The 71,113-nt window shown below is 50.0% G+C and overlaps 1 protein-coding gene across 7 annotated transcripts; it reads right to left on the reverse strand.

Moving 5' to 3' along the window:
• Positions 1-11,958: 11,958 nt before the first annotated feature.
• IL4R (interleukin 4 receptor) lies at positions 11,959-49,271 on the reverse strand. Of its 7 annotated transcripts, XM_025853983.2 has the most exons (12): positions 49,118-49,271; positions 32,757-32,887; positions 28,748-28,835; positions 27,519-27,657; positions 26,411-26,562; positions 24,891-25,042; positions 20,561-20,717; positions 17,841-17,937; positions 16,117-16,195; positions 15,278-15,327; positions 14,066-14,475; positions 11,959-13,927 (listed from the first exon to the last, which is right to left on the reverse strand). In XM_025853983.2, the coding sequence occupies exons 3-12, from the start codon at positions 28,815-28,817 to the stop codon at positions 12,981-12,983; spliced, it is 2,253 nt and encodes a 750-aa protein (XP_025709768.2). In that variant the 5' UTR covers positions 28,818-28,835; positions 32,757-32,887; positions 49,118-49,271; the 3' UTR covers positions 11,959-12,980. The 7 variants fall into 7 exon arrangements, with proteins under 7 accessions (XP_025709768.2, XP_025709764.2, XP_025709765.2 ...); XM_025853979.2 differs by having other exon boundaries at positions 11,959-14,475; XM_025853980.2 differs by having other exon boundaries at positions 11,959-14,475; positions 28,748-28,838.
• Between the last annotated feature and the right edge of the window lie 21,842 nt (positions 49,272-71,113).

The following is a 71,113-nucleotide window of genomic DNA, read 5'->3' on the forward strand; positions in this document are numbered from 1 at the left end:
CAGAGGACTTCCTGGAGGAGGCGGCATCTCAGCAGAAACGTAATGGAGGGAGTGAGCGGTAAAAAGGAGTTCTTTCCAAGCAAAGGAAATAGCATGTGCAGTGGCTTTAGCGATCTCACGCACTTCTTGGTTAAGCCAGCCAAAGCATCCTGTTCAACAGACTTCTTAAATGAGCCAGCACTAAGTACTGTGCAGTTCTTCACTCATTTAATCCTCAGATGACCCTAGGAGGTACTTGCTGTTTTTAACCTCCTTGTACATATGGGACAACTGAGACCCAGAGGAGGTAAGCCAATGTGCCCATGGTCACTGGTTCACTCTGCCTCCCCATACGCCACCTCTTAGCATCTGAAGTGGGTGCAGCTAGGGGAAATTTTGGGGGGTACCCAGACACGGCAACCACCTGTAAGTTTAGTTTGGGTTAATTAAATGTCATCGTGTGGGAGGTGATCTGTTCAGCTAAAGCATAGTCTCTCTCCCCTACTAACCCCCCCCACCCCTCCACCCCCATCATACGCAAACAAGGCACTTCCATGGTGGAAGTGTTTATTAGAGAGGTCAATCAGCCAGTCAGCAAATGCTGGTCAACATCTTCATGTCTTGGCCTGGCATGGGTCTGGGAAGTTTAGAGTGAGCTCTTATTCACTCTTTGTTGTGTATTGTGTCTCCACTGAACGTTTCGTCTGGGCCAGGCCCTGGACTGGGGGCTGGGAGACACAAGAGGAAATAGATTCTAGTCCCTGTCCTCAGCGTGTCGGGTAGGAGAGACACACCAATAGTGACTTCCTGTATGCTTGAAATATTCCATTATCAAATACAAAAAATAAAATTGACAATTACAATAGGTGATAATAAAGGGATGTGTGCTAAAGAAAGAACAATTTTGCCCTGTGTTTAGGGACAGGCTCACAGGGAAATGTGAAACTGGGCATTAAAAGATGATATTTCATTAATTGCTGGGAGGCTGGGGGAGGGGAACTTGGGAGTAACTGCTGATGGGTTAGGGTTTTTTTTGTGAGGGGCTGGTGGGTGGTGATGGAATTAGATGGTGGTGATGGGTGTACAACACTGTGAATATACTAAAACCCACTAAGTTGTATATTTTTAAATGATTAAAATGGGGAATTTTATGTGATGTGAATTCAATCTCAATAAAAAAATAAGCTTTTTCAACCAAGAGCCTTGTGGTTGTAAGTAACAGAAACTGCTTTTCTAAATGGGCTTACTGGCTCATAAATTTTTTTTTTTAAGTTTAAGAATATAGTTTCAGGCACAGATGGATCAAGGTACTCAAATGATTCCTTCAGACTGGAAGGCCCAACCTCTGGAATCTGCTGTCTTCTGGGTTGGCTTCCTTCTCAGACAGGCTGAATGAGACTCAGTAGTGGGGGAAAAAAAATCTCAGAAATCCAGACTTATAACCTACCACCTTAGGAAGCTCTAAGGAAAGAGCAGATCTTTGTTCTAATGGTCCCAAAGATCATGTCAGGAAAGGCCCCCATTGGTCAGATTGAATCACATGTCTGTCCCTGAACCAACCCTCTGTAGATTGGAATGCTCTGATTGGCCAAGCCTGAGTCATGTGCTCTATTGGAAATCTGGGAGTGAGATCAGTTCCATGGAAGCAACATGAACGAAGGGTAGGGAGAGATTATCCCCAAGGAAGACCAGGTGCTTTTCTCAGAAGAGGGAGGAGCAGATGCTGGGCAGAAGAAATCAGAGTCTCTTTGCACGGGGAGGGCACACTTGGTAGGGGGAAGGGCAGGAGTAAAGGCTTGGGGTTCTGCAAATGTGCAGTGTGGTCTGGGTACAGTGGCCAGATCGTGGGGTCTAAGGGGTGACAGGTCATGATACTTAGAAAATGCCCAGGTCATGGTGTCTGTCAGTGGCTGGGTCATGTTGGCTAGTGGTCCCTAGGTCTTCGTGTCTAGAGGGGTCCAGGTATGATTCTGACACTAATTTTGATGTGTGTATCTCCACACCACTAAGCAGTTAACTCAATTCTAACACTACCTACCCGGAGATGCATCAGATCCCACAGGTTGAGGGCTCGGTCCTACAAGATTGCCCCACCCCATTTCGGATGCCAATCTCAAGTCTGGTTTGTCTCCTGTGCTTCTGGCCCCAAAGGAATAGATCAGAGCTCCCAGCATCCCCTCCTTGGGTTTGATCAATTTGCTAGATCGGCTCACAGAACCCAGTGAAACATGCTACTTCCTAGATTGCTGGTTTAGTATGAAGGGATATAACCCAGGAACAGGGTTCTTGGACAGGATATGGAGAAAGAGCTCAGAGCTTCCAGGCTTCACAGGAGCTCACCATTCTCCCAGCCCCTCCATGTTCACCAACCCAGAAGGCCCCCTGAAGTTTGTCCTTTTTGGATTTTATGGAGGCTATTTAACTATTTGTTAAATAGTTGTGATTGATTAAATCACAGGCCTTTGGTGACTGAACTCAATCTCCAGCCCCTCTCCCTTCCCCAGAGGTCAAGGAGGAAGGACTGACACTTTCAACCTAATCACAAGTTTGGTTCCCCAGGCAACCAGCCCCCATCCTTAGGTGACCTAGGGACTTCCCAAAGGTCACCTCATTAACATAACAAAAGACACATATTGCTCTAATCACTTAGGAAATTCCACGGGTTTTAGCAGCTCTGTACCAGAACAAAGACCGAAGTTATATTTCTTATCATCAATGAGAACATCACACCAGCTCATAGATTCTAGGGCGCCCAGGCCAAGGTGTCAAGGGATGACCAGGTCACGTTGTCCAGAGGTGACAGGTCACAGTGTCCAGGGATCATGGTATCTAGAAGTGACAGGTCATGGTGTCTAGGGTGTAGTATGGGCTGAAGAGACGGAGAGAAGGAGCCAGGATCCAGGTTGCAAAGGGCTTTGGACTCTGACCTGTAGACCAGTGTCTTCCAAGCTTCTGTCCCTCATCCACACCGCCACAGGTTATATCTTCCATGCTTACCTCTCTTCCTCACCATTATGTACTTAAAATTGTTTTCATATCGACTTACTTGTTTTATTTAAATCATTTTATTTTAAAAAAGAAACATTGTCATCATCACAAATGGAAAACAAGAATCCTTTATCATAAATAGAAGGGAACTGTAAAAACAAAAACAATGAAACCAAAACTGAGTTATTCGGTCTTAGCGAGATGCTGTAACCTGTGGAAGGCTAGTCAGAAGAAGAGAAAGAGAATTGAAAAAGGAATTGCTTTCTTGGTTTGTTGCCCTTTTACGCCACACCCATGTGACACCTAAAATCATCTTAGGGCACCCCCCAGGGGTTGGTGTCCCCCACCTGGTTTGCCCTGGGGTAAATGTCCCATACTTGGGTTATCCTGAGCATATGTGACCCACACTTTTGCCTAACGGGAGCTAGGAGGCACTGTGAGCAGGGAAGAGACACACATGCTTGCATCTCAGTAGGGAGGGAGGAAGTGGGCAGCTGGGGGTGATGCCTACTCTCTGGCTTTAGCAATTGAGACCCAGAAGAAGGAGGTTTGGGGAGAGTGATGAAGAGCTTGGTTTGGGATATACTCGTCTAAGATGTGGGGACCTCTGTGTGGAGACCCATTTACTTGTTCAGAAAGTATTTATTGAGCATCTACTGTGTACCACACACTGTTCTAAGGCCCTGGGGATATAGCAGTGAACCAATCAAACAAACATCTCTGTCCCCGTGGAGTCTACTTTCTAGTGGAGGAGATGTGGGAGACCGGTAAGAAATAAAGGAGTGACGAATATGTCATAATATATGTCACATTAGATAGTGATGTATAGGATGTGGGAAGTGTCTGTGTGGGAGGCGAAAATTGAGATGGCTATATGGGCCTGGAGTTCAGGCAAGAGACCAGGGCTGGGGAGATATATTTAGAAGACATCATTCATTCATTCATTCATTCACTCAGTAAATGTTTATCGAGCACATTCTATGTGCTAGCCACTGTGCTGTATGCTGGGCCACACATTCCCTGCCTTATGAAACTTCAGTCCAGATTTCCTAAGTGTTATAGTTAACTCTATGGTGATGGGGTTCAAGGGAGGCTGTCTCAAAATGTGTCACTCTGGCATATTGATGATTTTGAATTAAAGTTACTTAAGACAGCCCATGCAAAAAGGACAGTGTGACCCATCCTCTGTCCCTCTGAAAGCAGGAAATAAATCTTCCATGTGAAATGTTCCCTCCCTGTAATAACACCAGACGTGGGAAATTCAGGGCCGAGAAGGATGTATAAACAAACCTTGTTACTTTTACTCATTGATTGCCCCAACCCAAATTTTGTTTAGAACTCTTTGCTAATTGAAGCTCCCAAACACGTTTTCTTTGTCCTGTCAATTCCTCACAGATTTATGTTTCTTTAAACATATAAAAAGTGCATGGTTTTGGTCATTTCTCGGGTCTGAATTTTATTATTGCATCTCCACGTGTACCTAATTAAACTTGGGGTTTTTCCTGCCATTAATCTGTCTCATATCAATTTAATTCTTAGACCAGCCAGTGGAACCTTCGAAGAGTATGAGAAAAGTTTTCTTCCCCAGCAATGGAAACAGGAGACTGCCCATGGAGTGTGGGTGTGTGGGGGAGGGGCGCTGAGGACTCCCAGTGTCTAAGGTAGGGCAGTGGAGGGGCACCTGGGTGGCTCAGTCGGTTAAGCATCCTACTCTTTATTTCGGCTCACGTCATGATCTCAGGGTCGTGAGATCGAGCCGTGTGTGGGGCTCTGGGCTTGGAGCCTGCTTGAGATTCTCTCTGTTCCTCTCCCCCTCCCTCTGTTAAAAAAAAAAAAATAATTAAAAAAAAGAAGAGGTAGGGCAGAGGAGAAGACCCTAGAAAAGGAGCCGGAGCAGGAACAAGCAGCCAGTAGCAGGAGAAGCAAGAAGGGCAGACAGGTATGACTTGAAACAGACCTGAACATGGCGGCTGGTCTCAGTGAGAGCAGTTTCACGATAGAAGTGCAGGCAACACAGAGAGGGTGAGGAGTGGGTGTGCAGGGAGGAAGTGGAGCCAGAGAGGAGACAGCTTTCAAGAATGTGGCTGGGGAGGGAAGGAGAGAGAGAGAATGAGGGAGAAGTAGGAGGGGTGGCAGGAACCTCTGATTGTTTGCGGATGGAGGGGACCTGAACAGAGACATGCGGTGATGGGAAGAAGCCCTCAGAGGGAAGAAGCTGAGAGCACAGGGGGATGGTGGCATTTTGCGGTCCAGAGAGAGGGGTGGGCTCAGCCTCGGAGACAAGGAATGACCCTGTTTCAGGACTGGTTACATAATTTGAGGGGCTCAGAGCAAAATAAAAGTGCAGGTCTTCTAGTTCAAAATTCTAGTATTAAGAATTCAAAATGGTGACTCTTGGTATTCAGATAGGGAGTGTGGGCAAGAGGCTTGACTGCTGACTTAGCTGAGTTGTGGCCTCTGGCCACCCAGCACATACACCTGGGGCATGAATGGCCTCAATCATGCTCCAGCCCAACATTCCATGAGGTGAGCCGCTGACCACAACCCTCCCTTATGCCTGCACCCGGACCCCTTCCAGGGGCAGAAGGCAGCACACTTGCTGGGGAGGAGAGGAAAGGGGGAGATTGAGCAGGGTCCAGAGTGCCAGGGGTTGGAGGACCAGGTGGCCAAGCACCTGATCCAGGGAAGCGGGCAACCACATATGAGCTGAGGCTCCAAGCCCTTGGTGCATGCTCCACTGTTCCACTGGACTTCCTTTACAAAACACATATTCACAGATAAAATTATTAAGGATCTCAAGATGGGAACCTCAGAGCTTCAAATTCTGAACACTACTGAGCTGGGGGCAAGTTCTGAAGCCTTCCCTGCTCCACATTCACTTCAATAAGAGATGCTAGATGTGTATGGAGGTAGGGGGTGGACAGACATTTGACAGAATCCTCTAGAAGTGGAGACAGAGTGTCAGTCATGAGAAATAGGTTGGGGATGTAGGGACAGGGCTGGGATGTGTCCAGAACCCAAAATCAGACACATGAAATTTCCATGTCCTAGTTCCCTATTGTTGCCATAACAAGTCGCCACAAATCTAGTGGCTTGAAACAAAAATGTATTATCTTACAGTCCTGGGGCTCAGAAGACCAAAATTGGTCTCACCGAACTAAAAATCAAGGTCTTGGCTGGGTTGATTGATCACATTCCTTCTGGAGACTCTAGGGAAGAATCTATTCCTTGACTTTTCCAGCTTTGAGCGGTCACCTACATTCCTGGCTCATAGCTCCCTTCTTCCATCTTCAAAGCCAGCAGCCTCGTATCTTCAAATTTCTCTCTGACACTAACTCTCCTACATCCCTTTTCACTTATAAAGACCCTTGTGATTATATGAGCCTTGGGCCCATCTAAACAATCCAGGATAATCTTTCCATTGCAAAATCAGTCCATCAGCAGTCTGGATTCTACTTTCAACCTTGACTTTCCCTTGCAATGTAACATAACATGTTCACAGTTTCCAGGGATTAGGATGTGAGTGTTGTTGGAGGTTCATTATTCTACCTACCACAATCTTTAAGGCTGTTTTATGACTGCAGAAGAAACTCTGTGGTGGCTTACACGAAAGCAGGTTTATGGTTTATTTAAGAATCCGGAGGTTGATTTGATCATTTGATAATGTAATCAAGGACCCACACTCTTTTCTTCTCCCATTCTGCCATATTCAGACATTATCTTTCATCTCCAGGCTTGTCCCCTCATGATCACAAGATGGCTGCCAAACCACCGTCACATCCAAAGCAGCACAGGTGATGTCAAAGGGACCCTCTCCTACTGCTGCTCTCTTTGGTTAGAAAAGAGGACTGCCAGCTTGCACTGCGGTTCCATGACAAAGAGGAAGGACCAGATTTGTTAACCAACTTGAGCTGAATTTACCAGCTGGAAATCAGGAAATGCCAGTTCCTGGATGGGGTGGGGTGTCAGTGGATGGGAGCGAGTGGTCCAGATGGCCAGAATCGCAGATCAGTCTATAGCTGGGGTCAAAGATTAGTCTGTGGCCAGGGCTAGGGGTCAGCATGTGGCTGGGGTCAGTGTGCAGCCAGGATTATGAATAGGTCCATAGTGTGGGTCAGGAATCCATTTATGGCTTGAGTCAGAAGTGATTCTGTGGTTGGAGTCAGATTTCAGACTGGAGCTAGGATTCGAAGTTTGGTTTAGTGTTATTCTCTCCCTCTGCATCTCTCTCTTGTCTCCTGCTCTGGGTTATCGACACTGATGTGAGTGTTGTCTAGTTGTATCCATGGGATGAGGTGAGCTTAGGGTCTCCTACTCCAGCACATTCCCGTTGTCTCATTCTCTTTCTCTGGAAAGATCTGTTGAAAGCTTGGTGACTCGGGTCTGCGGGGAGGAGAGAAGCAGAGTCTGGGCAAGACCCTGTGACATGGGGGAGATATGGAAGAACATGAGCAGAAAGGAGTAAAACAGTGAGGGTGGGAGGGAGAAGATATATGTAATGTGTATGGATAGGTGGGGAGAAACACGTGGTCCACACCTCTGCAAATAGACAAAAGCACTGACTCTGCATGTGAACATCTAGAAGTTGTTGGACAAATTGGTGGCATGAAGCCATTGGGACCATTTCTGTCTTGGATTTCTGTTGGCTAGTCTGACCTTTTTTTGCAATAAAATAGCATTAAATTTAAAATGTTATTTCCTTTATGTTTTTTTTTTAAAGATTTTATTTATTTTATCTGAGAGAGAGAGAGAGCACGAGCAGGGGGAGGGGCAGAGGGAGAAGCAGATCCTGGGATCATGACCTGAGCTGAAGGCAGACGCTTAACTGACTGAGCCCCCCAGGCGCCCCCCTTTAATTACGTTTTATGCCGTCACTCCCACAACACCCACAGACCTCTTCAGTATAATAAGAAGAATGCGAGCAGGCCCTTGGACAGCACTAACCATGTGCAGACACCATCCTAAGGCTTACATGAACTAGCATATTTAATTTTAACTACTGGTCCATGAGGGTGGTACTAGTATCATTCCCAGTTTACAGATTAGGAAGCAAGCACAGAGAGGTTAGGTGACTGGCCTCCAGCCACACAGCTGATCCTTGGAGCACTCTGAGTTCCTAAAGTGTGTCAGACCCTTTTGCGAGGTGCTGACAGGGATGGGGAGAAAGGCAGAGAAGAAAGAGAGGTGGGGCCAGGGGCACCGGGATCTCCCAGGCATGGCGTCAACCCAAACTTGGAGGCACCGGGACAGAGGCAGACGCTGGGGCCAGAGCGGCCTCAAGAGGGCAGCAGGGACCAAAGAGCGAGCCTGCAGCCAGTCTGACGCAGCCATTCCCCCCCACTGGCCAGGCGCCCCTGGCTTGTCAATAAACGTGTGGGAAACGGTGGGATTTTGAGAAAGAACTGGCATTGTCCAGCCGACACATCTGCTCCTCACCCCGTCGCTGCGGGCTGCATGCTACTTCTCTCAGCCATCTTTGTTGGGGTGGAAACTGAAGCCCAGAGTAGTCAAGTACTTTGCCCACAGTCACACAGCCCCTGATTGGCACAGGCAGGTTCCAAACGAGGCAGGATGAGTGCAGAGCCCTTGCTTCTTGGAGTCTCCGTGTTCCGAGACCTGGAAGAGGGGTATGCAAATATGGGCAAATGGTGGCCGAGAGTGGTCAGGAATCAGGGCTCCTCATGGGCAAGTCCGGCCCACGTCATAGCCCTGTTGTGGGGATCTGATGAGCTCATGCCTCCCTTGCAGTGGCTCAACTTTCGTGGGAAAATAATGTCAGAAAGTTTATTCAACAGGATGTTCATGGAGTTACACCTTCAAAAACAAACATTCATTTTGTGATCGCCCACAGGGAGCCAGGCGGGGGATGGGATTTCCGGTGGTTTTCACTTTCCTCTTTATACCTTTATGTTTTCTCTGAATCGGAGAAGGCCGCACGTGCCAATTTAGTAATCAAAAACAAACAAACAATAAGCAGGGGTTTTGTGTAAAAAATAAGATAAAATAAAATATAAAATAAAATAAAATAAAATAAAGCAGAGGCTCGCCTCCCCCAGAGGGCGGGGGATCTTTGTAAAATCAAGGCTGGAAGTGTGTGGGGATGGGGCCGAGGGGGGCCGGGGGGGACCCTGAGATCAACGCATCTCGGGCCGCCCGGGGTCTGCGAGGCCCATCCCCCTCCCGCCCTGCGCACCTCTGGTCCAGCCCCGCGGGGGCGCTGGGAAACTCCGCCGCCGCCAGCATCTTGCTCCGCCCCACCCCCACCAGACTACTTCCAGCTGCAGTACTGGGCCGGGCCCACCTGATCCGCCAGGTACCCCCTCCTCCAACGCTCTTGGGGCAAACGTTTGATGCAGCCCTTTCCCATTCTTTCTTTGATCTTTCTGGAGCCACACTGAGACAAGGGACAAAGGTGATGAAGATGATGGTGATGAGGGAGACTATCTCCAGGTTATCCCTAGGATGCAGGCCTTATTATCCTTCCTGTTTTACAAACAAGAATGCCAAGGCTTGGGCAGGATAAAGGGGATGCAGCAGAGAGGGGGTCTGGGGCTTCATGACGTAAATACCTTGGGGTTCCTTGCCTAATTTGGAGAATGGGGGAGGGTGGGGCAAGGACCAGATTTTAAGAGGATTTTTAAGAGTTCTTTATTGAAGAAATTCCAAGAAGGCCCCAGGCAGCCAGCCATTCCCTGGGGGAAGTCACTTCACTCCTGAGTGAGAATATCAGCAATGAGGATTTTAAACCGCCTCCCCCTGCTCCAGTCGCTGTTGTCAGGAGGAACCTGAGTCCTCCACTTTGACAAGGTGGGAGGGAGCCCTGCTGGATGGAGGAACACTTCCAGTGGCTTCACTTCCCTTCGCCGGCTCCTGCTTATGGGTAGCTTCGTTTGGGGATTGGGGAGATTGAAGATTGGTGCCTGGTTTCCACCGGACCATGTTTCTCAGTGCATGGGCTACTGTGCAGTTGAGCCAAGATGTAAATTCCTCCCTCTGGCTCCCATCCTGCCTATCTCCCACCTTGGTCCCTGGCTCACTGTGCTGTAGCCGATCTTTTCGAACTGCGAATGTATCAAATTCATTATGCCTCAGGGCCTTTGCACTTGCTTTACCCTCTGCCCAGAATGCTCTTCCTCCAGCACTTCCTGGCTTCTTCCAGTCACCGAAGGTTCAGCTTAAATGTCACCTCCTTAAGGACCTCCCTGTTAGATCCCCCTACCTCAGACCCCATAGCACTTTTCATAGTGCTTTTCTCCATAGCACCCCTCAGTGTTTGTAACTTTCCCCTTCGTCTGTTTAATGACTGTCTCCTGCACTGAACTGTAAGATCCAGAAAGAAAAGGGACCTTGTGTCAGTTGCCTCAGCGCCCAGCACAGTGCTGGGCACACAGTACGTGCTCAGTAAATATCGGTGGGAGGTGCCGCTTTCTTGCCCACTGCTTCCTCCTTCCCTGTGTTAAGCTGGAGAAGAGCATCTGGGGAAGCAAGAACAGTGGCCTTTTCCCCGGCTTCCCTGAACCTAGGAGGGTGGTTTAAATCCACCTAAAAAACGGAAGGGGTCTAATTCTCTATTCCCACCTCCCAGAGCCCAGACGACTCTGTATTACGAGTCTCAGCTGATGACTTGGGTCCCCTTCTCTTGAGATCATGGGGGAGAGGACAAGGAGATCAGTCGCGCTTCTGTGTTGGACTTCCATCCCAGCCACCCCTCCACCACGCCCACAAACATGTTTTCTGAGACAACGCTCAGGCAAAATGGATTCGAGCTGACATTCACATAGGTGGCTTGCTGTACACGAGGAGGCGTACCGTGGTGGCTGGGAGCTCTGCGGTCTGACCTGGGTCAAGTCCTGCTCCGGGTGTCCTCGCTGTGTGGTCCGAAGCTAAACCTCAACCTCTCTGGGCCTGCTTCCTTATCTATCAAATTGGGATAATAATCGCACCTGCCTCCTAGCGCTATGAGGTAGTGGATGTGTATAGCACTTAGCATATTGCGTGGCCCTAAATAGTTATTTTGATTTTAAATTATTATGTTTTTTATAAAGAGTTCTTGAAGGCAGAAAGTCCAGAGGACTAGTTCAAGCTCTGTCATTCACTGTGTGACTTTGAGCAAGTCCCTTTTCCTTTCTAGCACTAAGTTCCCCCACCTGTAAATCGTGGGGTGGGAGCTGACTCTGGCATTGAAAGGCACAGATTTGGGCTCAGGATTTCTAATAAACATCAGGCTGCATGTGAGGTCGTGAGCTCCCCATTGCTTCTAGTGCATTGTGTAAAATGCCAGAACAGAAAGGAACCTCAGACAACCAAGCCACCTATTTTGCAAGTGTGGCCATCAGGGTAGCTACTCAGACACCAGAGTGATCACGGACATAAGAGCTTAAATCCCATCTGCGTTTTCATGCTGTCTGCCTGGATGTCGAGCATGGATCACCTACAGACAGCCTGGCTAATGGAGACCCTGCCTGGGTTCATCTATGGACGGGCCCGCCACTAACTAGCTGTGTGACTTGGCAAAGTGTAGCAGCTGCCGGCAATCTCTGTCCGCGTCTCCCCGACGTGCCAAAGTGTGCTCCAGTAGTCTTTACTCTCAGCCTGGGGCCTTGGGGAGCAGCCAGTCGTGCTGGAGAATGAATGCCTATGGAAGGAGCCCTCGACCAGACGGAAGCTGGTGGACAAGCACCCCAGCTCCTTCACCTTTGCAGGGATCCCTTTAGGCATGCGTCCTGCATGGCTATCCCAGGCGCCCAGAGGGGTGAAGGTCAGTAGCCCTGCTGGGTAACACACCCTTTCCTACCTCCTGACCTTCCCTGACTCACTGCCCCCTCCTGAGCAAGGTGTCCTGGAGTCACCTCCTAAAACAACGACCTGCACTTGAATCGCGGTCTCGGAGGAACCCAAGTAGAGACAGAAAGTTACTTAATCTCTTGGACCTCAATTCCCCTGGACGGCAAGATTCGAGTTAACAGAGGAGACAAAGTGCTCACAACCAGGTCCAGCAGTATGTTTATTTAAGAAGGAGGGGGCGGGGAAGGAGATAAAGAGCCTTTATTTATACAAAACTCCACACCCTCCTGCTCCACCCTCCCCAGCCTAGACAAATACCAGGTGATAAAACAATCTTTGAGATGCAAACAAGCATTACTCAACCTGAGGGGTAGGTCAATGTGCAGGCTAAGTGTGCCTGGTGTGGTCCGTCTGGAACGCCCAGCATGTCAGGGTCACTGGACCGGAGCCACTCTCTTTGTCTGGCGTCTCCATGGCTGCCAGCAAGCATCCATGGGGGCACAGAGAGGCCCCGTGCTTCACAGGAGTCCCCAGTCTTACGGTCATGTGGGACCCTGATGGCAACTCGTCATGGCTTGACGATCACAACCTTCCGTGTCCTCTGGTGTCTGTTGCCTGCATTTGACGAAGCACGCCCTCCCCACTCCAGCCCAGATCCCACCTCCAGTGTCAACCCAAGGGAGGTCTGTTGAATGAATGGGCGCCTCTGGCCAAATGACCACCCTTCCTGAACTTTAATGTCCCATCCATTTCCCAAGGCTTCCAAATCCTTCCCCTGTTGGCTTGGTTAGTTGCTGGGCTCGGCGTCCAATTCACAGGCAGCAGCAGCTAATCCCAGGGCTGGGCAAGACATGGTGGACAAAGCAGGCCTGGGGTCGGGGGGAGGCATGACAGGGACAGCACCCTGGACAAGCTGGGGACCGATGAAGTGGCCAATGGCTGGTGCACAAGCCAAGGGGCCCAAGGAACTCCTGATCTCTGAAGCTGCCTCGACCCCATGCCATCCACTCCCATGGGATATGCTGAGCCCAGACCAAGGCTGGGAGATGGGGTGGGGTGGGGGGGTCCGGTATCTGTAATCCCACATCAGACCACCTCACCACTTCATACCGGGGTTTTCCGAGACTTTCGCAAATCTGCCAGCCCAGCCACCTTCCGGGGAGGCGGGGGAGGCCTGTCACAGGCCTGGCTAAGGCCCTCCCGTGACAGCGGTGAGGGGGGGGACACACCTAAGAAGCGCTGATGCACGTGGGCTCAGTGGAGAGCATGGCCATCTCTGTGGGGGTCTGGCTTGAGCTCTGTGCATTGCTGGGGGCAGGCTGGAAGGACAGGGAGGGCTTGCCCTCCTCTGAGATGCCCAAGGGGGCCAGGGAGGCTGGAGAGAGGCTGGCCTCCAGAGGAGCCCCCCCTGGCAGGGTGTCTGGGGCCCGCAGGGGGCTCACCAGGGGCGAGGACTGGTCTCTGCAGCAGCCACAGCAGGGGCTGGGCACCACGTGGGCCTTGCCACGCTCCTCCTGGCTGTGCCACTGCTTCAGATGGCCACACAGGTGGCAGGTGAGGGCCGAGTAGACGATGCTGCCGGCCAGGTCGTCCCTGAGGGTGTCTGTGGCCTGCTCCGGGGCCAGCAGGGTCTTGTGGCTGTCCCCTTCCTTCCCCGCCGGCTCCACATCCAGGTGCCCTGGGGCGCTGCCTGCGAGGACCAAGGCCCGAGGGCTGTGCGCTGGCTCTACGTCCAGTCCGAAGGTGAACAGGGGGATGGGGGCAGGGGCCCCAGGGCCACCAGGAGTGAGGCTCTGGAAGGGTTTGTAGCCCCCCTCCCCATGGCTGGCCTCATCCCCAGATGTCCCCGGGAGCAGGCTGGAGAAGGCCTTGTACCCTGCTTCCCCGGAAGGACCAGAGCCCGCCACCCCGGCGTCGGGGGCACAGGCCTGCTGCACGGCGCACATGAATTCCCGGTAGCCGCTGCTGGGGCCCGGGCCAGGGACCGGGGCCTCCCGGTGCTGGAGGACACTCTGGCGCAGAATCTGCTCCCAGCTTTCTGGCTCAGGCCGGGGGGCGGAGGGGATGCCGGGGTCTGCTTCCCCGGGGCGTTCGGCTGGCTCTGGGTGGCAGTCACCCTCCCCGGGGGCTGCGGACTGGCCCAAGAGGCTGCTGAAGCTGCGGTACGCGGGGTTGTCTGTGACGACAGGGGGCATCTCCACGAAAGCCGGGCTGGCTGGCCTCGGGGTTGGAGAGGCCCAAGGAGTGGACTTGGGGTGCAGAGGCTGGGGCCCCGCACCCAGGAACTCAGCCCAGGGCATCTGAGGGCACTCACTTCCTAGAGGAGGAAGGCAGGACTCCTCCAAACCCTGTGGGCAAAAGCCCCCAGGCTCCCCCCCGAGAAGGTCCAGGAAGAGGCTTTCCGTCAGCCGGGCTGCGATGTCCTCCCTGCCCTCCTGGAAGCTGCCCCCGCTGCCCTCGGGTGATGGGCAGAAGCTTCTTTTATCTTCCTCCATCTCCTCCTCGTCCTCATTCTCCACCGGGGCCTCAAGGAGCTCCACACGCTGCACCACGCTGATGCTCTCTGGCCAGAGGATCATCTTGCTGACCTCCACAGGGCACCATGCTGATTTTCCAGGAGCCTGGAAAGGCGCATTTCTGGCAGTCTTAGAGGAGTCCTCGTCCGTGTCCATGCTGTGCTCCAGTAAACAGGGCAGGAGCTTGGTAAGACAGGTCTTCCAGTGTCTTTGAGAGCAGAGAAAAGTTTAGTCAGGATTCATTTTCTCCGCTAGAAAAACTCCTACTCACCCTTCAAAGCTTGGCTCTGAAACCATCCCGGACTGATGTCTATCTGTTGCAGACATGCCTCCTGACTTCACAATCAATAATCTATCAGTCTATCTCCATTACCACACTGGGAACTCCTTGAAGGCAGGGCCTGTGTTTTATTTTGGGATTTCTGGAGGCCGCCCATAACCTGGCAGCTAATACAAACTCAGTCTACTGAATAAGGAAAAGTCTCTGTCAGGGACAATGATATTTAAAATACTTATCAATCTAAAATATTTATCAATACCACAGCATAAGTAATGACTGTGGCCACAGAGTCCTAGGCTGGGGCCGTGTGAGGGAGGAGCTAGAGGTGATGGAGGTGTTGGGAGGTCAGGGTGATGATCAGGTTCTCAAGGATTCAAGATGGCAGCTCTCTGCCAACCAGTATGTAATTCTGCCAACATTGTAACCACTGTTCAGCTTTCACCTCTATCAGCCTTGCTCAGGCCAGACTGACATTTCCAAGGGGGTTCAGCATGGGTCTGACCCCCCTCCCAGTGAAACTCAGGGGGCTTAGCCACCATGCCCGCCTCCCCAGACCACCCCTCCTCCTGCCACCCCTCAAAGCCCAATGTCACAGGACAAGTGCTGAATGCTAAGGAGGAAAAGGCAGACGTGGAGGTAGGGTGTGACCCCACTCTTAAGGTGGGCCCACTGCCCCAATTCCAATCCCTTCCAAATCCACATAGGCTGTGAGTCAAGTTCATATACATACGGGCATTTAGCTGGTTCCTGGCCTCGGGACCGCTTCCCCCACAGTGACACCTAAAATACGGAGACAGCCAATGAAACAGGATGGAGAAGACTTGTAGCCCAGCCTGGCACACAGCAATGCTCAGTGAGTGTTTGCTGCAAAAAGGCGGTAAAGATTGACATCATACCAGCCAGAGGTCCAATCGGGTCACTTCAGCTCTCTGAGCCTCAGCATCCTGGGAATCAATGATACTGCCCTGATACTAAGTTGCTGGGGCTGATGGTAAAAATGGCCACCGTGCTCTGAAGCTCTTCCCACCCCTTGAAATTGGCCTCACCAGGCGACTCGCTTTGACCAAGAGAATGCCTTGGATGTGACACTGGGCCAGCCAGCTCGGGGATGACAGACACGGCTTAGTCACCCCCACGCCCCAGTTAAGAGGCAGTCGACTTCCGGATCCGAAAGGGCCTAGGCCAGATCCCTCTACCCACACCAGTGCATGGAGCGCAGACTGCCCACCTGCACAAGCAAGGGCTAAATCAATGGTTGTCGTTTTGACTCTCTAAATTGTGGGCTGATTTGTGACACAGCAAAGCTCCCTTCCCAAGGGAGGTAAGAAACCAAGTGACCGACCCAGAGGAGCCCGCTCTGGCTGAAGAGTGGCCATGGGAGCCAAGGGGCAGGGAGGGAAGCCCTCTGGGCTCCTAGTGACCACACAGAAGCTGCTGAGACCCTGGAACCTTCCTGACTTCCCATGGGCAGTTCCAAAAGCCACCCGAGATCCTTAACATCCCAGCCGCTTTGACTCCTATCTCCTGCCGCACGCAGTCCGAAGCATCCTCCCCAGCCCACGCTCCTACCTGTGAGTCCTGGATGACTATGGCCACTAGGGGGCTGTGGGCTGGGTTGGGAATCTGGTCCCACCATCCTTTCTTAATCCTGAAAAAGAAAAGGAAGAGGTATTGGATGTCATGGCCAGGCTGGTGCTCCTTCCATGATGGGGTCAGAGACCACGCTGAGTGGTTCTCAGATGTCTTGCCCTAAACCCATTCTACAGAGGAAGAAACTGAGGCCCAGAAGGGAAGTGACCACTGGACTGTGGGCAGAACAGCCAGGTTTGTGCCCCAGGAGGATGGGTCTCCTGACGTGGCCACCACTGTCCTCGGTGGGAACAAGCCCCAGGGAATTAGGAGAAACCCAAGCGGTAGAGAGAGAATTCTGGGTTTCCCCATCAGCGATGGTCTGAGAAGCTGAGGAGACCCGGAGAATCTGCCCGGGTCTGTCTGGAGCCACAGAGTGTTGGTGCTGGGAGGGGAGGGTCTCCCATCACCTCTGACTGGCCCTCATCCACTCCACTCGGTCAGGCGGCATGCATTTACTGAGCACCTACTATGTGCCACTCACTGGGCCAGGGCGTTGGGAACACAACAGTGAACAAGACAGACAAAATCCCTGCCCTTGCAGAACTGACCTTCTAGAAGAGACGAGACATCAGCCAAAGCTACTTAAGTGTCATGAATAAAAATAAAGACGATGGGGAAGTGGGGGGAATGGAGAGTGTGATCCAAGAAGGAATCTCTGAGGAGGTGACTTCTGAGTGGCGACTGAAGGTGGAGTGGGAGCCACAGAGATGCCCGGGGAAAGGGCCTTCCAGGCAGGAGGGGGGACAGGTGAGGGGGAAACTGAGGCTCAGGGAAGGGGAGAAGACCAGCCCGGGGTCATGCAGAACCATTAGTGACATGACACGAAGAGGGGAGCCTCTCTTTATTGTGCAGCTGCAAAGTGTAAGACGCCTTCCCTCGGTCAATCCCCAGCCATCGCTAAGCCTTATGGGGTGAGCCAGGGCTCGCTAGACCCATTTCAGAGATGCGAGGTCTGAGGCCATGAGACACCATGATTCCAAGGGCCTGAGCTCACTGGAAACAAGGCTCCTCTACCCTCCCCACCCACTGTGATCCAGGACTCTCTTGGGACTCTTAGGACTCATGAAATAATGCTCCTTCAACCTGCAAAGGAGGGACCCAAGATGGACAGAGGGTCAAGCCTCTCGGCCACAAAGCTACCGAGCTCCAAGCCCAGGATCTGAACCCAGATCTCCAGACTCCATTGAGGCAACTGTCTAGCATTCCTCTTTCTACTGCCACGTACCCCTTGTGTGTGAACCACACCCTGGGTACCCAGGGTGACCCATTTCCCTTCTGCCGGAGGAAGGTCTTTCCCCAGCTCATTCTCCCCCGTCAGGCCTCAGCTCAAAGGGGCCTGCCTGGCCTCCCCATCCAACACAGCACCCCGAACATTTCTCCCCTTTGCCCTGGTAAATTCCCTTCAGCACATGGATCGCTATGGAAACCAACTGTGGTTACTGGTTGACTTGGCGTCTTCTGTCTCCCCACAAGGAGCACGGGGTCCTGGTCAGGCTTGCTCTCGGCTGTTGCCTCAATGCCCAGCACTTAGTAGCTGCTCAATAAATACTTATTGTTGAGCAAAGGGACTGGAAGCTGACAGGTCAGAGGGGGCTTCCCACCCACTGCACACCCCGGGGCAGCCGGCTCGGTGGCATCCCGTGCTGAAGCCCAGGACTCACTTGATGATGCTGATGTAGCAGGACAGGCAGATGGCCAGGATGACAAGGCAGGAGATGCTGATGCTAAGCGGCAGGTGCTGCTCCCAGGGCTCATAGTCTGGAATGGGAGGGAAGCCGTGAGCCTGCATCATGCGGGGTACCGCCTGCTCTCTGCCTCCCAGAGCCGGAGACCGAAGCCTTGGGAAAGGGTCGTCTGAGACCCCGTGTGAACTGGCCACCACCAGGCCCTCCCGCCTCATCCCTTCCTTCTGAGTCCTTGTCACATGGCTGCCTCGCTGTCCCCTGCTCCTCCAAAGTTCGGTGCCACCCAGGATCTTGAACTTCCTGTTCTCTCTTTCCTGAAGCCCAGAGGTCAAGAGCAGTGGCTCTGGAGCTGGACTACCGGAGTTCAAAGCCTGACCCTGTCATATCCTTGCTGGTGACTCAGCTTCTCCGTGCCTCGTCTGTACACTGGGGTTAATAGACCGCTGCATCACAGGGCTCTCGTGGGGATTACACGACGTAATACACAGAGCACTCAGAACAGGGCTCACCCGTCCGGAAGCATTTGCTGGGGTCCCAGCTGGCTCCTTCTCGTTCATGCCACAGTCACCTGCTCCAAAAAGTTCCCTCACGCCCTCTCTCCTGGTGCCCCCTCCCATCCCCCCGTGCCCTCACCCCGCTTTATTTTCTCTCCAGACCTACTGTCACCTGGATCAAGATCTCTCTGATTTGTTTTTCTGTTTACTTGTTTATTTTCTGTCTCCCCTCCAGAATGTCAATCCCACAAGATCAAGGGTTTTTGTCTGTTTTGTTCACTGCTGATTCCCCGGGGTCGAGCCCCGGGCCAGGCATGCAGCAAGAGCTCAATGCATATTTGTGGAAATAACGAATGAGCGTCCAGCCCGTCGTATATGTTCCATACAAGCCATTTCTCTCCCCTTCTCTTCCCTTCCCCAGGTCAATGGTAGAATCATATCAGGGTGATGCAACTCTGCCCAGCACTTACCGTGTGCTTGGTGCTGTGCCGGGCACCAGAGGTACAGAGCGGACCCTACCTACGGAGCTGGCAGCCCACAGATGGGTCAGAGACAACCACGGGACAAGATGAGCAATGTGGAGAGGGGCGTGGGGGCGTTTGGTTGGGGTACCCACCAACGGCCACTGTGCCCAGTACTTTGAAGACCCCTTCTCTCGGTGAATCTTGACAACAGTCCCTATTCCTCCTCCGTGGTATAGACAGTGCCTAAGGCAGCCCCCCCTACCCAACAGCTACCCCCCTCTTCTTTGCCAGGGAGGGAGCAATGTGCCCACCCTGAGGTTTGGGTCAGTCATAATTATCCTCTTCTCCTTTCCAGGAAGCTTCCAGCCTCCCTTGCGGCTGGGAGAGGCTCTGTGACAGTCCTGGCCAATGAGATGCAAGGGGGAGTCCGCTAGGGAAGGTTCTGGTAAGATTTTTGCTTCCTGCTAAAAGAAAGAGATGCACCAGGTGCACTTGCTTGTGGCAGCCTTTCATTTCTTTTCGTCCCTGGGGCAGGAGGGCGTGGACAGCAGCCACCTTGGGGCCATGGGGTAACAAGTCAAAGGATAAAACGCTCCTATGCTAAGGAGGGAAACAGGGAAAGAAGACAAGCCCCTGGGGTGAGATCACTGAGCTGCTGTATAAACCAGGGAAGGTCCCCTTGTAAAACTTCACATTACATGGGATAATTCAATGTTTCTATTGCAAAAAGCCACGAGGAACAGTGTTGCAAACAGCGGTTGGGGGCTGCAGCTACCGAGTGAGGGACTACATGTCCCAGAATCCCTTGCAGCTATGTGTGGCCATGTGACCGGTTCCACCAGGAAAATCTGAGAGGAAGTGGTATGTGTCACTTCTGGGCTCTGGATTTTTAAGAAGCAGGTCTGGTTTCAGCCCCTTCTGCTGGCTAGATGCAGGTGATGGTAGGGCCCTAGAACAGGGATTCTTAACTTGGGGGTTCATGGATCTCCAACAAGGTTGCTGATAGAATTTGGGGGTCTGGGAACTTGATGGGTAAGAAATAACCTCTTTATTTTCACTAGGTTCTGATACCTCGCATTTCCTCCCATTAGGGATGGAGAGAGCAAAGCACCATAGTAATAGCATCAGCCACAAAGCACCAACAGAAATCAACAAAAGATCATTTACGCTCACCCACTCTGAAATGACAGTATTTAGAAGTACCACTAGATCTTGTTTTTACAGTGCTAATTAAGAAAACCTGTATTCGTAGACAACAAATATATTTTAAAACATTTTTATAACCTCATTTCAATAAAGTTAGTTTCCCCTGTAATCCTACATATTTTATTTGTTACATTTGAAAAATAGTATTCTGAGATGGGGTCCACAGAGTCCACTCACTGGACTGCCAAAGGGGTCCATGATACACAAGGGTTAAGAATCTTTGTCCTAGGAAATGAGGGAACCACAGGGAGGAAAACCACCCACAAACCAGCTAAGTTCATGCCGGACGGTTACGTGAGCAAGAGATACATTTCTACCGTGTTTCTACTAGAACTTGTGAGCTCATTTGTTACTGCAGCCCAGCCTACCTACCCTGACCAGTACACCAGGTCAGTCAGTAATCCTGTTACCCACGGTTCGAGGCACTCGATGCGATGGAAACGCGGACACTCAGCCAGAGGAAGTGTCTGGCCACAGAATAAAAGTGCCGAGCAGACGTTCCACCTGCCCATGCCTCCCTGTGGACACTCACCGTTAAGCCATGTTGTGCTGGGGCTCCACTCACTCCACGTGCTGTTGTAGCTCTGAGCCCAGGCCCTCACTCGTGCGCTGTAGGATGCTCCAGACTTGAGGGTGCTGGCTGCCACGCGGAGGGCAGGCCCCATGTAGGTCACGTTATAGACTTTGAACTGGTAGAGGAAAGGGACACATTAGGGCTCCAGCTTGTGGGAATAGGACGTCCCACCTCCCACCCCTGCTGCCGTCTCCTTAGCTGAGCCCACAGTGTTTAAGAGCCACCAGCCTGGGCATCTGGTTATTCCTCTGATTTAGGCCTTTTGTTTCACCATGACTGTGACCAGAGTCAAGCGAGAGGAGTCAGGGAATTGGCCCTCACCCTGCTCCACCTCCCCGCCACCTGGCTCCCTGATGAGCCAGGCAACATTACTCGGGCAAGCCGAGTTTTAGTTTTCTCATCTGTAAAATGAGGAAAGAGTCCCTACTGCCACTTTCTAGCTGTGGGACCCTAGGGAAGTGACATAACCTCTCTAGACCTTGATATGATCCTTCTGCAAGATGGTGATAATAGAAGTCCATACCCCCCAGGGTTGTTGTGAGGGTTAATATGGGTAAGCACGGAGGACAGGGCCTGGCATGCAGGAAGCATGACAAAGACCTTTCTAGAGCACAGAAAAGGTCACCGTGTCCCCCTCTCTCCTCCGTGGGCTCTCTGGAGCCTTCTTACTCAAGCCCAAACCCTGGCCTAGAATCTCAGCCCTGCTCCCACTGCTGGGAAGGGACTTCTAAGACCTGTTATTCAGTGAAAAAGGTAAATGAAAATTAGCATGTGTTGTTTGCCACACAAACACATACACACACACACACACACACACACAAGAAGATGGACTCTAGGATGGCCCCCTGATCCCCACTTTGCATCACACCCCTGTGTAACCCCCTCTTCTTGTGTGGGCGGGGCTTGTGATCTGCTCCTATTCAACAGAATGAGGCAAAGGTGGTGGGTAGGTAGGGACCACATGCATGGGGTTATATCGCATAAGGCTATAATTCCAATGAGCTAGGAGATGCTCTCTCCTCTGCTGGTTTTGAGTCGACAACAGGAAAGGAACTCAGGGCAGCCTCCCACCAAGGGCCAGTGAGAACCTGTGGCCCCCAGTCCGGCAGCCTGCAAGGAACAATGCTGCCAACATCGCGGTTGGCACTAGGGAGAGGTCTTTCCCCAGTTGAGCCTCAGATGAGACCACAGCTGCAGCCGAGTCCTTTCATACCATTTGAATTTTTTACTACAACTAAGTACTACTTTTATTTAAAAAACAACTTTAAAAAATGAAATAAAATCTGTGTTCCAGATCGATTCTGATGGAATGGGAGTAGCCCAAATCCTCTGCCTGGGGCGCCTCTCCCTGCCAGGCCCATCCCTCTGCAGCTGTGCTTCTGCTCGTGGGTTGGAAGCATATTTGGAGAAACAGGTCTGGTGTAAAGTGAGCCGAGGGGAGGTGTTGCAAAGAACCCCAACAGGTCGCTGGAGAGACTGGAGGGCAGCTGGAGCTTCCCAGTGGAGTGAGGCTGGGGAGGGGGCTGAGGGAGGAAATGAGGACAGGAAGATGAGGACACTCACTCTTCTCTTTCTAAATATGGGTAAGCGGGAACGAACAGCTGGACCTAGTTCTCTAAAGGAATCGTACACCCTGGAGAGGAGTAGGGGATTGGGAAATGTTTTACTAAGAAACGGAAGTGAAATCAGAGGAACTACTTGTAGCTTGTGTTTCAACAAAGAGGCCAGGTGTTTGGGAGGCCACCCTTGAGACAAAGATCCAAGGCGGGAGAAACAGCACAGGCTCCGGAGTTCAAATCCTGGCTCCCAACCCCAGCTCTGCCATTTCCAGCGACCCTGGGCGAGTTATGTCTATATCCCTGTGCCTCAGTTTCCTTGTCATTAAAGTGGAGAGACCAGCACCCTCCCACCTGCTGGGCTTTCGCAGCCGACAGTGATCCAGGTTGAGCCTAGCACATTCCAGGCATGCAGGAAATGGGAACCATTATGTCCACGAGCGTGGCATTCATGACCTTGCACACACCACCACATCCCCATACTCCTCAAGAGATGCCACGCATCCTTGTACCTCCAAGTCTTTGCTCATGTGGATCCCTCCATGCAGCCTACCCTTCCCTTCCTTCCCTATCTAGAAAACTCTTATACACCCTTCAACACCCAGGCCAAAACTCCACCTCCATTATGGAACCTTACCCAGAAATCATCCAGGACCCTGAGTAGATTTATCCCTCAAATCCCGGAGCAAACTTCTAAGATGTCTCCTTAGAACTGATCCCACCCGTGGAACGCACAGCGTGGAGACTACAGGGAACCTTCTGGCTCCAGTTCCAGGACTAATCCTCATTGGTTGAGACCAATCGCAGCCATTCCATTCCCTAGCCTGTGACTGATTAGAGAGGAGCATGTGACCAGCTCTGGCCAATGACCAATAAGGGGAATTCTATAGGTTGGGTCTGTCCCTGGGGAAGGGAGGGATGGGTGAGGGGTGTCTCAATAGCTTCTTCCCCACCAACAAGAGAAGCTGGACCCAGAATTCGGAGGCCCTGGGCAGCACTGGGTGTGTATATGACAACTGAGTCATGGCCTGGGTACACCGATTAGTTTTCCCTGCTGGCTGGAGTCTGGGGCCAGATCCCAAACCTGACTGTGTCTCAGCAAGCCCTGTCCCTGTTTTTCCTTCCCCGGAGTTTCCTCTGGGGAGCCACCCCTTCCTCATTCTCCACCCATCTGGCTTGGGTGGAGCTGACCCCAACTGCAGGTCCAGGGGTGGGCACGTGACTCACCTCTGGCCAATCAGAGCACAGCACCCTCTTTCCTGCCCACAGCCTGGGCCAGGTTCAGAGATTTGCATGGGACCCAAGCCAGGCAACTGGGCATTGGCCCCAGAACTTTTACTGGGACTCTGGGGAAAGAAAAGCCTTTCCCACTGTGGCTTGAGCAGGTAGCTAGCATGTAGCATGGAGCTGCTGGTGGATATACTGGCCACTACATGAGGGAAGAGCCTCCCTAAAAATGAAGCCAATACAGAATAGAGCGGGGGCCAAGGGCGGGATAGATTCCTGGAACCTGGAGCCAGCCACGATAAGCAAATAAGGAACACTGCTTTGGACCCTATAGGTCACACCCTTCTCTACCCTCTTAATAAGCTTTGCACTTCCCAGAACATGGGGAGGGGATTTCCCTACAAAATGGAGCCTGCCTCTGTCTTTGGCATCTCTGTCTTTGGCATCTGTGCGGCCCCTCCCAATGCTTTCTGGGCCTCCTCTGTGAGAACCCCACTGCCCCATTCCCGCTCCCACCCCACACCATGGCCCCATGGCCCCGTGCCAGGTGGGAAACCACACCTGAGCCCGAGAGCTATGAATCAACACACTCCCCCTCGCTGGCTGAGGGAGGAAGACAGGAAGCAGCCAGAGGCTGATGTGGGAGTTTAAGACGTGTGCAGCCTGCTCCCTGGCAGCAGAAGCCAGGCCAGCCTGGGTCCCAGGACACCGGGCGTGCCTCAGAGGAGGCCCTCGGCGAGTCTGATGTAGCCACTTCCAGACCAAGGTGTGGGAGGGCAAGGCAGATGGGGCTTTCCAAGGCCTGTGGCACTCGGGAGAAAAGGAGAGCAATGTTGACGACACACGGGGTGCCCGGCCCACACTCGGCACCCTTGGTAGCCCATGGAGTAGGTACTCTTGCTAGCCCCATGTTACAGAGGAGACAACTGAGGTACGAGGAGGTTACGTGACATGACCAGGATCATGCAGCTGACGAGTGCAAGCAGGCAATGGAACCCAGCTCTGTGCGGTTCAGATGCTGTCCCTCCCCTGGGAATGTGTGAGGGGGAAATGGGGGCGGGAGGAAATGAGCTTCATCCCCACCAGAAACTAAAAAGGAAGGGAGCCAAGCCACCTGCCGCATACAGTCCCTGCTAGTATTTACTGGATAGTTTGCTGGCCATCAGTTCTCCCTTTTAAAAACCTGTCACCACCTTCATTTAAAAAGCAACCCCGCAATCACTGTTGTGATGGCAAAGCCCGTAGCAGATGTCATTAGCATCCCAGAAAAGTCAATGCAATGAGGACCGAGCGACAGCATTAAATGATGGCTGAACCGGTTCTCTGGGGAGGAAGGCTCTGAGCCTGCAGCCTCCTCTCTCCATGAAAAAGTGCTGAACCCAGCACAGAGCCAGGGTGGAAGTCGGGCTCTAGGTCCCCGGTTTTGCAGTCAGGCCTCAGGGCCCGAGTCTTCACCCGCCTGAGTCCCAGGAGGTGTGGAGAAACCCCCCAGCGCACACACTCACGTCCGTGGGGTCGTTTTCATTGGAAATGTTGACCATGTAGGTGAGCTCGGAGTACAAGTGATTCTCGCTAGGGTACGGGTTTGTCCACATCAGCAGCCACGTGTGGGAGACGTTGGGGTGAACCGTGAGGTTCCCGGGGGTCCTGGGTTTCACTGTGGAGAAGCGGTGCCTGGTGAGGCCCTTGTCCAGGTGAGGGGAAGGGGATGGCCCGCGGGACACCGGTCACTTAGACTGTTAGTCAACCTGGGGGGCGCCTCGGGGGCTCAGTCAGCTAAGCATCTGACTCTTGGTTTGGGCTCAGGTCATGGCCTCAGGGTCAGGGGCTCGAGCCCCACGTCGGGCTCCGTGCTCAGTGGGGCGTCTGCTTGCGATTCTCTCCCTCTCCCTCTGGCCCTCCCCTCTCTTTCTCAAACAAATAAATAAATCAATCTTTAGATTTTTAGTGAACCACACCTCCATAGCACATTTCTGGAATCCCACATGGATTGAGTCTCAGCAGAGAACGACAATCATAATACTGATTATAATGTTGCTAAAACTCTGCTTAGCACTCATGGTTATTAACCAGCTTTCTACAGTGAAATGCAAAATGTGTGAGCCAAAGTAACCCCAAATTTGCCTTTTTTTCACCTTTGTCCTTCACACTTTTGGCCACATCTATGTACTATGTTCTTACTTTTTTTCCATTTATTTTGATTCATGTGTTTTAAAACTTAGTCTCCTTTTAAGCAATCCTATCCAGGAGACCATAGGTATGTAACATGTACTAAAATCACTGCACACGTGCAGAAATGCTTTTAATTCATGGGTTCGTTCACGGGTCTGTTTAAACAACCCACTGACCGTGGGCGGCATGAACGGGCCCTTCGGGAACTGCTGAGCCCGTGAACTCTGTGGATACCCGCGAGAATTTTCCTCTGATTCTTAGTAGCTGTGTGACCTTAGGCAGGTTTACTTGCCTTCTCTATATTATATTCAATTGTAAAATGGGGATAACTCTCTTCTGGAAAACGAGGCTCAGAGAGGTAATCTGACTTGCCCAGGGTCACACAGCAATAAATGGTATTTTAAACTCCCGTCACTACGCCACAGCAGAATCATGGTGAACTGCGGCGGGGCCTCTGACTACCAGGATAATGTCAGCCTTCCATGGTCCAGACTGCCTGAAGCAGCAGCAGCGGACCAGGTGACAGAGGGTGGAAGGAGAGTGCCCAGCTCAGTTTTTTCTCTGCAGCCAACTTGCCTTCTGTTAAGTACGCTTCATCTCAAGTCCCCAGTCTGGGCACTTAAAGTCAGGTGGTTGAAATATAAAAGCTGAAGAGGACCTGATGTACTATGGAGCCCAGTCCCATTTCAGAGATGGGAGGACTGAGGCCCAGAAAGGGGCAAAAACCTCATCATGTCTGGGAATACGCAGAAGACTGCCTGCACCTTGCTCCCCCAACTGGAGGCTGCCTCCCCTGCCCCAGAGGCCGGCTGGGGTTTGGGACCCCCCCCCCTGCCCCGCTGGCCCCACTCACCATGCGCGCTGGGCTGGAAGGAGCCGCCCCACAGCTGCTGCTTCCCAGCCCACAGGTCCAGCTGATAGACGTCCGCTTCGACCACGTCATCTATCGGCATGCTGCATGTGCACACCGCGCCTTCTCGGTTCTCGGGGACACACGTGCGGTTTCTGCAGACACGGGTGTGCCGTTAGGTTGCCGTGTTCAGGCGGACCGTGACCCACAGGTATCCCTGGAACATGCCTCAAGGAACATATGTTCATATGCTCTGCCCGCTTCCTGATTGCCCTGCCCCCGGGACCAGATCTGGGGACCGGGATGTGGCGAGGACAACAGATGAGGACCGCTCTCCTTGCTGGCCACAGCCACCTGCCACACCCACCATGGACTCTTAGGCAGCTCTGGCCATGGTCGTGGTCCCGGAACTCGGCTCACCCTTGAAAGCCAGTGAAAGGGAAGAAACGAAGGCACTAAAGAATTCGTAACAATGTGTGTATGTGTCCCAGTGTGCCTCCGGGTAGCACGGTTTATCCCAGTGGACAGTGGGTGGCAGCATGCTGCCCCACATCTCATGGGCTAGGCTAGGGGTCAGCAAACGTTTGCTGCAAAGGGCCAGGCAGTAAATATTTGGGGCTTTGAGGGCCATACTGTGTGCGTCCCAACTATTCAACTCTGCTGTTGTAGCCCAAATGCAGCCGTAGACAATACAGAAATGAATGGGCGTGGCCGAGTGCCAATAAAACTTTATTTACAAAGGCAAGTGGTGGGCTGGATGTGGGCCTCGGGCCATAATCTGCAGATCCCTGGCCTAGGCCAGTGTACCACACTTCAAAGCACAGCCCATCCAGCTTGGTATACCTTGGAATGCCTCTGTCAGTGGACCCTATGTCTGTATGGCATACGCCAGGGTGCCCTTGTAACTGCATGCCTTGGGTACCCGATCACGTCCTGAGCACCGCCTGGAAGGATACCGCAGGTGCCATGGATTATCCCAGTGACCCACCTGGAACAACGTACCCCGGGTTCCAAGGTCCACCAGACATCACAGTGAACTCCACCACTAACACACTATCCCCAACCCTCTGGGCCCAGCCTCCCCCAAATCCCAGCTCCACCCCAGGCTTACTCAGACCCCATGAAGTCCAGCTGGTAGGACAGGCGGAGCTCGGCACTGCAGTCGGTGGGACTGTCCATCTCCCACTGACAGACAGAGGTGCTGACGTAGTCAGACAAGCAGCTGGGCTCCTGCAGGACCTTAACACTCCCTGGGGAGACACAGGAGTGCCCTGAGCAACCAAAGCCAGACAAGCAAGGGGGGCATGCACCAGGGGGACAAGTTGGAAGCCAGCCCAGACAGGACCGAGGAGTCCATCACAAAACAAGGAGACTACAGTCCCAGGCACAGTTGTGTGCCAGTCTTCATGGAGCTGGGGGCAGGATGGGGTTCTGGAGCTTCCCAGCCGGCATGGGGGAGATTCCTGAAGCCGAAGAATACCCCCAGGTGGTAGGGGCTACCTTTATCTTCCCGAAACTCCACTACTTGCCCCTATGAGGCCAAATCAAAGGAAATTTCTAATCTAAGAAATGTCTAGTCTATTGCACTGTCACAGGCACCTGCCCCAGAGCAGTGTGAGCGAGAGGAAGGGCTGTTATCCATTTGCCTGCTCCCTGCTCCCATCTATCTTCCACCCCTCTCTGCGCTCAGGAAGCTGACCCCACCGCCCCCCAACCATGGTCTTGCCACTCAGATGCCCTTGTTCTCTGGCTGCCGGTTGGGTTCAGCCAATATCAAGGGCAGGATGAAAGGCTGGGATGTTTCTTCCGACCAGTCAGTGGCAGAGCTGGGGTGTGAAGCTGGCAGGATGGGATACTGGGTTTGCCAAATCATCCGAGAGCCCTCACCCCGGCTCAAGACTGCCCAGCCACAGACGGGCAGGTGCTTTCTTGCTCTGGTGCCCAGCACCAGCCCCGCCACCGCGGACATCAGTCTGCATTTGTTTGCTGGATGAAGGACTAATCATGTTAGGCAGAGCCTTAGATTTCTAACAGATATCTTAAACTCACCTCGTGTCCAAAACTCACATCTCGTTCCCCACCCTCCCAAGCGAGTGCTCCCTACTCTGCTCCGTGCTGTTTTTTTCTATCACTTTCTAACACTCTTTACAATTTATTTATAATTAGGACTATTCGTCATTAGCTGTCCCCTCCCACTACAGTGTAAGCTCCTCAAGGCCTGGAATCTTTGTTTTGTTCACTGATTATCCTAGGACCCTGGCATCTAAATGGCCAACAAACATTTGTTGAATGAGTGATCAAATGAATGAACGAAGGAATGAATGGGAGTTGGTGACTTACCAGAGCCTGTCACCCACACCAGGATCAGGCAGCTCACAGGGAATGTGAGCCCAGAGCAAAGCTGCCCCATTGGGAGATCCTAAGATACCTGCTGAGAGAAAGTGACCCAGGTTAGTGCCAACAATGAGCCTTCTGTGTTCACCCGAGCTCTATCTATCTATCTATCTATCTATCTATCTATCTATCTATCTATCATCTATCTCTATAATCATGAAACACAACCCAGATGCAGAAAGCCCAGAATGAGATCCACAGAATGCCTGTCCAAAGAGACACTTGTTGAAAAAAGACCCATGACCTACCTACTAAATTTAAGCAACCCCTCGGACTTTTGGAAGTTCATAATGCACATTTGAAATGTAGAGGCTCTGTTAAGTCCTGCAGCAAATAAATTTATTTTTCTTCATTTAACCCAACACTTACCAATTTATTTCCCTACTCAACCTTGATTTGTGTGTGTGTGTGTGTGTGTGTGTGTGTGTGTGTGTGTTTTAAAACCCCAATTAACCCCCTAAAAGATTCCTTGACATATACTTTGGAGATGTTAATCTGTTTAGCCTTATAGAGCAGGTTAAATAAATGGTGGTATATCCATGCAATAAAAATGATGTTTGAGTGTGTTAGACTTATATCAATGGCCCCAATTCCTCACACCCCTCCTGGCTCCATGTAACATTTCAATGCCTCCAGCACCACCACCCCTCTGGGGAGGGCATTTGCCCCTGTCCTTGGATTATGGGCTCAACCATGTGACTAGCTCTGGCCAACTGAGTATTAGCAAATGGATGCATTGTAGAAGCCTGCTTTTGCACGACCACTGCCTTGAGAACACGACCGTGCTAGCCTGTGGGAGGATGGTGACATGGAAGAGTCCTAGCAACCCCATTCCGCATTAGGCAACAGGCAGCCACCCCCGGTCATGTGAGTGAGCTCAGGAGCCGACCCAAGGCTAGCCACAGGTGCATGGGTGAGCCCAGTGAGCTCAGCCAAGCCCAGGTAAGCTGGCCCGCCCGACTTGAGCTAAATAAGCATCTCTTGTTACATGCTCCTGGGCTTTTGAGCTTTATTGTGATTCCCCCTCAAGTCATCACCCCTCCACTCTGACTTCTAACCCCATAGATTACCTTTGTGTTCTGTGTTTCATACAAATGGAATTGTGCACTGCCTCTACTGTTAATGGCATCCCATAATACATGACTGGGAAATAAGAATCAGAAAGTACAGACACCCAAAATGAAACACAATTCAAATCCTCCCCAAAATCACAAGGCCCAGCAATAACCCCTGTATACATTCCTATCAATGCTTCCAGATTTGTATCTATACAAATAGGGAGATAAATATGAATTTTATTTACCCAAATAGCAGCACCCTCTGCCCTACTAAAACTTAAATATTTAATATGTCACTAAATATCATTCCATCCCACTGTAGATCCAAAGCATCAAATTCGTAGTATCCCCCTGTGTGTCTGCCATTGGATTTTTAGCCTTTATTATTGCTTTGTTGTTATACACAGCATGGCGACTGTGCCCATCCTCAGAGAACCATCGCCACACATTTCTCTGATCCTTGCCTTAAGCTTATTCTTTTCTTTTTTTTTTTTTAAAGAGTTATTTATGTATTTTAGCGGGGGGGGGGGCAGAGGGAGAGAAGCAGGCTCCCCGCTGAGCACAGAGCCCCACACAGGGCTCGATTTCATGACCTGCTCATGACCTGAGCCGAAATCAAGAGTGGGACACTCAACCAACTGAGCCACGCAGGTGCCCCTTATTTCTCTCTCTCTCTCTCTCTCTTTTTTTTAAAGGTATGTTATTGATCTTTTCTCGTATTACAAAAGCCACATTTGATCGCTGTGGAAAATTTAATTAAGAGGGACACAGCAAACAAGTGAAAAGAATGCCTGTAATTCCATCACCTGGGAAAACACCACGGGTGACCTTTTTGCATCCATTTCCAGTCTTTTCTGTGCATATCTAGTTGGATGGCATGGGCTGGTACAACGTCTGCTGTTTCAGAGCCTGTTTATTTCTATGCCATGAAATACTGCTCCGCACCCCTCCTCACAATGTGTAGTGGGTTTCCTGAAGTTTAAACACCTGCTCTTGTCACTTACTCCTTGTGAGCCTTGAGCAAACTGCTCCATGCCTCAGTCTCCTACCCTGTAAAGAGGAGCTCATAACAGCTCCCATCTGACTGGGGTCTTGTGAGCGCTAAAGGAGGTCCAAGGAGTCACCAGGCACTCTTGTTAAGGAAAATGCTCAGAAGTGGATTCCCTGAGTGTTTACTTCTTCCCACAACACTCCTGGCACAGAAGGCCAAAGGGCTTCTCTAAAAGGCAAGGCACTGAGGTATGTTCCCGGCAATGCTGAGATCACCGCACACACACACCCCCCCCCCCGCCCCGCCTCGTGGGTCTCTATCTTGGCTTCCAGGCTTCCTTCTGCTGCTTGGTAGCTGCGTGCTGTTAAGCAGCTACCCTATCTTTCACTGAGTTCAATCTCACAGGTGTACTGCAAAAAGGAAGTGAGGTCTGTACCCAAAGCACTCTGCCCCCAGTGTCTGGAGCACAGGAAGGGCTTTATGCCCCTATTGGAAGCTCTCCACTTGCAGGACCTCCCGGGCTGCGCCCCGCCTCCCTCTCCACCTGTCCCAGCACCTGTGCTCGGCGCTCCTGCCACCCGCACATCTTCACTTCCTCCTGCTGCCCTTCAGACACAGCAAACCCATTCCCACCTCCATACCTTTCCTCTTGCGGTCCTTTGCTCTCTCTCTCTCTCTCTCTCTCTCCCATTTATTCATTTTATTTATTCATCTGTCCTTAACGGATAAATTACCCCATAATACTGCAGTGTATCTTTCAGAAAACAAGGACATTCCTTCTCCTATCAAGCCACAAGGCAACCATCAAAACGAGGAAATTAACACTGAGGCATTACTCTCATCGGATCACAGACCCTACCTATTTCCACCTTGCTCATTGCCTCCATAATGCTCTTTTTAAGTCCAGGACCCAGTCTAGGATCATGTGTTACACCTGATCATCTTGCCATCCCAGTGCCCAGGTCTTGGCTTCGAGCACCGCTCCACACCGAATGGAACGAGGGCTCCTTGAAGAAGGGGCTGACCCCAGGAGCAGGGAAAGTGCATGATAAGCCTGGAATCCTTGTGTCAGAAAGTAAGGACGCGCCCCAAGAATGGTGGGGACTTGTCAAAAAAGACACAGGAGCCAGCCAAAACAATGTCCACTGGCTCAAACGGGCACAACAGAAGCATCGCAATAAATATACAGTAACCGATTGTAACTCTTGGAGTTAAATAGGGCGCAGGCGTCTGTCCTGCTTTTGCTCAGCAAGTGGGGGGAAGGAGGTAGGTAGTTCCATGTCTCCGTGGCAGCCTCTAAGTATCTCCCCACAAGACTCATATTGCTTATTCATTAGTGAGTCAAAATACTTATTAACTTTACAATGTTCTATACTTTATACACAATACTTTATATAGAGATACAATTGTATATAACTTTATGTACAGAAACCTGGCAGGCACACCTTCACCAATCGCCAGGAACGGGACAAATCAAGGTCAGGAGCTTTCTGAAACTACCCCCCGAGAACACAGCTTGCTTCTCCGGTGTTCCGGCCCCAAGTGCACAAATTACAAGGAAGCATCAAACCTAACCGAGAATTGAGAAGAATCGAATCTAGAAAAGAATTGGCCTATGCTCTTCAAAACATGCTGGGGGTGGGGCGGGGTGTGGGGGCAAAAGGTGAGGACAGTGTGGGAGGGCTGCTTTTTTTCAATTGTCTGTCATCCTGAGAGCCAGCTTTTGTCTTGTTCGCTGCTGAGTTCCTAGTACCTACAGTGGTGCCTGGCGCGTAGCACCTGCTCAGTTAGTGCTCGTGGAATAAAGTCATCTTGGACGTGATGCGGGGCCTCTAATGGGCTCAGCACGGGACTGGAAACTCTCCCCAGCGGGGGAACCCAGGATCTGCTCAAAGCCCCAACTCACTTCTCTTGAAGAGTCACAGTGAAGAGCAAGGAAGGAGGGGTGGGAATGTGGTGGTGGATCCATGACGCTGGTGTCCTCTACAAAGTCCCGGTAACTTTTCCTCTGACAGGTTCACACATGCCCACAGCATCCTGCGGCAGAAATGGCAAAGGTGTCACTTTAGCTCTGATATTGAACAAAGAGAAACAGAGAGGGCAAGATAACATGTACAAGGTCACACAGCAGAAGGGCTATTATGATAAAGTCAAGCCACCCAGGCAGGGGAGACTAAAACATCCCATCTATAGCAGACAGGGTTGCTATCTTTGATCTCTTTCAGAGGGGAAATCCAAATGCACATCCAAATATGTGCATGCGGATGCCCATAACTGCCTGCGTGGCACGTGCACACATCAGCTGGCTTCACGGACAAGCGGGTGCTGCATTCAGGGGAAATCACAGCCCGCAACGTTCAGTAAGAGAAGAACCTCCCTGAATATCATAGGGATGGAGGACAAAGATGCAGATAAATAAAAGAAGTAAAAAGAATAATTATCAACTGCACGAGTCAAGCATATGGCAAGAGAAAATAATTTCAAGTTCACACTCTCAGTCATGGGAGTCCTGACCCACTGGAGTTGGCCGGCAACCCCAGGCTCCATTGCCAATCCAAACAGCGATGCCCTGCACACATTTTCTCTCTGCCAGGCTCCTGCACCTCCCCGGATGCTCATCTCCAGGTTACGGCTGAGCAGAACTGACGACTAGAAACCGTTTCCTTAGGTCGAGCCAAAGATTTGTGTAAAGAAAATCCCGCCTGTCAAGTACTTCATTGTGCTTGGCACCTAGCTAAGCGCATTAGGAACATTATCTTATTGAATCTGCCCGAGAACCCTGCAAGATGGCCTGTTAATCCCACTTTCCATCTGGGGGAACTGAGGCCAGAGAGGTCAAGTAACCTGCCCATCAGGTCCCACAGCTGCCAAGAGGGGAAGCTATTGTCAGAATCCAGGTCTGTTGGCTTCTGAGCCCAAAGTGCATTCCAATACATCAGTGCCTTCACCTTCTCCTCGAACTACACAATGAACCCAACTAGATGAATGAAATAAGCCAGGGAGAACTGGCCCTCCTGCTTGTTGATTTCAAACATCAGCTGCCCCCCCCCCACAGGACCAGCAACAGCAGAAAAGACCTAGGGCTTTTGTTGTTTACAAACTCCCCACAAGCCAGAGGGCGGCAGCAACTTAAAAAAACAAACAGACAAAAAAGCCAGTGAAAGTCATATTAACAGAGATATGAGAGCCAGGACAAGGGAGGTGACAGTGCCCAAACACACCTGTGCATCCCTTTGGAAGAAACCCTGCTGATCTGAATGAAGCTAGTCTAGAGGATGATAACCGACACAGAGAAGGCTTGAAAAATCCCAGAGGGCCTAGAAAGGCTTTGCCTAAAGGTTCTGTCCCCTTACACCCTACAGGCTCATCATTCACTGAACAAAGATATGCTATTTACAGCATGCCAAGTTTCTTCTAAACACTGCACTTGTATTCATTCATTTGATGCTCAAAACAGTCCTATGGAGTAGGTACTATTATTTCCCCCATTTTCCAAATAGGTAACCAAGGCACAGAAGGGTTAAGTGATTTGCCTGAGGTTGCAGAGCTGTGGCAGTCGTTAGATTTGAACAGGGGCAGTCGGGCTCTGGGGCCTCAGCTCTTAACCCCTATCTCTGTTTAGAAGCCACAGTCCTTCATGTTTTGGAGATCACGGACCCATCTGAATATCTGATGCAAATTCCAAACCCTCCTTCAAGAAAAGCGCACCCATTAAATTTTGCATTCCAATTTAGGGGTCTGTAGATCACCTCCACAGCTGAAGTAAGGACCCCTCTTCTAGGCAATGAGCAGTTTTTAAGGGTTTGAACAGTGACAAGATTTTCCAAAAGCCCAGTTTGGGGCTGAGAGAATGATGGGGGTGGGGCAAGGAGGAAATTAGGGTTACTGCAGACATGACTCACTTCATTTCTTCTCCACGCAGAGTCATTTTAAACCAGAAACCAGGCCATGAACTCCCTGCTCCTGCCCTTCATTGGCCTCTGGCTCCCAAAGGGTGTCTTCACCCAGGGGCACACAGATAGATGCCTGCAGTTCATGGCCTATCCAAGACGAGCATCCCCGACTCAGAATAAAATCCAAGCCCGAGTGAAAACAGCCAATCCAAAAGGGCGCACCCTGTGTGATTCCATTTATGTAACATTCTTCAAATGACAAAATTATAGAAATGGAGAACAGATTCACTGTTGGTGGGGAGGAAGGGAGGTCTGTGTGGCTATAAAAGGCAACACAGGGATCTTTGTATCGCGGTTGCTGTGCTGGAGACACAAACCTGAGCATGTGACGAAACTGCACTGAACTACGTACGCACATGTGTACAAACACGCACATGCGCGAATGTGTGCGAGTAAAACAGGTGCCTTCTGAGCGAGCTTGGGGGATGATCTCAGTGTCACTGTCCTGGTCGTGGTATTGTACTACAGTTTCCTAAGACAGGTACTCTTGGGGGAACCTGACTCTATCCTTTCTTACAACTGCAGGTGAGTCTACAATTATCTTAGAATAAAAAGTGTAAGAAAAAATAAAAAGTGTAAGAAGATGCAAAACCCAAACCAAACCAAAAAAACCTTAAGCCTCCTAATGATCTTGCCCCTGCTACATGTCCACCATTCCCTTCTACTGCCTCCCGGTCCCCCACAGGCCTTTGGTCCCACTGGCCTCTGAACACCTTGACACGCTCTGAGCCTTTACACCCAGAAACTCCACCTAATGAGGGTTCCCCCTGTTACTGCTTATCACAGCACCCTGTTTATTTCTGTCATATACTTATCACCATCTCTAATCATATCACTGAGGTTACATGTGTGAATGTTTATTTTAATTCAGGATGTAGATGGCAAAGATTGAAGATCTGATGGCAAAAATGTTTTCAACTTCCCCAGGTGGAAATACGCCATTAAAAAAAAAAAAAAAGCAAGCAAAGACCAGAAAAAGATAGCAGTCTACACTGCAGGGGCTTAATGGCCTTTATATATAAAAAGGTCTTACAAATCAATAAGACAAACGTCCCTTTAAGAAAAATAATAGGCAAAGGACCTAAGTGATTCACCCAAAAGGTATTCCATCTTGGCAAAATATGAAACAGCCCCTTTCATTCTTCTGCTAGTTCATGACACTGGGAGTGTCAAAGATCATTTGTAACATTTAAATTATTTGTCTATATATGTACTGTTTGTCTCCCTACCACGAGAATACAAGCCCCAAACTCTGTGAGGACAGAGCTTTATGGTCATTGCTTTGTCCCCAGGACCCAAACAGTGCCTCATACATACATAGTATGTGCTCAGTAAATATTTATTAAATGAGTGATTGGTTAAAAGTCAAGAATAACAAATTCTAAAATCTATTTTTAAACACGGGGTACCAAGCTGTTGCTATGCACCCAACTCTATGAGGTAGGCGCCATTAAAACCCCCATTTTACAGATGAGGAGACTGAGGCACACAGAAGTTGCAGAGCTAGGACGTGAACCCAGGCAGTCTCACTCCGGAACCCATGTGCCTGACCCCGGATTGTGCTGCCTCTTGAAATGCAGCCCTTGCCACCCTGGGGTGTGGTGCCATTGGGCCAAAATTGAGGTTTAGAGATGGCAAGCGACAAAGCCAAGGTCAGGGAGGGAGGAAGCTACAGTCGGCGAGAGTCCGAACTAGCAAGACGTGGGAAAACCCTCCTGCCGGCAGTGAGGTACACTTAACTTACTCTCTGTATCTGGGAGGCCGTGAGTGGCAAGCCTTGAAATGTCAGAGGCCAGCAGCAGTCGGGAAGTGACCGCGCAGCTCTTCCTGAGCCCAACGGGGCGCAGGGCCTCTGGCTCCCCGCTCCTCTTCCCTTTCTTGACTGCAAACCAGCTTGAAGGGGGGCTGGATGGGCAGACAGGATGCAGCCAGTCCCATGACAAGCGCACGTGAAGAGAAAGCCAATGACAGTGGGGGCTCAGGGCGGCCTCCCTGGGGAGCTGCTGGCCCCTGCGACTCCAGTCTGAGGCTGGCCTGGAGCTTCCTCTGTCTTCCAGGACAGCTGGGCCGCCCTGGCGCAGAGCCAGGGCCACACTTCTCCCCAGAGCAGCGGCTTTCCCAGAACTGCTGCCTGGCTGGGGTTCCCAGAACTGGCAGCCGCATTAGCGGCCCCGCCCCGCGGGTGATGCAGGCCAGCCCCGGGCCCCAAAATGGCCTGGCCTCTGTCTCCTCGGCTCGCGGCCCAGCGAGTGGACACGACGGGTGGCGGCAGGCTGGTCCTACTCCCACTGGGGGCGAGAATCAGCAGCCTCGGCCAACGGGGTCCAGCAGGCTTCCTGTGGACCTACTGTGCGTCCCCGCTCCTTGCCCACTCGCCCGAGCCCACGTGTGCTCCTGCTGTGCTTTCTGAGCACTTACTAAATGCCAGTGGCTACCGACGCGGAGAAAGCCATTCATTCGTTCACTCAACTCACCCATTCATTTCTTCCTTCTTCCCTTTGACAAATAACTTAGAAAGAGAAGTTACTGGAGGTTTTTGAGCAGAAATTGACCCGATGAGACTTTTCAAACCATCCCTCTGGTTGTGTGGTCTGAAAGGCCCATGGAGTCAAGGGCAGAAGCAGGCACCAGTGAGGAGCCTCCTGCCCTGGTCCAGGCAGCAGATGCTGGGAAGGATCAGCAAGAAGGGCTGACTTCTAGATCGGCCGAAGGCTGAGCCAACGGGATTCGCTGATAGAATGGACTTTGGGAAGAGAATGAATCGGGGTAGAGCATGACTCTCGTTTGTTCCTGAGCCACCAGAAGGCTGGAGCTGCCATGTGTCAGGCTGCCGTGGAGTGTGGGAGGGCCCTGTGTGAGAAAGAGGCCTGCCGGGGGGGTGGGGTGGGAAACAGTATCAGGAAAGGTAAGAGGCTGTTTGGGGAAGATCCATGCTGGCCCTAGAGCGTCAGGTGTCCCTGGAGGAATGAACGAGAATTCCCCAGGGGAGGGCAGGGGTGCATGCTTGGAGAGGGAGGAAGAGCATCCCATGTACGGGAGGCACTGTGGGCTCATGAGGACAGGCAAAGTCTCATCCTCTGGAAGCAGAACACCAAGCCTGGCACAGAGCTCCCCAACCCCTTCAATAAACGACCGTGTGTCTTCTATTTTATTCTTATTTCTACACTTACATAGTGCTCCCTTAGTGCCAGGCACTGTTCTAGATGCTTTAAGTCCTCCCTGTGAGGAGACTACAATAATCAGCCCATGTTTGATCTCGATGAGTCTTAGGAGAGGGAGAGATCGGGAGCAGGGATGAACAAGGAATGAGGGAACAGCCAGGGAGGAGGGAGGGCACGGCCTAGCTCCTACCCTGAAAGACAGGCCCTTGGCTGCAGTGATGGATAGAAAGAAGAGGTCAGCGGGGCCAGAAGAGAATGCCGTCAGCTAGGCACAGTACATGATTCAGACTCCGTCCATCCCCAGGGCAGTGGGGAGCCACTGAAGGCTGCTAAGCAGGAGAGGAGCAGGTGCACCTGCCAGAAAGTCCACTCCAGCTTGTGTGCGGAGAAGGGCCATGGGTTCGGGCCCGAGGTGGATGGCTGGGTTGGGAGGGCCGGTGCTGCTGGAGGAGAGGGGCAGACTCAGCCCTGTGTGGGAGGTAGAGGTGGTGAACTTGCTGATGGATGGGTGGGTGGGGGGGTTGGGAGGCAGAAGTGGCCTCAGGCTGGGCAGTGGGTGGACGGTGGCGCCAGGAAGATCACGTGCCCCGCCACGCTGTGGACACGACGAGTCCGAGCAGGTGGGGGGCCCCTGGGGGGCATCCAGGAGGCAGGTGTTCTAGTGGCCTGGAGCTCAGAAGGAAGGCTCGGGTTAGAGACAGGCCTGAGGGTCATCAGCTGTGTCTGAGGCCCAGGGGGTTGTGCAGAGAGAGACAAAGCCTTGCCTGAGAGAGCCAGGAGGGGGCTGAAGACCACCGTCTTGGGGACAGGCTGGCCACTTTATGGCAGTGTGAACAGCATGTTAGCTGTACCTACACTGAGTCCCAGCTGCCAATGGGAACCCTGCAGAGGCAGGAGGCCCCACAAGGAGCCTGGAAGCCACCCTTCAGAAGGTCCCCAGAGGCCCCAGGGAGAAGGCGGAGCCTGAGGGACTCAAGCATCCAGACACCACGTGGTCAGGAGCAGCAGCTGATCCCCATCACTTGCAAGCCCATTTCTCTGCTCAGCACTTAGTCCTTGTGGCTTACCATATGCACACGTGTCCTATGCATTGTCCAAGGGCCCCCCAGGACGCCAGCGTCCACAAGGCCGGAGGCTGTGTCCACCACCCTGTTCATTGCTGGGGCCCTAGAACCTACTATGTGCTCAGCAAACAGTGGAGGGGCCAGGGGTATTTGCTGAATGCAGCCATCCCTGATGAAGATGGGGACACAGCCCCCCCCAAAGCTGGAATTATCCATCTCTCACAGCCGAATAAACACTGACCAATTCTGGCTCAGAATCTCCTTAGATTCCTTAATGCAGGCCCTGAACTTGGCCACCCGGGGAAACTGCAGAGAGCTGGTAATCGGGGCATTACCATGATTATGGTCCTGGCCTCAGGGCACTGATTAGATTTTGGTTGTCTTGGTGACAGCCGTGGCTCCCAGCGGGCCTGCTTCCTGAGGTCCGTGGAAGGCACCATGAATGCCCCTGCACGTCCCCAGTTCCTCCAGCCGTTAGAGACCATGCCCTGGGCCCTTCTGCCCGTGGCTCCGACCCCCACCTCCCAGACTGACTGGCCTCAGTCTCGGTCACACCAAACTCTGCCTCTCACTTAAACTTCACCGACTCGCTTAACCCTGACTTCAACCCGAAGAATATGGCAGATGCAGTATCACCACCACGGCAGACGCAGGGAAACTGATGCCCAGAGGTTCAGGAACCGGCCCAAGGATGTACTGCTAGTAAGCGATGGGCCTGGATTTGAACCCAGACCTTCTGGCTCTGGAGTCTGCGGTCCAGAGCCTGGCACGGAGGAAGCAGCCACAAGTTTGCTCCTTCTGTGCACATCTGTCTGTCCCTCCTGGCAAGCCCCATGTAGAAGATGTGGTCCAACACTCCCCCCGCAGGGAGGGAAACCAAGGCGCAGCGGCATTCCGAAATCATCCAAGGTGACAAAGGGGGAAGCGACTGAGCTAGAAGTGGTTTCTGGCCCTTTTGGCCCAGCCTTCATCTGTGAAATTGTCTAAACAGTGACCAGGACTTTGCCCCCTGGGCCAACCCAAAGCCAGGCCAACCAGGTCCGCACAGGGAAGAGCTCCCTGTTCACTTTCTGTCTGCAGACAGGCACTGCGGGGAGGGGTCTCTCCCCGGAGCTCTTCCCCTTGTCCGCAGCCCCCCACCCCATATTATTCCTGGCATGGTCAGGGACACACAGACGTGTGGGGCCACTCACGTGGGCAGGGACTCCGGAGTGTCCAAGACACAGAAGCCTAACCCTGGGCCTGAGCGCGCAGGCCCTGCCCTGCCCATCTGACAGGCCTTGGTAGCTGGGGGTCCTCTCAGGGCTTCCGTCTCCTCATCTGTGAAGTGAGGGCAGAACCACTTGCCTCGCGGGTAGTGCAAGGAGAGGAGAAGACCATGGTGGGGCTTCGGAAGAGGCACTGGGACAGCAAGGATGAAGCAGGGGGCAAAAGCTCATCTCCAAGCACCAAGTAAAGGCTCTGAGACCCTGAGGACATGACAGTGCCCATGACAGCCACATCAGGTTTCACGGGGGCGCACGGAAGGAAGGAAGAGAAAGCTGGGCTCCAAAGGGCAAAACGGACTCATTCACAACAAGTTCCAAAGGAGACAAACTGATCTTAGGGTCAGAAGTCAGGGAAGTGTCCCTGGCGGGGGCGGGGAACACAAAAGGGGTTGGGCAGGAACGTAGCTTCCGGGGCACTGGTCAAGCTCTGTTTCTAGGTGGCGTTCTGCACCCATGTGCACACATCAGGAAAAGTCACGAAGCTGTGTGCCCGTCTGCACTTAAGCCGCGCTAAGGGGGAAAAGGGAAAAAGGAGGAGAGAGGCCATGCCCTTCAGGCTCAGGGCCCCCAGGGCCCCCAGAGAACCTGCAGTCTTCTCTGGACAGCACTTCCAGCCCCCCTCAGCCTTTGCTGGGGCCACCAACCCTCTACTCACCTGCCTCTGCTCTTGCTGCTCACAGCCACCCCTCCCTCACCCAGAGGTGACTCAAGGATCTAAGGGAACTCAGACACATGACAATGACAGACCCATATGACATGACACATGATAGCACAGTGGACCCCAGGCCAGTCCTGACGGGCAGCCTCCACTTTGTCACATCCTCGAAGGCCTGGGCATTGCTAGGTCTCTCAAAGTTTCAAAAAGAAGCTAGAAATCCAGGTTTCTATGCCTATTTTCCTGATTTTTTAAAATCTGGACAACAGTCCCAGTTTTAAAACCCATACCACACATTTGTGGTCCCTCTTTGGCTTCCCACCACCCGCTGACATCCTCCAGGGTGGGTGGGTGTCCCGAGATGCCACCAACAAGACGCACAAGCAGCAACAGGTGGGACGCCACAGCTTCCCTGTGCACCGGCACCCCTAACAGCAAAGGGTTGCCTTTTCAAACGTCCCCTGCGCTCTGTCCCTATTACCTCTTGCTCATCACGGGATGTGGCTGTCATGGTGATGAGGAGTGGGGCTCGAGAACTCCTCCCCATCACCTGCTCTTTGTGGCTGAGTAGCATCCCGGGGGCAAGGGAGGATCCTCAAAATTCTGCAAGCCCCCTGCCTTCCTCCTTCATAGGGGAGGACGCTGCCCTGTCAACCCTGTGCTCTCCCAGCCCTGCTCCACCTGTCCCCAAATGTGCCACAGTGTCCCCTCTCAGTGCCCACCTCCTATGCCACTCCCCGCGGGACACTGCTGCTCAAACTCTGCTCTTTCCTCAGCCTTTCCTCCGGCTGTCCCCCTGTCCCAACATCCTTGCCAGTCTCAGGAGTAGTGAGCTGGGCCTTCTTTCCTCTCCTTTTCCAGACTGGAAGTTCCTCCAGGCCAGAGACTGTGCCTTACTCACGCGTCTGTGTGAACAGAGGAGGCAGCCATCCAAGGGCGGCTGCAGTGAAGTCTGCCTTCACCCTCTGGGTGCGGTCCCCCCTCCCTCCAGGTCCTCCTCAGCTCCTGCTCTCCTCACTGCCTAGAATGCCGGCCCATATTCACAGCCAGTGACTAACCCGTGCACAGGGACGTCAGCAGCACGTCTCATATCCACGATTCTAGCTATTTTCACAGGAACTGGAGACGAGAGAGGCAAAGTGAGTCATAGCCGCATTTAATGGATAAGGAAAATAAGACCCAAACAGGCAAAAGGACCCGCCCCAGATTGCAGAGCAAATAGGTTGCCGAGCTGAGATTGATATGTACATTTTTTTTTCCAATTTATGTGGCTCCAAGACTGGCGTCAAAGAAAAGTCACGGAAAATGCACATAGGAACAGGTATAGGAACATGAATACTGAATAAAATGGAATTCAAAGCAACAAAGTATAAAGGAGAAAAAGATGGTTGTTTTATGATAAAAGGAGCAATTCACCAAGAAGTTATAAAAATCATGAACCCTCCTTCTACTCATATATTCTACTTATATGCACCAAACAATATGGCTTTGAAAATAAAGCAAAAAAAAAAAAAATTTCAAGAAAAGGTCAAGGAGAAATGAACAGATCCTCTACCAGAGCGGGAGATAAATCAGATAGAGAAAAACACACAAAAACAGAAAATATGAATGATGTAATGATCAAGTTTGATCTCACAGATTTCTAAAACTTTACACCCACCAGAAAATATACATCTTTTCAAATATAAGAAGAATATACAGAAAAACTGACCAGAGGAATCTTACAAGGACCTCAACAAATTCTCCATCATCGATATCACACATGCCATAAATATTGGGACACTGCTGCTCAAACCCTGCTCTTTCCTCAGCCCTTCCCCCCGCCGTTCCTCTGTCCCAACATCCTTGCCAGTCTCGGGAGTAGTGAGCTGGGCCTTCTTTCCTCTCCTTTTCCAGACTGGAAGTTCCTCCAGGCCAGAGACTGTGCCTTACTCATGCGTCTGTGTGAACAGTGGATGTGGGGGAGGCAGCCATCAAGGGGCGGCCGCAGTGATCCCGTAATCACACACAATAAAATTAGACTCCAACAACAAAGATAACTTTAAAAAAAATCCACACACCCTAAAAAAAATTCTGAAGTGCTTAACGCTTGTAATCGAATGGGAAATTGTAAATTATTTTAGCAGTGAATGACATTGTGTAACAAGACCCGTGGAATGAAGCCAAAGGAGCACTCAGAGGAAAAAAAATGATAGCCACTTAGCCTGAAGCAGATTTACTAGAAAACAAGAAAGGCTGAAAACAAGTGTTAGCCTCAAACAAGGAGTCTCAGAATGGAATAAACTTTGATGGACAGTAATGTAGGAGAGAGATCTGGAGGTTTTGGCTGGCAAGCCCAGTGTGAGCTCCAAGGGGGATGTGGCCACTCAGAAGCATGATTGCAGGTTGTATCAACAGAGGTATGGGCTCCAAATCCAAGGAGATGATAGTCTCCCTCCCCCTGTGACTGGGCAGGCTTTGTGGGTGGAAGCAGGCAATGGGTTTGACTTTGACCAACTGGATCATATCTAAAGCCAGACTGAATTCTTTACAATTCCCTGAATCAGGAAGAATGACTGAGAGAACTGTGACTCTCTATTCCGCGTAAGAGAAATACTGGGCTCAGGTTGGAGGGAGCTGGTTACAACTTCCGATGGGCAGAACCAGAGCCAGAAACATGAATGCTACTGGAAAGTTAATTTGGCTAAATCTCAGGAAAGATGTTCTCCCAGTTAGAGCTGTCCAGCTGTGAAAATGTGGCTTCTGGAAGGCCTACACTCCATCTCCAGATGCAAGACTGTTAAGAGGCTGTAGCTCCACGGGCTTGGAGGGCTGCCCGTCCACAGATCTGGTGTCTCTCCTCTCCAGAGAAGTTCTGTCGAAAAGGCAGAACACTCCTGGCTCAGGAAAACCTCAAGGCTACCCCAGTTCTCCAAAATGGAGACTGTGCTCCCTCACTTCTGACCAAGAAATGTAGTTCTTTTAGACGCTACTCCTTGGGCTGGATGACTCAGAACAGCAGTTAAATGCACAGGCTCCCAGGTCAGCAGCCTCGGGGTTGAATCCAGACTCTGCCTCTTGGGAGTTGTGTCACCCAGATCAGTCTCTACCCTGAGCCTCAGTTTCCTCCTCGGGGAAATGGGGAAGCACCCACTCATCTACCCACCTTCAGCCAGCTCAGTGCCTGATGTGGACAGGGGTCCTCTTCCACACCCCCCACCCCCGTGCTTTGGTGCATCCTGTCTGTGGCCGGGAAGGCGCTTGTTGGTAAAATGATGCGTACAATGATTGGATCGCCTGAAACACCATCCTGGCCTGACCACATCCACATGATGTGTTCAAACACCGTGGTAAGGACCGAGGATGCTGGAGCTGCCGGGTTCACAGCCGTGCTCTGCCACCTGTGTGGCCCTGGACAAGTTCCTCAACGACTCTGTGCCCGTTTCTTCGTCTGTAAAGTCTGGTTGAGAGCAGTTCCTACTCTGTAAGCTCATTTTAAAAGGTGAATGAGATACTTGCGGGCGTCTGGTTTCTGTTCTACCTCCCGGACCCGTGTTCCTACCCCTCTCCTGTCTTGCTCAATTCCATCCAACCCCAGCAGTTTCCTTGGGGGTCAGACACACCAAGCTCCTTCCCACCCCAGGGCCTTTGCACCTGCTGCTCCCTCTGGGGGAATCACTCTCTTGGAAATCCACATGTCCCCTTACCTCGGGTCTTAGCTCAAAAGTCACCTCTCTCCCTAGACTGTCAGCTCCACGAGGGCCCTTGCTTCTGTGTCACTGCTGTGTCCCCTGCCCCTAACATGTTTGCTGAGTGTCAGCCCAAAGACATGTGTGTACCTGTTACTTTTAGGGGCGCAGTCAGTCCCTTTATAAACATGCTGCTCGGAATGAGTCCTTCCCCTTTAGGAAATGTTCCACCAAACCCAGGGGGGCCAAGCTCTCTTCCCCTCACATGGACCCACTTCCTCCCTCTCTCCCTGTGGCAGGGAGGAGGTGGTGGCGGCAGGGGGGGCGCGGGGGGGGGCGCGAGGGGGGGAGACTCAGATGCCAGCCCAGCTGGTGATCCTCTCCAGTGAGCCGGCACCCAGGCCTGCTCGAGCGAAGCGTGTGGATCTCTAAAGCAACCTCAAGAACGCCACGTGGGCCCCTAGAGTGAGAATGAGTCAGTTGGAACCAAACCTGAAATCTCAGAGGCATGGCCACTTGTTGGAAAGGCAAAGACATGCATGTTTAGACAGATCTGTGCGCCCAGAGCCAGGGACAAGCCACAGGCCAGGAAGTGGGGTCAGTGGGGTGGACAAGACCTTCCCTGTGGTTCCTTCCACCTGGCCCGTTCTTCCCCAGGCCTCTGCCCTGCAACTTCCTAAATGTCCCTCTTCACAGAGGCTGCCCCCCTAGTCCACCCTCCCCCTGCTTCCCTTTTTCTCCTGGTCCTGACGGGATACTGCAAGTCCCTGTTCTCCTGTGTGAAGTCTGGGGGTGCTGGGCAGGTCTCAGAATTCACAGTAACTCAAATTATAGAAAGGTCATCTGGTATAAAATCCCACCTGACATAACCACCCTGTCCCCCAGCCCCCCCCACCCCAGGCCATGGGTCCAGCACTCCCTGGATCGTTCACATTAATTCCTCTGCAGCGAGACACACAAGCATTCGAGTCAGGGATGATAAACAAACACACCGAAGTGCCTCGTGATTAGTTCAGCTCAGGTCTTGCTTCCCATCAAGTCATGGAAAAACTTTCAGTTTCCAGAGCCTGCAGATTTCAGCATTAAAAAAAGGGGGGGGGGGGTGGGTACATCTGCCTGTATTTGTTTGCTTGCATATTGCCTGTCTTCTCAATTAGAATTGAAACTCCAGGAAAGCAAAGACTTTGTCCACTGCTCTATCGGGAGCTCTTGGAACATACAGGTGCTTGATAAATAGTCGAAGAAATGAATGAGCAAGCCAGGGGCTAGGTATGGAGAAGTGATTGTCCTAAGAAGAGAAACAGCAATCGCTGAGCTGTGGGCAAGGTACCTATGAAAATTATCTCATGAACAACCCCCCTCCAAAATACCCATTTTAGTGACAAGCAAACTGAGGCTTAGAGAGGTTCAGCAACTTGCTCAAGATCACACAGATAGGAAATAGCAAGGTCTAAAATTGAACCCAGGGCCCTCCGCCCACCCCCCCGCCCCGGTCTGCAAACCTGGGCTCTTCTCTGCTTTGGGCTCAGAGAAGCAGTGACTTCCTGGAAGTCACACATCAGGGCCACGACCTGTCTGATGTGGGATGCTCTGGCCACTGCAAGACCCCTCAGTCTCCACTGGGCTTCTGGTCCACGCTCTTGCAAGGGCAAGTTCATATGATGTGCAGGCAAGCCACTGGCCTCTCTCTCTTTTTTTTTTAAGATTTTATTTATTTATTTGAGAGAGAGAGAATGAGAGATAGAGAGCATGAGAGGGAAGAGGGTCAGAGGGAGAAGCAGACTCCCTGCTGAGCAGGGAGCCCGATGCGGGACTTGATCCCAGGACTCCAGGATCATGACCTGAGCCAAAGGCAGTCGCTTAACCAACTGAGCCACCCAGGCGCCCGCCACTGGCCTCTCTTCTAGCCTAGCCAGGGGAATTCTGGCCAGAAGTGACCGGCCAGGTCTCTGACCATGAGGAATGCTCAGAAAGATGTCCCTCCTGCTAACACGAGCAAACTGGCACAATGGGGAGGAACGCAGGCTGGAAAGAAAAACAGATTCAAATCCCTCCCTGTCATTCCCAGATATAGTGCTTCTGCCAAGGCCACTGCACACATCCCTGGGTCTGTTTCCTCCCTGGCAAAAATGGGTACATTAAATCCCGTCCAATGGGGTTCATCTATTTACTTAACAAACACATAGTGCTCATTCCGTGCCAGGCACTGTCTGGACGCTTGACAGTTACTTGTTCATTTAATCATCACTATGGTGGTATAAAGTAGTCACTATCATTTCATAAATGGGGAGACTGAGGTCCTGAGAAATCAGTCAATTGTAAACCTAGCGTTTGAACCTGGGCAATCTGGCTCCAGAGTCCATGCTCTTAACCTCCAAGTGGTACTTCTTAATGGGCAAAAAGAGTCATGAACATTTGTTGTGACGTACTATGCATTGGAAATTCTGTCAAGTATCTTAAAAAACATGATGTCCTCAACCCTCATGAAAGTCCAACTTGACACATGTGAAGCACCCAGGGGGTGGGGGGAGGGCGGCGGGACGGCTTCTGTCCCTGCCTGGCTCCCAGGTACAATCAAAGGCAGCTGAGGGCAGTGGGCCACTTGACTCCAAACTCTGTCCTCGGTCCTGGGGGTAGAGGGGTAGGGACGTAGGGAGAGGAGGGGTCCAGGATAGGCTCTCCCGTCGCTTCTTTGACAGTGCATTTCAGCTCCGTTTCTAAATCAGAGCAGCAGGAAACTGACTGCCTCAGGGGACCACCTCCCTGCCCCGGCCTGACCTTTCTGCACCCCTGGGGTCGTGCTGTATAAGACACATCAGTTCCTGAGTCACTGCCCAGAATCTGGAAATCCTCAGGTCATCCCAGACCTGCTGGTAGCTGGGTGTGCGGTAACCAGGGTGACTGACTCACTAGCTGTTTTCCCTCCTTACACCTCTCCCATGGCCCCCCTCCAGATTTGGCTCTGGAGTTCCCCCGTGGAGCCCAGGAATCTGCACTGTGATTTTTGGGGGGCTCAGGCAAAGGTATAGTACACCAGGCCATGCTCCTCAGCACGGCATTCAAGGCCTTCCACAACATGGCCAGACCCACCTTCCCATCCATGTCTGGCTTCTCCCTCGTTCCCAGCACCACTGGAGCAATGCTCGGTAGGAGCCCAGTGGGTGCTAATGCATGAGCGGATGGCTAGGGCAGGCTGCCTCCCGTTCTACACCTCAGCATCCTCACCTGTAGCCATGGGGCAGGTGAACAGCGCTCCAGGGGCCTTTGCAGGACCTTGAATGCCCTGACTGTGGGGGGACACCCTAGACAAAGGTATACCTCACCCTCAGTCTCCCCATGGGACTTTAGGGTTTTAATAAAGGCACTGATGTCCCAGGAAATACCCATGCTTCTAAAAGGCCACCCTTAGGGGAGGAGCTACAGGGGTGGAACCTCACAGAGGGCTGGGGGAGAACAGAGGAGAGGCTAGGACTCCAGCAGGATCAGGGCTGGCCCGGGAGCCCTCAGCAAATCCCAACAGCAGGACTGAGTGTGCCTGGTCCTCAGTCTTGCCTGATCTAAGAAATCCAAATTGTGTGTGTGTGTGTGTGTGTGTGTGTGTGTGTTTTAAAATCCAGATTCCTGGATTTACTAAATCTGAACCTCATTGAAGGCAGCCTGGGAATCTGCCTTTTAATAAAATCCCCTGGATAATTTGTTTATGGGATAGTTTGACAAATACCGTGGACAGGTGGAAAACAGCAGGCTCTGGCGTCAGACTGCCGGCTTCGAATCCTGCCACACACTTTGCAGGCAGGAGTCACCTGGGGCAAACTAGCTCAACTGTCCGGGGCCTCAGTGTCCTCATCTGAAAAACGGACTGATCCACACATCGGACCGACCAAAACGGTTGTTTAGCGACTTAACTCAGAATACTTTCAAAGTTCCCGACAGAACCTGTACAAAATGAGTCCAGTAAATATTTGATCCCTATTATAATTAGGTCTATCCAATATTCAAATAAGGAGAGAAAGGGTCCACGGGACCCGGGTTCCCCAGACGCCTCCACCGAGTCACCAAGTTCAGTTTCCAGAACTCCCCCTCCCCTCGACCGTTGGTCCTCACCCACTTCCTGCTCTCGGGGCAGGGGGTGATCTCCGGGACCAGGGGGCTGCCTGGCCCGAACCCCGCCTGACTCCACGCTCGCGACGTCCTCGAGCCCCCGAGGGGCCGTCTCCCCTGGCGTCTCCCGGTCCGCGCGAGTCTGAGGGGGCGCGCCGGGGATCCCCGGCTCCGCGCGCCCGCTGCCCCCCCCCCCCCCCCCGCCCCCCCCCCCCCCCCCCGACCACCGGGCAGAGCCGGCCACCGCTCCAGGCGCGGGGAGGGGCGGGCTCCGGGCGGCCCCCGATGGGGTCGGGGTGGCCCCGGGGGTCCCCGCTGCCCCTGGTCCCGCCGGCGGCCGCGCCCCTCCCCGCGCCGATTCCCCGCTTACGCCCCGCGCGCGGGCCCCGCGTCCTACCTGCGCGCCCCGGGTCCATTCGCCGCGCCGGCGCCCGAGCGGGAAGTGGGGGACCCCCGGGCCGCCAGTCCTGCCCTTGCCGCGCGGGGCTTTCCTGAGCGCGCCAGCCGGCCCGCCCCGGCTTCCTGCGCCCCGCCCCGCCGCCGGCGCCGCCCTACGCCCCCGCCGCCCTCCCCGGCGCCCGGCCCCCGCCAGCGGCCCAGGCACCGCGCTCCGCGCCTTCTGCAGCCGGCCGCCGACCTCGCAGTGGGCGACCCCGACCACCCCCCCGGCCCGCCCCCCTGGGCGGGCGGCCGCCCCCGCGGAGAACTCCGCAGTGCTTCTCCCTGGCTCGCGGAATAAAGTCCCAGCTCCTGCTGGGGCCTGCCGGACGGCCCCAGGCCCCCGGACGCGCTTTGCCAAAGGGCAGGTGCATCTGGGGCTGGGGCTGGGGCGGGGCGGGCCGGGGGGGGGGGGTGCTGTTGGGCAGCTCTCTTCCTTCTCCGCGTCCCAACAGCCTGGCTTCTGGCTTCTGCTAAGTGCCCGTGGGTGTTTTTCCTTCTAATGTTTACTGAGCGCCTACCATATGCTAGGCGCCACAAGAATTTAGATAGTGAAACAACCCTTATATCAATAATAGTACAATCTGGCAGGCTCTGCATGTAGTAACTCATTTCATCCTCACAACTACCTTATGAAGAAGCTATATTACTATCACTCATTTTTTTACAGATGGGGAAACTGAGGCACAGAGGGCCAACTTGCTGAGAATTACTTAGCAGGTGTGGGATTTGAAGCCAGGTGCCATAGACCATTAACCACTGGACACCAAAAAAGCCCCAGGGGAGCCAGACGGTGGGGAAGAACACTGAGGAATAAAGTATTTCCGGTAACGAGAGGTCCCAATGAAAAAGTAAAACAGGGGCGCCTGGGTGGCTCAGGCGTTAAGCGTCTGCCTTCGGCTCAGGTCATGGTCTCAGGGTCCTGGGATCGAGCCCCACATCCGGCTCCCTGCTCAGCGGGAAGCCTGCTTCTCCCTCTCCCCCTCCCCCTGCTTGTGTTCCCTCTCTCGCTGTGTCTCTCTCTGTCAAATAAATAAAGTCTTTAAAAAAAAAAAAAAGTAAAACAGAGAGGGACCTATAAGGCCAGTGGGGCCGGTGGTTGAAAGGTTTCCCTGATGAGGAGATATTTGAGCTGATATTTGAGAGAATATAGGGGAAGACTAATTTAGGGAGCGAAAATAGCATGTGCAAAGCCCTGGGGTGGCATGTTGGAGGAATTGTCTGAAGGCTAGCTTGGCTGGAGAGCCTTGAGGAGGGGAGAATGGGAGGAGGTGAAGTAAGAGATGTGCAGACTCAGGCTGGGTAGTGCTGGGGACCCAAAGAGTAATTGGACCCCATTTAGTCTCAAAGAGCTCCTGGTCTTAGAGTAGAGACAAGCTCCTCAGAGCCAAGGACAGCCCAGTGGGGTTGCTGTGGTTGGGGGGTGAGCCGGGGAAGCAGGAAGTAAGGGTTGGCTTCCTGGAGGAGGGGACACGGTACTTCCATTCTCTTTCATTATTCTTTATGCACTCACTCTTTCTTGGCCCTGTTGCCTAACCCTATGATAAGTGCTGAGGACACAGCTATGAAGATACAAAATAAACATGATCCTTGCTCTCTGACCTTATAACTCAAGTATGTGTCAGTAGACTGTAGAGAGTCTGGGAGTTGAGGATGGCTTCCTGGAGGAGGTGGCCTCTGATGGTCCCTCCACAAGTCAATGCGGGAGAGAGAGGGAGAAAAGGGAAGGGCATTCAGGCAGAGGGGATGGGGTGGGCAAATACCTGGAGGTGAGAAAGACTACAATTATTCAGTATCTATGCACTGATGCCTCCATGTGCCAGGCCCTGAGCTGGGAGGTGGGGAGAGTGAGAAATACAGACCCATCTCCCGCTTTCCTAGCCCTGGGGGGTCTGGCTCGGGGCCTGACAAATAAGAACCACAAGCAGTTGGGTGTAATGAGCACTGGAGGGGGGCAGCCCAGGCAGACAGGCAGAGAGGCCTCAGCAAGGACAGGAAGCTTGGCCAGACAAGCTGAGAATTCCAACAGGTCAGATGGGGATTCTGCATTTCACATGAATTCCATGAAGAGCAACCCGGGCAGCTGTAGACATTGCCTTCACTGAGGAATGTTTGATCCTGCCTGGAAAAGCTTGCACACATAGCTTGCACACACATTCACACCCATCCTTGCAACCACTCACTCACATTCCCCAAACACGTTCAGTCATGGACTCACTCATCCACACACACACACCCCTGCACACATTCATACTCATCCACGCTCACTCATTCACCCATATGTTAGCATTGACTTACACTCATCCACACACTCCACGCGTTCACACTGATGCACACTCACAGCACCACACACATTCACACCCACACACAGGGACTCAAACTCATACACAGCTGACCCTTGAACACCAGAGCGGGGGTCAGGGGCGCCAACCCCCAGGCAGTGGAAAATCCACGTATAATTTTTGACTCCCCAAATACCTAACTACTAATAGCCTACTGTTGATGGGAAGCTTACCGTTATGTGTAATCAACATAAACAGTAGATTAGCCCATATTTTGCATATCAACGTATTATATACTGTATTTTTAGAATAAAGTAAGCTAGAGATGCCTGGGTGGCTCAGTCGATGAAGCGTCTGGCTTTTGATTTCGGCTCAGGTCATGATCTCAGGGTCGTGAGATGGAGCACCAAGTCGGGCTCCCCACTTGGCATGGAGTCTGCTTTCCCCCTTGCTTCTCTCCCCCACCTCCTCACTTGCACTCATGTGTGCTCTCTATCTCAAAATAAATGAGCGCGCGAGAGAGCACACATGCATAATGACTTGTATCCATCAATATAGCAATGTGAACCCTGGAAGCCATCAATCTGTTTACTGTCCCTACGGTTTTCCCTTTTTCAGAATGTTACACAGGTGGACGAAGCCTGCATATAGTCTCTTAAGACTGGTTTCTTTCACTTAGCAATATGATTTTAGGATTCCTCCATGTCCTTTTGTTGTTGATCGCTTTTTTTTTAGTGCTGAATTCCATCATCTGGATATACCATCGTTTATTCGTTCACCCATTCCAGGACCCCTCAATTGCTTTCAGTCTGAGGCAATTAGGAATAAAGCTGCTATAAGCACTTGTGTGCAAGTTTTGCTTGGGCATACTTTCAACTCCTTTGGGTAAATACTGAGGAATGCAATTGCTGGATCATATGGTCAGAGAACACTTCGTTTCGTAAAAAACTTTCAAACACTCTTCCAAAGTCTACCCTTTTGCACACCCCCCCACCCCCAGCAACCAACGAGAGTTCCTGCTTGTTTGCTGTCTTACCAGAACTGGTGTCATCAGTATTTTTGGACTAGCTCTTAGCTAGTCTGGTAGGTGTGTAATGGTGTATATCAATGTAATTTTAATTTGCAGTTCCCTAAAGGACATATTATGTTGAACATCTTTTTACATGTTTCTTTGCCGTCTCTTAGGTTACTGATTGCAGATTCTATTCAAATGCTATAGATTTTCCTCTAGGGCACCTGGGTGGCTCAGTTGGTTGGGTGACTGCCTTCGGCTCAGGTCATGATCCTGGAGTCCCGGGATCGAGTCCCACATCGGGCTCCCTGCTCGGCGGGGAGTCTGCTTCTCCCTCTGACCCTCTTCCCTCTCGTGCTCTCTATCTCTCATTCTCTCTCAAATAAATAAATAAAGTCTTAAAAAAAAAAGATTTTCCTCTAGGCACTTCTTTTACCATACCTCACAAATTTTGACAAGTTATGTTTTTATTTTGTTTATTTAAAAATATGTGTTAAAATTCCCCTGTGATTTCTTCTTATTCTATGTGTTATTTAGAAGTGTGCTTTTCATTCTCCAAATATTTTGGGATTTTCCATCTCTCTTTCTATTTTTTTAAGGGGGGAGGGGCAGAGGGAGAAGGAGAGAAAGAATCCTAAGCAGGCTCTATGCCCAGCGTGGAGCCCGACAAGGGGCTCGATCTCGATCTCACGACTCTGAGATCATGACCTAAGCCGAAATCAAGAGTCGGATGCTTAACCAACTGAGCCACCCAGTTGCCCCAATCTCTTTCTATTTCTGATTTCTAATTTACTTCTGTTGTAGACTAAGTGTATACTTTATGTGATTTCTAATCTTTTAAATTTGTTGAAGTTTGTTTTATGGTCCAGAATGTGGTCTGTCTTGATGAATGTTCCATGTGAAGTGTTCTGTGAGTGTCAGTTAGATCCAGTTGATTGATAGCACTGTTTGGTTTAGCCATATACTTACTGATTTTAAGCCATATACTTACTTCTTGCTTGCCTGGTTTTGACAAGATGTCTGTTTCTTTATAGATAAGGATTTTTTCCCCCTTACTAGCTCCTTTTCAGATTTTTTCTTTGCCTTTGGTGTTCTGCAGTTTAAATATGATATGCCTAGATACATGGATCTGTCAGTTACTGAAGAGGTGTGAAGTCTCCAACTTCCAATATTATTAGTATCCAATAATTATTATTACCCAAATAATAGTGGATTTGTCTACTTCTCCTTGCAGATTGATCAGTTTTTGCCTTATATATTTTGACACTCAGTTGTTAGATGCATTTTGTATGTATTTTGACACTCGGTAGTTAGATGCATAACATTAAGGATCGTTAGGTCGTCTTGGAGAACAGACCCTTTTATCATTATATAATATCCTCTTTTATCCTTGCTAATATTCCTTGTTCTGAAGTCTGCTTTGTCTGAAGTTAATATGGCTACAGCTTTCTTTTGATGAATGTTAGCATGGTATATCTTTCTTTATCCCATTAGTTTTCACTTGTACATGTATACATTTGAAATGGGTTGCTTGTAGACAAAATGCAGTTGGGTCTTGTTTTTTAATCCACTCTGACAGTCTCTGCATTTTGGTTGATGTATTTAGAGCATCCACATTTGCAGTGAGTATCAATGTAATTGATACTGTTAGGACTACTATTTACCATATTGGTAACTGTTTCATATTCATTGCACTTACTTTTTTTTCTTAAAAAACATTCTCTTTTCTGCTTTCTCTGGTCTTCACCGAGCATCTTATATGATTAAATTTTCTCTCCTCCTTTAGCATATCAATTATACTTCTTTTTAAAAAAGTGTGATGCTTGTCATATAATTTGCAATATGTATTTACAACTTAATCTAAATTCACTTTCAAACAACGCTATATCGTGTTACAAGTAGTGCAAGTACCTTATAATAAAGTTTTCTCAATTCTTTCCTCCCATCCCCTATAACATTGCTGCCATTCATTTCACTTATCCATATGCTATAATCACCCAATACTATTATTACTTTGAATAGTTATCTATTAGGTCAATTAGGATTTTTTTACAATTTAATTTTTAATTTTCCTTAGTTTATTTCTTCTCTGACATTCTTCTTTATGTAGATCTGAGGTTCTGACAATATTTTCTTTCTCTCCAAAGAACTTCTTTTAACATTTCTTGGAAGTCACATCTATTGGCAACAAATTTCCTTGGTTTCTGTTTGTTTGAGAAAGTCGTTACTTTTCCTACACTTTTGAGGGGTAATTTCACTGGATGCTGAATTCCAGGTTGGCGGTCTTTTCCTTCAATACTTAAATTTTTCACTCCACTCTCTTCTTGCTTGCCTGGTTTTGACAAGATGTCTGTTTCTTTATAGATAAGGATTTTTTCCCCCTTACTAGCTCCTTTTCAGATTTTTTCTTTGCCTTTGGTGTTCTGCAGTTTAAATATGATATGCCTAGATACAGATCCTTTGATATTTATCTTGCTTGGCTTCATTCTTTTTTCTCTCTACATATCAGTGTGGGAAATTTCTATTGACATACCCTTAAGCTCACCGGGCTGTGTCCAGTCAACTCATGTGCCTACCAAGGGTGTTACGCATATCCGTTATAGTGTGTTTTTTCCTAACATTCCTTTCTGATTCTTTCTTAGAGTGTCAATTTCTCTGCTTGCGTGGTGTCTACTTTTTCCATTAGGTCCTTTAAGATACTAATTTGTAGTTACTTCCAATTCCCTTCCTGTCTGATAAGTCTCAAGTCTGTATCATATCTGAGTCTGGTTCCTATGGTTGCTTTATCTTTTCAGACTGTGTTTCTTCTTGCCTTTTAGTATATCTTGTAAATTTTTGTTGAAAGCCAGGCGCAATATGTTGCATAATAAGAACCAAGATAACTGGGCTGCCAGTGTGAAGTTTTATCTTAATCTGTCTAGGAGCTGGGCTGTTTAATAATTTGCAGTAGCTGTAGATGCCAGAGGCTTTAGTTTTCTCTAGTTTACTTTTTTTTTTTTAACCCTCTGCAGTCTTTGGGTTTTCCTAAGAGTTCCTTCTTAAATAAAATGTCTTTTATTTATTTATTGTCTTTTATTTATTTTATATATTTATTGTCCTTCAGTTCTCTCAGTTGTGTTCCACTGTTACTATATGGGAGCCCTGTTGATGTGGCGGGGAGGTGCTGGAGAGGATTTCTAGTGGGCCTGAGTTCCTGGTCTGTGACCTTCAGAAGCATTTCCTAGACTTTTTTTTTTTTTTTTTTTGCCTTACCAGAGACAGGAAGGTTAGATGGAGCTGGAGTCCACCTAACTTTCCTTCCCTCAGCTCCCAAGTGGCTCTGGTGAAGTAGCCTCCCTTAGACGGCAGGCCTTTGTTATGGAGAATGGTCTCTGTGCCTGTCAGAAAGGTTACTTCCCTCCCGCTCCCTACCCCAAAACATGAGGGGATTTTTTTTTTCCTCTGATATTAACTGGGAGAATGTGGTAGGCTCCCCGAGGTACAATCTATGAAAGTATGGGCCCCTAAGACTAGCCCCCCAGTTTTCATCTCCCACAATTTATCAAAAGTATCACTTAAGTGTTACTACCAATTATTAGCCATAGTGGTTTCTGCATCCAGTAAGCTGATCTTAGCTGTGAAATTCTGTGTTCAACTTGTCTCCCCAGATTTCAGGGTGGCAGCATGCCCTGTGACCTCCGTTCCCTGAAGGGTCTAGGAAAAGTCCTCGGATCTTCACTTTGTTCAGCTTTTCTCTTGTGATGATGGCACTGATGACTTCCAAGCTCTTTCCATGTTGGAGCTGAGACTCCAAGTCCTGTCTCTCAAGTTTTAAACCTAGTTGTCTTAGTTTGTTTTCCCCAGAAGCAGACTCTGAGATTAGGATTCTAACACAAGGAGCTTACCTGGTCAGTGGTCCCAGGAAAACCAAGAGAGGTATGGGAACTATGACTGGGAAGGGAAGGCATGAACACAGTTTGCATCACCGAGCAGGCAATCTCTGTGATCAACTAAGGCTCAGCTCTGCTGCAGAACTCTGGGAGACAGTGCAGAACATGCACTGGAAAGTCATCTTACTAAGGGGGAGAGAGCTGGGGTATTTATACACCTACTCCTCTCAGCCAATGGCTCAGAGCTGCTGGGGTGGAAGTGGGACAGGGACTGGGAAGGGGAGCAGAGAAGGGTCCAGGAACCAGGAGACAAGCCCTCAGGCAAAGAGCTGCTTGTACTGGAGGTTGGGAGTCAGGAGATGGCAAAGCTGATGGGACACGGGAAGGAGGGAACTGCAACAGGGTTGTCTGCCTCTAAAATGAGGAATGCCTTCCTTTTCTGAGCAAAAGCCACCCTGATTCTTCCAGAAGCAGCATGATGTATAAGTTTTAGGATCTGAAGAGAAAAAAGCATTTCAAAGAATTTGTCAGCTGTCCTCTTAATTCTCCACCCAACACAATACTTTACGGTCTGTTTTATTTTTAGGTCTCTGTCATTGGTAGGTAGATGTGGCATTAGAACATGACCAATTATTTATCCTCCCACCAAAAGAAGGAGTCCTAAGTTCCTTTTCCTACACGATGACCAGGTCTCAGTGGGTCTCTTCTAATGAATAAGATCTGGTAGAAATGATGCAGTGAATACTAAGGTTAGGTTTAACAAGGAGAAACAGCTTCAGTAGGTATTCTCTCTCTCTCTCTCCCCCCTCCCTCGTACCCTCCTACCTCCCCTTCCTCCATCCCTTTTTCTCTCTCCCCCCAACTTTCTCTCAACTCACACCTTGGGATCCCTGAGCTGACATGTGGGAAAGTCCAGCTATGCTGGAGAGAGCACATGGAGAGTCCACACAGAGTTGTAGAGAGAAGCCCAGGGAGCCCCAGCTGTTTGGACCTTTCCAGCCCAGGTCCAGATGTGAGTGAGTGAGTCATTAGATGGTCAGCTCCAGAGTCATCCCAGCTGACACCAAAGGGAACAGAGATGAGCTAAGCTTGCTTAACTCCAACAAAATTGCAAAATCATGTGCAAAATAAGTGTTGCTGTTGTTTTAACCTGTCACCAAGTAGAGCAGAGACAAGCTGTCTCCACCGAGCCCTGCCAAATTACAGATTCATGGGCAAAATAAATACCACTAAGTTTGGGGATAGTTTGTTATGCAGCCATAGTAGCTTGAATTGCTGTATAACCATGATACTCACCCCCCACATTCTTCCTTGCCAACAGAATCCAGACTTTATCTGGAGGCAGTGAGAAACCCTGCTTGAGGCAGTGGATAATGATTTGTTTGGGCCAATCACGGCGATCCTATTCCAGCTTTCTCAACCTCCTTTGTCCTGGGTGAGTGACCCAGTTCTGCCAATGAAATACAAATGGAAGTCTGTGGATGGGGGAGCCTCTGGAAAAGTGTTAGCATTCCTGATAGACGTGGTCTTCCAGCTGTGACCACAGAACATCTTGCCTCCATGAGAGAAGGCCGAGACAACTGCATTGTGGGAGCACTGACATCTATGAACCACTGGGCTCCAGCAACAGCCAGTATCTGGAATTCTTGTAAGGCAAGAGATATTTCCCTGACATCTTTGAGCAGCTGAATCACACCAGTTGTGGCCAGCCTCCAGATTCCATTTAATAGGAGAAACTTGAACCTCTTTTTATGCTTCTGTTGCTTGGTTTTGTGTGTGTGTGGAGGGGGTTGTTTTGTTTTGTAGCAGTTTAATAGAACAGACCCAGTGGGATTATCTTAGGAGTTAGAGCCATCTGAAACCTCCAAGCTGGTGTGGCTCCCTTGGTTTTGGCAGGTGAAGACAGAGGGATAGCCAACAACCCTGAGCCGAGCTCTGTGGACAAAGTCAGGAGACTGTGTCAGAGAGGCTAAGAGTAGATCCTTTCTGCTGCCACCCTTGGGGCAGAATGATATTCAGTCATGCCCCAGGTAAGGCAGTCTCCATAAGCAGGAGACTGTTTAGAGAAAAAACAATGATGATGGTGATGGTGATGATGGTGATGATGGTGATGGTGGTGATGATGACGATGGTGATGGTGATGATGGTGGTGATGATGACGATGGTGATGGTGATGATGGTGGTGATGATGGTGATGGTGATGATGGTGATGATGGTGATGATGATGGTGATGATGGTGATGATGGTGATGGTGATGATGGTGATGATGGTGATGGTGATGATGGTGATGATGATGGTGATGATGGTGATGATGATGGTGATGGTGATGATGGTGATGGTGATGCTGATGGGTGTGGGGAGGATGTCGATGATGATGGTGCTGGTGCTAATGACAAGATGGTGCTAAGAACTAACACTTATATAAGTAGTGTGGTACTGTGTGCCAGACCCTGTTGTAGGCTAATATGCTAATTACAAAAATTCTAGGAGTTAGGTGCTATTATTAGCTCCTCTTTACAGATCAGAAAATAGGCACAGCGAGGGTAAGTAACTTGCTCAGATCCTGTAAGTGGGTGGTGAGTGCTGAGCCAGCATGCACTTTCTCAGAAGAGAGAAACTTTTCCCAGGAACCTGATAGACATTACATACTCACTTTGCTTGTTGCAATGTTTTACAATGGTTTACCATCTGGAAGGAATGTACATGAGGCTTAGTGTTTCTGGCTGAAGAACAATAGACCCCTTCTTACTTACCTCACTGATTTCCTGGGGGAAAGGGAAAAAGTCCTGAATTACCCTGATCTCAGGCTGTCTTCCTCCAGACCTCCAGACCACCACTGACTCAGCTGTTGGAGTTCACAAAGTTGAATCTCTCTCTCTCTCTCTCGGTTAAGAATCCCTCTGTAGCTCCCCATTGCTTAAGGGTTAAACCGGACTTTCTCAATCTCGGTACTACTGACATTTTGAGGCAGTGGGAGGCTGCCTTGTGCATTGTAGGATGTTTAGCAGCATCCTTGGCCTCTACTCACTGGATTCCAGAAACATCTTCCCAGTCGTGACAATCATAATGTCCCCAAATGTTGCCAAATGCCCCCTTGTTGGGGGAGGGGGAGTAAAATGGTCCCCACTTTAGAACCAGCAGGTTAAAGGAAACAGGCTTCTGACCTAGAGAAAGTGATTTCACCACGGGTCTCAGAAGGTCCTCCTGCCAGATGGTGGGCTCCCCAAAGGGTGGGTTCCCAGCCTTATTCCCATTTCTCTTCCCCCGAGGTTGATTTGTAGCTCATAGCAATGATGACTCAAGAAATAGTGGTCAAATCAGACGTAACCAGACTGTGGTCAGGAAGAAAAGCACACAAACAGAAAGCATGGAATGTACCAAGGATGTGGCTGGGGGGGTGGTCTCTGAAAGAGTTCCTGAGGGCATCTCTGAAGAGGAGAGAGCTGCAGTTGAAGGCAGAGGAGCATTCTGATGGAGGTGGAAGGGAAGACTGGCTTCTGACTCACAAAGGGCAGTGTGAGCAAGGGTTGGAGGCCTATAGGTACACCCTGGGAGCCGGGGTGGGGTAAGCAATGCAGCTTGGGCCCTATTACTAAAGGTCTTCAACACCAGCCTCGGGTGATATGGAGCATCAGTGAGTTCCAAACCAAGGCATGAGAGGCCCAGATTTGACTTTTAGAATAACCTCTCTTGGGTGCCTGGGTGGCTTAAGCTTCTGCCTTCGGCTGAGATCATGATCCTAGGGTCCTGGGATCGAGTCCCGCATTGGGCTCCCTGCTCAGTGAGCCTGCTTCTCCCTCGGCCCCTCCCCCGGCTTGTGCTCTCTCTCTCCCTCTTTCTCACAAAATAAATAAACAAACAAACAAATAAATAATAAGTCTTTAGAATAACCTCTCTCTCTGGCAGCTGTGTGGATGGTGAACCTGAGGAAGATACAGCGGGCTGTCACAATAATCCAAGTGAGACCCAGGGCCCAGCAAAGGGGAGAGCAAGGGGCAGCATCCTCCTATTTCATTGTGGATAAATGCTAATCCTTTCCAAGAGTGTAAAGGTGAATATAAAATTTCCAGCCCCTAATAAGTGATATATAATATGACTTTCTTCCCCACCAGCTCTGCACCACTGTCTATGCAGTTCCTGGGCTAGCTATGCGCTTCCTTGTTTCCTCAAGCTGGGAAAGCATCCTCTTCCTTAAAGGCCTGATGCCTCCTCGGTGGAGAATTCTTGAGCCCCGGACAGAGGGCGCGTTATGATTTCATTTGTTTTCTCTATGAGACGGTGAGCATGTGGAGGCGATGACTTTGTCTTGTCCATTTATTCCTTGAACCAATATTGAATGAGCACCTACTATGTGCCAGGCACTGTGCTAGGTACTGGGATACAGCTGTGTACAACTGTCTTATATCCCAGGCAGCTACAGAGGGCCCGGTGAGTGAATGAACGCATGAATGCATGAACCATGGGGTGGTTGAGGAGGGCTGAGACCAGAAGAGGCTCACTGAGTTAATCATGATGGCCTGGCAGGAAGTGGCTGGGGAGGGGCTGAAGCTCCAGACAGGGAAGGAACATGGAAATGGGTGTTTGGCGCAATGGGACTCTACATTGCGTGCTTTTCTGTGAGGTTTTCTGTGTTCCCAGACCTGTCAGTTGGCATGGCTCTGCTTCTTCAGCTAGTTGGCCAAAGATATAGGAACTATGGATATGTTTGTAGTGGACGGGAGTGGCTTGTATTCCGCACACACTTGTCCCCTTGCTGTGAGGCAACAGCATGTTTTGCCTCTGGGGATCTACCCATCCTCAACTTTTCATCCATATACATGCACGGGGCTCCACACCCAGCCTAGGATGGGAGCATGTGGTCCAGACCTACATCATTCAGTGTACCTGAAGGCCACAAAGCTTGGTCAAGGGCAGACATGTGACCTGAGTGCCCTCAGCTAGTGTCCAATCAGGGTGAACTTCAAGGCTTTGGTGGGCTGCTGGGACAAGAGCACTAATACCCTTTTGCCCTGGATGTGAGTGTGGAAGGTGTGGATTTTAACTTCATTGCTGTTGGGTGCCATCTTATAACCACCAGGAGAGGTCCTTTCTATGCATGGAAACCCACAGCAGGGAGTCATGGGGTGGAGAAACAGAGAGTGAAATTAGGTCCCGATGTCACTGTCTGAGCTCCTGGATCCAGCCAGGTCTGAAGCCAGCAAAATCTTACCTCACCTACATTTTGGTTATTTTCTCAAGCCAGTCTGTTGGATTTTCAATGTTAACTCTTACAGTGTTCTACTGGGTGCTCAACCTATGGCGAGGAAATCTTGGTACTGGCTAGACTCCAGTGGAAGGATGTGGGAATGCACCATGGCAAAGCTGTCAACAGTGTGGCACCCCGCTCCTGCCCTCTGGCTGTTTTGCAAGAAGAAGGCAGTGGAGCACCAGATCCTTTAAACAAGGGACAAGCCAATGTGTGCACTGCATTCCTAGAGTATATTTCCTAAAAGGAATGGCCTCCTCGTTCCAGACTTTCTTCTTGGGTCTTCTCACAGACTCTGGCACAATCAATGCTTCTTGACCTTGGTGACATCCTCTGCTGGTCCTTTAGTGCCATCCATGTCTTTAACTCAGCTTACCTCTGGCTGGTTCTTGTACCTTCTCCTTGTCTCAGGACACTCAGAGATACTTCTGGAAATGTCATTCCTCCAGACTGGACTCAGCCTTGTAGAGCTCTCATTTCTTAGAAATTTACCATGTGCCCAGTGCCATGTAATCATTTGTCTCAATCTTCAAACAACCTTGTATATTACCATTTTATAGATGAGGAAATCGAGGCCCAGAGAGGTTAAGTAACTTGCCCAAGATCACACAGCTAGCAAGTGGGGAAAGTGGACCATACTCCACAGCCTATGCCTTTAACCACTCTGCCATATTTCCTCTCTGGCTTCCTTGCCTTGAGGGCAGGACCCAGACCAAAATGAGCCAATGTCCTAACCTGTGACCTGTCTTTCCCACCGTAGTAGATGCTGTCGATGCCCCACCTATACCCCCTAGCACTCACCAGTCCAACTTCTGGCTGCAAGCACCAGCAACTCTGCCCAAGGACATTCTCTGGCCTCAGGAGACAGCTTAGCCTGTGAAGAGGGCAAGCAGCAGTGTCAGAGAGTTAGCACTCACAGGGCAGGTCTCAGCCAACAGTGATTGGAATTGGCAGGTAAGTTGCTCAGTTTCCTTGCTTCTCAGAGCACGTGGCAAGGACAACTTAGAGGCATGCTCTGCAGTCTCTCAGAGGCTCCAGGGAGATGGAGCTCTGGTCTCCCGGCATTAACCTGCTCATCAGCAGTACTGCACTGGCTCCGTTCCCTCCCCGTTCACTGCCCCACTCCCTCCCAGTGCTTTCTGGGATCCCTTCACATGTAAATTGTGCTCCAGTCCTCAACTGAGGGACTTCTGGGGCAACCTAACCTAAGTCAGACACCTCCTGTAGCATCCTCGATATTTCTCTGGTGAACCACCTTCCCTGGATCTCAGTCCATATAAATTAGGGAGAATTGACTCTACCCTGGCTCAGGAGTGAGCAGGTGACTCATGAGTGGCCAATCAGAACACTGTGGTCCCTTACTCTTAGTGATTTGGTAAGAGATGGGCATGTGACTCCCTGGAGCCAATAGACCCCGGGATTATTCTGTCCTTTCTGTCCACAGGTGTCTCACCTGTTCCACTTGGAAGATGTGGGGATGGAGCTCTGGCAGCCATCTTGCTTGAAACCAGCTTTACTACTTCTGAATATAAAGACGGAACATGTGTTGCAGGAGATGGCCTCTCTTTAACCCTCCCTGTATCCCCTTGCCGTGTAACTTATGGGTGCCTCTAACGTGGATTCTGAGTTCTACCGCATGACTTGTTGTGGCCAATGGGATTTTAGCAGTTGTGATGGGAGGCAGAAGCTTGACATTCGCTTCCATGATTGGACTTATTTGCATTTCCACCACTGCCATAAGGATGCCTCACGGCGCCAACCCACAGGGTAAGAGATAATGTGGAGCAGAGTTGCCTCAACTGCCAAGCCGAGGTCAGTCTAGATCATCCAACAGCTAGCCTATGCCCAGACATGAAAGAGCCCAGCCAAGATCAGCAGAGTTGCCTGGCCAACCATTGCAACATGAGCAATAAATGCTTCTGTCGCAGGCCATGGAGGGCTTTTGGCAGCTTTCCTACAGCTGTAGGTAATTGATGCAATTCTCAATTAGAAAGTTGGAGCCATATAGAAAAGCTTAAAAAATTTAAGTGAAAATCACCTGAAATCTCAGAGATAGCCCATGGTGACATTTTGGTGAACATTTCTCCACGTGCACGGGTGCACACACCATACACACCTCCAGGCACATCCCCAGTCAAAGAATTGATATAATTTTGGCAAGATGCGGGAGGCTTCTGGGGCAAAGCCCACAAAGATAAGGATAGGACGTCATCCTCGGAAAGGGCATTGTTGTCTCAGCACATCTGGGAGGAAGTAACAATGATGAAAGGATTAGTGTTGGGTGTGTAGAGAGGAAGACAGAAAGGCTAAGGTCTCAGGGAGGTTGAAGGAGGTTATAAAAACATGATGGTTAAGAAATCAGAGATACACAGGACAATAAAATAAGCAGGAATGGGAAGATTCTTGGGAAAGAATCAGGCTGGTTTATTTAAAACTCTGTCACCCCGAACCCCGGGGTTTATTCATTCATTCATTCAGTGAACGTTTATTGATACCTGCTATGTATCATCACATCCTAGGAGCTAAGGACTGCAAAGGTGAATGAGATATGGTCCCTGAACCCCAGGGAGTTTGTGGTCAGCTGAAGGAAAGAGTCACCAGGTAATTAGGGTACAACATGCCAGTTCTAAGAGGAAGGCATGCAAACAGAGAAAATTTTCTAGAGAAGGGCCAACAAGGTGGGTATCTGCTGGATGAATAGGAGTTCTCCAGTTTGGGGTGAGTGGGATGAGGTGGGGAGAGTGACCCAAGGGAAGGAACAAAATTTGCAAAGGTATGAAGGTGAGATCAATTGCTGGGGTAATTGATATGAGATCAGGGAATGTGAGGGGGCAGGGAGAGTAACAAAGACAGGTAGAAAAGAAACAAGGTTCTGATCCAGGAGAACAGTAGCTTAAAGTTTTTTATTGTAAGCCACAGTAAGAACTGCATTTCCTATTTTGACCCTGTGCAATCACATACACATACACATGCATGTGTGAGTGTGTGTGCGTGCGTGCACGTGCGCACACGTGTATGTGTATGTTTGTGTGTTTAAAGCAAAAGTCAGCAAAACAATATTTCACTCTGCAACATGACATTATTTGTTTTAAAATGTTGGCCAGGGGGTGCCTGGGTGGCTCAGCTGGTTAAGCGGCTGCCTTCGGCTCAGGTCATGATCCCGGGGTCCTGGGATGGAGCCCCACATTGGGTTCCCTGCTCAGCAGAGAGCCTGCTTCTCCCTTTCCCTCTGCCTGCCTCTCTGCCTACTTGTGTTCTCTCTCTCTATCTCTCTGTCAAATAAATAAATAAAATCTTAAAAAAATAAAATGTTGGTCAGGGGTGAAATAAGCCGATCACAAAATAGTTCACATCATAGATTTCATTCCTATAAAAGTCTATAATAGGCAAAACTAATTTATAGTGGTATAAATGACATCAGTGGCTGCCTGGGGTGTGGACTGGGTGGGGGCAAGATCAACTACAAAGAAGTGAAAGAGAACTTTCTCAAGAGATGGAAATTTTTTATATCTTGATTGGGGTGGTGGTTACATGGGCACATGCATTTGTCAAAAACAAATACATAAAAATAAATGTATGTGAGGGAACTTTCTCAGGTGGTGTTGATGTTCTATATCTTGATAAAGGATTTGCATTGCACAGGTGAATGCATTTGTCAAAACTCATCAAACGGTACACTTATGATCTGTGTACTTCATTATATGCAAATTTTACATCAGAAAGAAAAAAAGACTGTGGACAAAAATGGAACTGTAGTTGATGAGATGCATGCTGAAGTGTTAGGAGAAAGTATTGTGGTGTCTGCAACTCACCACTTCGAAATGGTTAGAGCAATGGAAAGTTTGACAGACATCTGATGAAGAAAATATAATACAAATGCTAATGCATGTCAAGATAACTCAATGAAGAAAGACTAGTCTTTTTAATACATGATGCTGGATATCCACCTACAAAAGAATGAAGCTGGGTCCCTACCTCACATCATATACAAAAAATAATTCAAACTGATCAAGGACCTAAATATAAGAGCTAAACTATAAAACTCTTAGGAGAAGGCATAGATATAAATCTTCCTGACCTTGGACTAGGCAATGGTTTCTTAGCTATGACACAAAAAAGTACAATCAACAAAAGAAAAAAAAATAAGGAAACTTGACATCATCAGATAGAAAAGCTTTTGTAGTTTAGAGGATTCTATCAGGAAAGTGGAAAGATGATCCACAGAATCGAAGAATATTTTTGCCAATCATTTATCTGATAACAGACTTGTCCCTAGACTATGTAAACAACAATTACACTTCAGTAATAACAATACAGATGACCCAATTTTAAAATGATATAGAATCTGAACAGATAGTTCTCCAAAAAAGATATACAAGTGGCCAACAAGCACATGAAAAAATAGTCAACAGCATCAGGGAGATGCAAATAAAAACCACCATGAGATACTGTTTTGTAGCCACCAGGACAGCAATTATCAAACAGACAATTGCAAGTGTTGGTGAAGAGGTAGAGAAATTGTAACCCTGTATGCAGCTGGTAGGGATGTAAAATGGTGCAGCCACTTTGGAAAACAGGCTGGCAGTTTTTGACCCAGCAATTTCACTCCTGGGCATATAACCCAAGAGAAATTAAAACATGTGTCCATATAAAAACGTGTACACAAATGTTCATAGCAGCATTATGTGTAATAGCCAAAGGATGGAAATGACCCAGATGTTCATCAACTGACAGTGGATAAGTAAAATGTGGCATATCCATACAGGAGAGTATTATTTGGAAATAAAAAGGAATGTGTATTGGTACCTGCCACAACATGGATGAACCTGGAAAACATGATGCTAAGTGAAAGAAGCCAGTTGCAAAGGCTTACATATTGTGTGTTCTATTTATATGAAATGTCCACAGTAGGCAAATCCATTGAGAAAGAAAGCAGACTAGTGTTGCCCAGGGCTGGAGGTGGGAAGGGCAGAGTAGGAGATTGATGGTTAAAGGGTGCAGGGTTTCTCTGGGAGGATGAAAATGTTCTAAAATTGATTGTGGTGAAATCTGTGAATACACTAAAGCAATTAAATTGTACATTTTTAATGAGTGAATTATATGATTTATTTTTATTTTTTAAAGATTTATTTATTTGAGAGAGAGAGAGCATGCATGCGTGTGAGAGCATGGTGGGAGGGGCAAAGGGAGAAGGAGAGAGAGAATCTCAAGCAGACTCCCCACTGAGTGCAGAGCCCCATGCAGGGCTCAATCTCATGGCCCCAAGATCATGACCTGAGCCAAAATCAAGAATTGGACACCTAACTGCCTGAGACACCCAGGTGCCCTGAGTGCAGTATGATTTATGGATTGCATCTCAATAAGTCTGTTTAAAAATGTTTATGTAGATATAAATGAAAAATTTGATAAATTGCACTTCATCCAAATTAAACACTTCTTTTTTTAAAAGATTTTATTTATTTATTTATTTATTTGACAGAGGGAGAGAGACAGCGAGAGAGGGAACACAAGCAGGCAGAGCGAGAAGGAGAAGCAGGCTTCCCGCGGAGCAGGGAGCCCGAGGCAGGGCTCGATCCCAGGACCCTGGGATCATGACCTGAGCCGAAGGCAGACGCTTAACCGACTAAGCCACCCAGGCGCCCCCAAATTAAACACTTCTGCTCTTCAAAAGACTCTACCAAGGGAATAAAAAGATAAGCCACAGAATGTGAGAAAATATTTGCAAATTATATATCTAATAAAGGCCTTGTATCCATAATCTATAAAGAACTCTCAAAACTCAATAAGAAAATGACTCAACTTTTTTAAATGGGCAAAAGAATAGGCATTTCACCAATAAATATAGACATGTGGCAAATGAGCAGATGAAAAGATGCTCAACATCATTAGTCATCTGGGAATTACAAGTTAAAACCGCAATGAGATACCTCATCACACATTAGAATGGCTCAAATTTTTTCAGTGTACCGACAATACCAAGTGATCATGAGAGTCAAAACGACTGGAACTCTCATACCTTGCAGGTGGGAATGCAAAATGACACAGTCATTTGGAAAACAGCTTGGTAGTTTCTTATAAAGTAAAACATATTTTACCATACAACCTACTGTCCTCCTTGTGGGTATTTACTCTAGAGAATGAAAACACATTTACAGAAAAACCTGTCCGCAAATGTTTCCATATGGTGACTCTATTTATAATTGCCAAGAAAATAGAAACAACCCAAATGTACCCCAGCTGGTGGTGAATGGATAACCAAACCTTGGTACATCCACACGATGGACTACTGCTCAGCAGTAAAAAGGAACAATCCTCTGATACGCACAACACTATGGAAAAATCTCCAATGCACTATGCGTTATGAAAGAAGCCAGACTCAAAATGGTACATATTGTATAACTCTCTTTCTATGACAAACTTCAGGGAGAGAAACAGTGGTTGCCGGGGCCAGGGGTGGGAAGAAGGGTCACTGAAAAGACAGGGGAGAATTTTTTGGATTAAAGGAACCATTCTGTATCATGATTGGGGTGGTGCCTACTCAACTCTATTTGTCAAAATTCATAGAAGTGTACTCTAAAATGCGTGAATCTCATGGCATGTAAATTATACCTTAATCTAAAAAAATTAAAAATATATATTAATGGTAGAATCTGGATGGTGGGAATATGGGTATTCATCATACAATTCTTACAACCCTTTGGTAGGTTTGAACGTGTCCCCAACCAGATGCTTGGCAAAAAACATCGAAAAGATGTTAGGTGGTTGATAAAAATAAATAAATGTGCGCATGACCAAAACAAACTAATACACAATTAACTAAATTTTTAAAAAGTGACTCATTTCACCCTTCAAGTCTTAAATAATAATAAATAATAAATATAGTAATTAAAGCATTGTCCACACTGCATTGATTTTGTAAGCCATTGATGGGCCAAGAACTTCAGCTAGGAGAACACTCCTTTAGACCTGGTTAAGGCACTTGAACTTTAATCTGAGAGAGCCTGGGGAGATTGAGGTCCCCAGAGGTGGACTGAGTTGGGGCGACTCCCCACTCTGGGACCAGAACTACTTGGAGGTTCCTAGGGAGTACTGAGAGGGTAATGGCTGTCTGGTGTCCCCCGGGAAACTGGACCAGGGAAAGAATCCTGTGTCCTGCATCAGGGGGCCAGCATCGGGATGACAGCAGAGGGCAGTGGGCATTCTGAAAGTCGTCACCTGTGTGGATGAAAATCAAAGCCTTCCTCAACCATCTGGACTGGATCAGACCTTAAGTTTTCACATGACTCTGGACGGAAGAGGGCTCTCCCATTACGACAGAGAGTAGCTTTCTCACCAGCCTGTCACTGGGCACACAGGGTCAGGCTTAATTTATTAGTAAAATCATACTTCCTGCATTTAATAAGACAATTGCAGTCCGGGAAAAATTGATCCCTATTATATTTGATGTATATATTGGAGTTACATTTAATTTCAACTTTTGTAAAGGGGTTCACAAATAAGAAAATAGTCTGCTACTTGAAACTGCAAGTTCGGAAACCTCTCATTCAGACTAATTTTAAGAGTTTCACCTACCCATGGTCTTGAAGCTCAGATAATAACCCAGTGTCTTCTTTACCGGCCCCATTTCCTGACTTCTGTGCCATTACCCAACGTTCAGAATACTCAGTTTTGCGAGGGAGCAAATCTTTCATACTTCTTTGCCTTTGCATAGGCCCTTTCCCTCTCTTGTCCCCCTGGTGAACTCCTATTCAGCCTTCAGGACCCCGCTTAAGCTGCCCCTTATCTGTGGAGACTTACCTGGATTCTTTCTCCTTATGACAGTGTCAGTGATTCCTTTTTCTGCATTTCTACCTATCTGTGCATGCAGCCGTAACATCAGGCTGGCTTTCTCTCTGGACGTACAAAATGCCATAGGAATTTGTTGTTCCAAATAAAACTAAGCCCGATGCCAATCCCTCATGCTCCAGTGTATAATAGATGACTCTCAGTGGTTGCTGGAGTCTCTCCCTGTTTCCAGGGTGACACGAGGGTAGAGGTGTCATACACAGGGCAAATGCTTATGGAGAGTCCTCTGGGCTCTGATCTGCAAAAGGCACAATTGAGTGGCTATTGTCTGATTCTGCCTGCCCCCAGAAGGAGGGTAGTTGTCCTCACTGCTCCTTCCCAGCTTGGGCACCCCCTCTTCTCACATCATGCAGTCCCACTGGGGTCCTGTCACCTCCCTGCACACTGCAAGGCAGCACGGCATTGTCACGCAACCCCCAAATGCCTCCACCCCCTCCCCCAGGTTTGGGGAACTCTCCCCCTCCTGAGACTCCCTGCTTCTTCCATCCAATCCCCCCCCCCCCCCCCCTTTGTCCACACACATGCTAGCACTTCTGTTCCCTTCCTCCCTGGGAGATTTCATTAGGAACAAATTATGGTCTGGTTTGCCTAGGGAAGGGGGTGAGGGATGCTGATGCCAGACAGTATCTTGCCTACTCACACCCTGTTACACATGGATTAGCATTTACCTCACCACATTACAGTGATTTATTTCCCCCACCTGGACCTTCCTCTGAACTGTGAGTCTTTGGAAATCGAGTACTATCTCATTGAACTTGCTCTCCAAAAAGACAAGAGTGGGCTTTCCGATTGTGATGATGGCAATTTTTCTAACCTCTCTGAGCCTCAGTTTCCCTGCCTATAAAATGGGGGCAGCAATAATACAATCTCGTGGTCATGTGGTTGGGATGAACCAAAGTAATGCATGTTGATCCCTTTAAACAGTGCCTGACACATACTAATGACTCAGTTGATATTAGCTGCTATGATTACTTTTTATTCTCATTGTTGTTACTTGCAGTGGTTGTTTGGTTGCCTGCCTAACAGTCATTCCCAGCTCTTTTCTCCCACTACAGAAACTGAAAATGTAAAGTACTCATCTCCCAGCCTTGCGTACCAGCTGGCCATGAACATGTGACCCAATCTTGAGCAACAGGACTAGAACGGGAGTGTGCCAGAGGCTTCTGGGAAAGAGTTTCCCCTCTGATAAAGACAGGAAAATGGAAAGAGATGTTGGACATTTGACATGGAGAGAGGCAATGCTTGGAGCTGTGGCAGCCCATCTTGTGACATGAGGGCAGAGCTCACTAGAAAAGTCAGCATGTGGAAGATGTCCTAGTGGAAAGATGGAAGAGTCAGGGTCCTTTATGACATTGTTGAGTTGCTGCCCCAACCCTGGGACCTCCTACCTTAGAACACTTTGGCAAATTAGATCTGAAATGTCCTTACTATGAAAGCCACTTTTAGTTGGTAGGAGCAGCTGAAACTATTCCATTGCATACATTATTACAGACATTTATGCTCCCTGACTATTGAAAGAAAGTAGCAACGTCAGGGTGGAAATCCTGGGCTTCTGGAGGCTCAGGTAAATGGGTTTTTGATAAGCACCTTCTACTCTCCAGCCCCCACTCCCACCCAGGTTCACATTAGCATGAGAGCTGGCTGCCAACTGAAGTTATAGGTGGGTAATGCTTCTTGGCCCTGTAATATGTGTTGCCCTCAT

The sequence above is a fragment of the Callorhinus ursinus genome, unplaced genomic scaffold (assembly GCF_003265705.2).
Source record: "Callorhinus ursinus isolate GAN/ISIS: 27379988/994484 unplaced genomic scaffold, GSC_fseal_2.0 scaffold87, whole genome shotgun sequence".
NCBI lineage: Eukaryota > Metazoa > Chordata > Mammalia > Carnivora > Otariidae > Callorhinus > Callorhinus ursinus.

Bases quoted from the DNA above. Each gene is read 5' to 3' on its own strand.
- IL4R (XM_025853979.2), bottom strand. From the start codon at position 28,817: ATGGGGCAGCTTTGCTCTGGGCTCACATTCCCTGTGAGCTGCCTGATC. The intron at 26,563-27,518 runs GTAAGCCTGGGG...CCGTGTCTGCAG, and splicing joins CTGGACTTCATGGGGTCTGA to AAACCGCACGTGTGTCCCCG. The intron at 17,938-20,560 runs GTGAGTGTCCAC...CTCCCATTCCAG, and splicing joins CAGCACAACATGGCTTAACG to ACTATGAGCCCTGGGAGCAG.